The sequence below is a fragment of the Hordeum vulgare genome, chromosome 7H, assembly GCF_904849725.1.
Source record: "Hordeum vulgare subsp. vulgare chromosome 7H, MorexV3_pseudomolecules_assembly, whole genome shotgun sequence".
NCBI classification, from domain to species: Eukaryota; Viridiplantae; Streptophyta; class Magnoliopsida; order Poales; family Poaceae; genus Hordeum; species Hordeum vulgare.
In genome coordinates, this window is record NC_058524.1 from 69993813 (window position 1) to 70065901 (window position 72089).

The window sequence follows — 72089 nt, forward strand, 5'->3', positions numbered from 1 at the left end:
TTTTGTTAAAAACCATTTATTGCTTGCATGTGCTATCAATCAAGGATGGATGATATCACATCGGCATATAAGGCAAGCAGAAAGGGCACTTGCCGAGTACTTGTCTATCATTATTTATTTGTGCATTACCCACATCCCTTCAGCAACACGTTGCCTTAGTATTGGATTATGCGTGTGTGTTTATTAAACCTCGAGCCAAATCATATTTTGTCATTTTTTGGATGGTGAATAGTACCTCCTCCTGTTCTTTTTCCCCTTTTGCTACAAACAAACTACAAGTTTGGATTCATAACCCAAAGAATGAACAAATAACCAATTTTGTGCAGATATTTAATCGGTAATGTTAAAGGGTTGATGTCAAACTTGTAAGCATGACAATTTTACTTTGCGCGAGGTTGGCAAATTTAGTTTACGAACACGGCAATTTCTTGAGAAAAATAAGCAAGCCAGATTTGTCACGTTTATCAATTAAACTAGCCATCATCGTCAAACACAAATCGCCATAAAAAAGATATGATTTGCCATGGTCAGATTTGTACTGGAGTCCTATTTAAGTTAGGGATCACTAGTGGAAAACGGGCCTTTGGCCGGGACCCTTTAGTCCCGGCCTGCCTCTGGGCCGGGACTAAAGGCCCAGCCACGTCGCCCCAATTCTCAATGCCTCCCTCGAGGCTTTAGTCCCGGCCCGTAAGGAGCCTTTAGTCCCGGTTCGTGTCCCAAACCGGGACTAAAGGGCTACGCGGTGGGCAGCCCGCATGTGCGCCACCTTTAGTCCCGGTTTGTGTCTCAAACTGGGACTAAAGTCCTCTGCCTATATATAGCACAGCCCCCCTCTCCCCTCTTCCTTGCATTTTTCTTGGATGGAGGATTGTGGGTGTGTGCTAGCTCTCCACTTTTTTTATGCACTAGAGGTGTTTGTTGAAATGTGTGTTAGAGCGATGCCTGTTCCACCGAACACAACTACGATATGAGATGCCCGAGCCACGCTTAAACCTCTTCCTCTTTATTTCTACTTATTCTAAAAGGTTAGCAACTATATTTCCTCGTTTGGGACCGTGCGGTACTAATTTTTAGGATCGTGATTGTATTTGATATACTGTCAGTATAACACGATGAGCCATCCATGGATGTACGGTGATCGACTTACGCCGCTACAGAGAAGGCGTGCATTCTTTTCGAGATGCAACCGATGCGAACAAGCATGGTGGTGGCTTTATGTTTTGTCCATGTGTTGAATGTCGAATGAGAAGGATTACACTTCCTCAAGAGTCATTCGAGCCACCGCTCGGTCCGGTTTTATGTCGGGCTATAATGTTTGGACCAAGCACGGAGAAAGAGGGGTTATGATGGAAGACGACGATGAAGAAGAAGAGAACGATGATGACAACTACCGATCTATGTTCCCGAGTATGCGATACCGCAATGGAAGACAATGAAGAAGAAGATCGATGAAGAACGGAACCGGATGAGCCGCGATGATCTTGGCGGGTCATTTCGATGCAGCGAGGTTGCGACACGAAAAGGAGAGGTTGCGTTCGAGCATATGTTACAGGACCACACCAAATTGTTGTACCCAACTTGTGAAGATGGCCGAAGAAGCTGGGTAGCACACTCGGAATTGCGAAGTGGAAGGCGAGACCGGTGTGATCGACTCGTCATTCGAAAAGTTGCTGGTACTAATGAAGAAGATGCTTCCAAGAAAGAACGAATTGCCCGCCAGACGTCGAAGCAAAGAAGCTTGTCCCCTCTAGGATTAGACGTGCAGAAGATACATGCATGCCCTAATGATCGCATCCTCTACCGCGATGAGAAGTACGAGAATATGGATAAATGCCCGTATGCGCTGCATTGCGGTATAAGATCGAAAAGATGACCCGGTGATATTGAGGGCGAGCCACCCGGAAGAGGGTTCTGCCAAGGTGATGTGGTATGCTCCTATAATACCACGGTTGAAACGTCTTTCGTAAATAAAGATCATGCGAGTTGTTGCGATGGCACATGGAAGATCGTATGAAAGATGATAAGTTGAGGCACACCGTGTGGTCGGCGTGGAGAAAATCGAGAGAGAGTTCCCGAGATTTGCAGTGACGCAAGGAACTTATGGTTAGGTCTGAGTACGATGGCATGAATCCTTTTGGGAGCAGAGTTGCGTCCACAAAACTGGGCCCGTTACTCTATGTATCTACAACCTTCCTCCTTGGTTGTGCATGAAGCGGAAGTTCATTATGATGCGTGCTTATCCAAGGTCCAAAGCAACCCGAACGATATTGATGTGTACCTAAGGCCATTAGTTGAAGAACTTTTACGAGATGTGGGCGAACGAGGTGTACGTGGTGGGACGAGCACAAAACTAGAGGAATTTGACCTTGGAGCGTTGCTTTCGTAACCATCAATGATTGGCCTGCTCTTAGTAACATTTCAGGACAGTCAAACAAGGGATACAATGCATGCACGCACGTTTGGATCGCAGAAAGTATGTATCTGGACAAATGTAGGAAGAATGTGTACCCGTACAATCGCGTTTCTTCCGCCCAAGCATCCCTTAAAGAAAAAAGGCAAGCATTTCAATGGCAAGGGGGTAACCCGGGGAAGCCTGCATCCTGATCTTGAAGTATTTGATATGGTCAAATATTTAAAAGTAATATTTGGAAAGGGTCCGGCAGCCAACCTGTTCCTAACGGCCCGATAAGCGCGTACCCATGTGGAAGAAGAAATCTATATTTTGGAGCTACCCTACTGGGAAGTCCATTAGGTCCGCTCGGCAATCGACGTGATGCACCTAACGAAGAATCTCTGCGTGAATATTCTAGGCTTCCGGGCTTGTATGGGAAGTCAAAAAATACACCGAAGCACGGAGGACCAGAACGTCATAAAGGAAGAGATGGCATGCATCCACGGCAATTTCAAGGGCGTGCCAGCTACGCTCTTACTAAGGAAGAGAAGGAAATCTTCTTTGAAGTCCTTTTCAGTATCAAGGTCCTGACTGGCTTCTCGCGAATATAAAGGGAATCGTAAATATGAAAGACAAAAAATTCCAAAACCTAAAGTCTCAAGACTGCCACGTGCTTATGACGCAATTGCTTCCGGTTGCATTGAGGGGAATTCTACCGGAAAATGTTCGCCTGGCAATTGTGAAGGTATGTGCATTCCTCAATGCAATTTCTCAGAAGGTAATCGATCGAGAAAGTCTAGCACGGTTACAGATTGATGTGGTCCAATGTCTGGTCAGCTTTGAGTTGTTGTTCCCACCATCCTTCTTCAATATAATGACACACCTCCTAGTTCACCTAGTCGAAGAGATTAGAATTCTCGGTCCTGTGTTTCTACACAATATGTTCCCCTTCGAGAGGTTCATGGGAGTCTTAAAGAAATATGTTCGTAACCATGCTAGGCCAGAAGGAAGCATCTCCAAGGGCTATGGAACAGAGGAGGTCATTGAGTTTTGTGTGGACTATCTTCCTGACCTTAAGCTGATTGGTGTTCCTGAATCTCGGTATGAGAGTAGGATGACAGGAAAAGGCACACTAGGAAGTAAAGCAAAAGTATGTATGGACGGGCATTCTTTCTCTCAAGCACACTACACAGTTCTACACAATTCCACCGTGGTGGCTCCGTATATCGTGAGACACAAGAATATTCTACGCTCCGAAAACCCGGGGAAGGCTGACTCTTGGATTAAAGGGGAACACGAGAAGACTTTTGGCAGTTGGTTGCAGACACATCTCATGAATGACGACACCGTTGGAGATCAACTGTACTGTTTGGCCAGACCACCATCTTCGACTATATGTACTTTCCAAGGGTATGAGATAAATGGGAATACATTTTACACGGTTGCCCAAGATAAAAAGAGCACCAACCAAAATAGTGGTGTCCGCTTTGATGCAATAGACGAGAATGGGCACTGTTTGGAAACATATTACGGGTACATAGAGGAGATATGGGAACTTGACTATGGACCTACTTTTAAGATCCCTTTGTTTCGGTGCAAATGGGTGAAGCTGACAGGAGGCGGGGTAGTTGTAGACCAAAAGTACGACATGACAACAGTGGATCTCAACAATCTTGCGTACATGGACGAACCATTTTTCCTAGCCAATGACGTCGCTCAGGTTTTCTATGTGAAGGACATGTCTACAAAAATGAGAAAAAGAAATCAGCAAAAGAAGATATCGTCCGATGAGCCAAAACGCCACATAGTTCTTTCAGGGAAAAGAAACAGCGTGGGAGTAGATGACAAGACAGACATGTCGAAGATTATAATAAGTTTCATGAAATTCCGCCCTTCAAAGTGAAAACTGACCCAAGCATCCTACTGAATGATGAAGATTCTCCATGGCTATGACCCACAAGAAAACAGAAATAATAGATAGGAATATTGGTGCAATAATGTAATAATGTATTAAACCTTTTATGTAATGCATGTATGGAATGTACTAAATTTCAAACACTTTTCATTTTCATAGTTTTGTCAAATTCTCAAATACGCAAAAAGAATTTTAATAAACCTTTGTAAGAGATGAGTTCTCGTTCGAAACCCTGATACTTCGAGAGAGATTGTCCGTTTTGTACACGAAGTGCATCCAGTTTTTGTCGTAGCCCTCTCAACTTTTTAACACATACTATGTGGGTGAAATGATGATAGCATGCCAACTTTCAACATTTTCAGAGTTCATTTGTAGTGCTTTTCAATTTCAGGGTCAACTAGCTGAAAAAAATAAGTAAATGCACGAAGAATACCAAATGAAGTCAGAAATTATTGAAATTTTGTGATGTGCCTTTGAATGGTACATTTTGAACACACAAAAAGTATGGAGTTCAAATAAGTTCAAAAAAATGAAATCCCTTTGTAAGAGATGAGTTCTCGTTCGAAACCCTGATACTTCGAGAGAGATTGTCCGTTTTGTACACGAAGTGCATCCATTTTTTTTCGTAGCCCTCTCAACTTTTTAACACATGCTATGTGGGTGAAATGATAATAGCATGCCAACTTTCAACATTTTCAGAGTTCATTTGTAGTGCTTTTCAATTTCAGGGTCAACTAGCTCAAAAAAAAAGTAAATGCACGAAGAATACCAAATGAAGTCGAAATTATTGAAATTTTGTGATGTGCCTTTGAATGGTGCATTTTGAACACACAAAAAGTATGGAGTTCAAATAAGTTCAAAAATGAAATCCCTTTGTAAGAGATGAGTTCTCGTCAAACCCCGATACTTCGAGAGAGATTGTCCGCTTTGTACACGAAGTGCATCCAGTTTTGTCGTAGCCCTCTCAACTTTTTAACACATGCTATGTGGGTGAAATGATGATAGCATGCCAACTTTCAACATTTTCAGAGTTCATTTGTAGTGGTTTTCAATTTCAGGGTCAACTAGCTCAAAAAAAAAGTAAATGCACGAAGAATACCAAATGAAGTCAGAAATTGTTGAAATTTTGTGAAGTGCCTTTGAATGGTGCATTTTAAACACACAAAAAGTATGGAGTTCAAATAAGTTCAAAAAAATGAAATCCCTTTGTAAGAGATGAGTTCTCGTTCGAAACCCTGATACTTCGAGAGAGATTGTCCGTTTTGTACACGAAGTGCATCCAGTCTTTGTCGTAGCCCTCTCAACTTTTTAACACATGCTATGTGGGTGAAATGATGATAGCATGCCAACTTTCAACATTTTCAGAATTCATTTATAGTGCTTTTCAATTTCAGGGTCAACTAGCTCAAAAAAAATAAGTTAATAGTTTGGATAGTCAAAATAATTACTTTTGAAAATAGAAAATAGTTTTGCATTATTTATTCAATTTCAAACACTTTTAATTATCATAGTTTTGTCAAATTCTCAAATATGCAAAAAGAATTTTAATAAACATAGTTTTTAATTGAAAATAACAAAATAGTTAATAGTTTGGATAGTCAAAATAATCGTGCAGGCGAGGAGAGGCTTTAGTCCCGGGTGGAGCCACGACCCGGGAAAAAGCCCCTCGCATGCCGCCTGCCGAGGAGGGGCTTTAGTCCCGGTGCGTGGCTCCAACCGTGACTAAAGGCCCTGCTTCCCGCCTTCTCGTCTGCCCGAAAAGAGGCCTTTAGTCCCGGGTCGTGGCTCCACCCGGGACTAAAGGGGGTCTTTAGTCCCGGTTGGAGCCAAGCACCGAGGCTAAAGATCCACCTATATCAGTGGGACTTAGAAAAATTCCAACCCAAATCGTCCATTTCTCTTCTTCTTCCTCTCGTTCTCCTGCCCGGCGCGGCACACCGACGACCTCGACGACGCCGTCAGGCTACCCGCCGTCCTCCTCGCCGCCACCTGTCGTCCTCCTCGCCGCCACCTGCCGTCCTCCCCGCCGTCGCCGTCGTCCTCCTCGCCGCGCGCCCGTCGACACCTCTGGCCGGTAAGCCCCCCGCCCCTCCTCCCCAACACTCCGGCCAGTAGAAGAAAAGAAGAAAAAGGAGAAGAAAAGAAGAAAAAGGAGAAGAAAGGAAGAAAAAGGAGAAGAAAGGAAGAAAAAGGGAAGGAGAAGAAAAGAAGAAAAAGGAGAAGAAAAGAACAAAAATGAGAAGAAAAGAAGAAAAAGGAGAAGAAAAGAAGAAAAAGGGAAGAAAGGAAGAAAAAGGAGAAGAAAGGAAGAAAAAGGAGAAGAAAAGAAGAAAAAGGGGAAGAAAAGTAGAAAAAGAAAAAGATTTTTTTTGTCATTTAATTCCTATTGTTATTAGGTTTGTGCTACATTATTAGGGTTAATAATATTTAGAATTAGGTTAGGGTTACAAGAAAAGAAATATGAACAAGAATAAGAAAATAAGATTAGGAAAAAGGAAAATAAGAAGAGGAGGAGAAAAAAAGAAGAAAAAGGAGAATAAGAAGAGGAGGAGAGGAGAAGAAGAGGAAAAATAGAAGAAGAGGAGAAGTAGAATAAGAGAAAAAATTAGAAGAGGAGGAGAGGAGAAGTAGAAGAAGAGAAGAGGAGAAGTAGTAGAAGAAGAGGAGAAGTAGAAGTAGAAGAAGAAGTAGATTATTGCTTAATTGTTATTAGTGTAGTGTATATGCTTAAGTGTTAATAGTGTTTCTTAGATTATTGCTTAATTTTGCTATTGTATATGCTTAAGTGTTAATAGTTTAATTTTGTTATTGTATATGCTTAAGTGTTAATAGTTTATTTTTAGCAAGAAAATTAATAAAACTAGTTTATTTTTTTAGTTCATTTTACGATGCCTATCCCGCATCCTCGCAAGGGCAACAACAAGCGCGTCAAGGGCAACGGGGCCGGCGCAGACGGCGACGACTGCGACGCGATGGCGCTGGCCATGGAGGTGGTCTGACTGAGGAATGATCAGAGGGCCACGGAGGAGCGTGTGTGGCGTCAGGTGCAGAAGACGGAGCGCCGGCCCAAGCAGATACTCGCCTTCCTCCTCAAGGTCTTCGGCGACCCCGACGTGCTGCGCCGGCTTGCGGGCAGCGGCCAGGACCAGGGCGCGCGTGGGTGCGGCTCCTAAGCGCTCGGCGCCACACTTTTGCAAATGCAACGCCTGAAGCTTAGGCGTCACACTGCTCGGGGTGGGACATGTAGCGCCAGCGTGGTTAAGGGTGTGGCGCCTACGACTAAGGTGTCATACAGTATAGTATGGCGCCTAATCGTCGGACGCCACACAAACGGGTGAGTCGGGCAAAATCTTTTCGAACGCAGTCTAGTTTATGAATTTTTTGGACTTAGGGATCAATTTTATCGATTTTACCCAGTACACCACGGTAAGATAAGATACGAACGCCCGCCCCGGTGCCTCCCCACTGTCGCTGATGCCTGACCTGACAGCAACAGAGGCGATGATCGTGCCCTGAATGAATAATTTCTCCCAAGTCGCATCGTAGGGCCGGATCGCATGCCGATTCCGGAGGCCTACCCTCTACCGGATGCCCACTGCCCACTGCCCACAGCATCAAGCCGATGGATGCCATGTCCCCCATCGCATCCCACACCAGAAAAAAAGCCCGTGCATCAGGTACGGATCGCCGGAGGATCGATCGTGCCGATCCGATCAAGAGCCAACAAGCAAGCAGTTTCTCCGAACCTATCCGTGCGGGCAGTGCGGGTGAACACGACTTGCTGGGGTTTTTCGGCTTTTACTGACGAGCTCGCGATGGGCAGATGGACGGAATGGCTGAGAATTTCAAAGCGACGCCGTCGGACCCATGCGTGCTTGCGCGGGCCGGCGATAACGACCTTGTCCGGCACGTACACAGGTGTCAAAAGTGGCGTGGAGCCCGACCATTGATGTTGAGAACCGGCCTAGTGGAGGGGATCCAAAAGGGAGGCTCCGTCGGTAGAAGCAGGAGCATTTGCCACTTGTGAGCTGGCGATGATTTTCCTCCCAGCTGATAAAGGTTGAGTTTGGGGGAAGATGAGAGATGTTACAAGTGGGGATTGTTAAATTAGGCCGCGGACGTTGGAACCGATCACGTCATCTTGCTTTGTCATCAAAGTTTTTGACACCCATATCTATGTGACGGGACAGTGATCGAGTGACATGCCCATGGCATGCCACACCGTAACATAGCCGTTGGATCTAAAGTCGACAGACCAGATCAAATACTGTAGCAAAACATTGTAGGTACACCCTGTTCATCGTCCTGTGGTCACGTCGGTAAAAATAGGAGCATGAACAATGTAAATCAACGTCTAAAATCGACAGACCGGACCCTTGATGTTGAAATACGGCCTACTGGTCTCTCCAAAAGGGAAGCTTCGTCGGTAAAAGTAGGAGCATTTGCCACTTAGTGAGCAAATTGGGAAGCGGAGAGTTTACAAGTGCGGATTGATTAGGCGGTGGACGTTGGAACCGATCGAAATGCACACGCCATTCTGTCTTGTAATCATTTTTGTTCCTTTCATGCTAGTCATGGAAGTAATATACTCTCTTCGTTCTTAAATATAAGACCTTTTAGAGATCTATTATATACTACATACGGATGTATGTAGTCATATTTTAGAGTGTAGGTTCACTCATTTTATTCCGTATGTAGTCTATATTTAAATCTTTAAAATGTCTTATATTTCAGAACAGAGGGAGTAAGTACTGACGTGCATGGCGCATAAGAGAAAAAAGTGACGTGACAAGTAAATAAAGAGGAGAAAAATAAATAAATAAAACATAATATGTTACCATCGCATAATGCTTTTATTTCATTAAAAAATAACTCTACAATGTAATAAATAAAAGGTCAATATGTTATCACATCTGTGACAAAAATCCATTAGGAAGGTAAACATAGGTTATTAACATATACGGAGTACATGTTATAAGTCGAAGATGAGGCTTTGCTCTGCAGTAAATATTCAAAAAAAGTTACTACCAACTATGACTAGCCTCAGCTGATGTGCCCTGATACTAGCATGAGGAAAATCATCACGGGTCGCCGTTCCACGAGAAGAAGAGGCCGGCAGAATTTCTTTCACCGCCACTTGTACTCTGCTTTACACATTCCCTGTAAATTCCACAATGTTTTGTTACTCCAGTGAAAGCACGCCCTTTTTGTGCCGACTAAACCGAGAAGCTTATGCTCTCCGGTACAATTGGGTGGGTGCTTTTGTTGAGCTGAATCATAGTACTCTACAACCGCACTTACCAAAAACCTGTCCACCAAACGTCCGTGTTCCTCTAACTTTATATCTCTAATCCATAATACACATACAAACAAAATTTGATGTACTACTTAAAGCATCTCCAACAACCGCACCAAAAGACGCGCACGCGGTAAACGCGCGCGGGAGGTTTTGGGGCGCTCCAGCGGTGGCGGAAAAGTCGCGCGCGCGCACGCGAAAAGGCGGCAGCTCGCGCGCCAATTTTGCCGCGCCGCGTCCAGCACGCCTATAAAATGCGGCGCTCGCCACGCGTGCCTCCACCGCTCCTCTTCTCTTCCTCTGCCTCCCGCGCCTCCACCGCTCCAGCGCCCCGCCACCGATGCGCCACCATGTCGCCGCGCCGCCGAGGAGCATCGGGCTACCGCGGCGTCCGCCTACGCCCCAACGGCGGGTACTACTCTGAGATACGCTCCGTCGATCTCCGGCTCAGCCTCGGCACCTACGAGACGGCGCATGAGGCCGCCCGCGCGTTCGATGCGGCGGCGTGGCGCCTAGGCAGGCCGCGCCGACAGATGAACTTCCAGGACGTCTACACGCTCCAGCAAGCGCTAGACGTCGCCCCGCCGCCGCGTCTTAACTCGGCACAAGACCGTGCGGAGCACACTGCGCGGCAGCGCCGCCTCCTCGTCGCCCAGGAGGACCAACGGGTCATGGCGGAGTGGCGCCGGCGCCACCCGGAGGACGTCGCCTACGAGCAAGACTACTGGGCAAGGCGCCGCGAGGAGGACACGCGAAGGCGCCGCGAGGAGCGGTTGGACAGGCGTCGGCGGAAGGCATTGGCGAGTGCGCAGGCCGATCTCGTTGCAGCAGGCGGGATGTCGTTCTTCACTGAAAACGATGATCGTTGGTTGGACATATGGCTGTCAACCTCTGACAACACCAACGACGATGATGATGGTGATAACTGGAGCGACTGGGAGTAGTTTCTATGTTTTCGAACTATCTATCTACTTGCACCGTACTTTTATCTATGTTTTCGAACTATTTATCTAGTTTCACCGATATAAAATAACTTTGTATCGTTTTTTATTTTATGCAATCTATTTATTTTACCGATTTTGCAATCTATCTATAGTTGTAAAATGTTGTGCGCGCGCTGCGTTGCTTTTTAACGCGGCTGCTGGAGCCAGCGCCTATCCCCGCGCTAAACCAAACGAAGCGCGCGTGACAAACACATTTTTTGGACGCGGCGCGAAGCGCGGCTGTTGGAGATGCTCTTACATAGATAAAACAACTCATTGTTGAAGATCTTGATGGTCTCCGTTCCCGGCGACAGCGAGACGAGCAAGTGCAAAAGCTCATGCGATTGTGGAAGCTCCGACCACCTCCTCAGCCTTCGTGTTCAGCGAACAACTCCTCCGCCGTCGCTTATTCTTGCCGGTTAGCCTCAATGTAGGCCTTGTCCTGTACGGACTCAAGGATGGCGCTCTGCTCCGTCATTTCCATTGCTGGGGTGTCTTCGTACTTCGCCTCAGCGTCAGCCATGGCGAAGCCCGCATCCTCCTTCACTTCCTTTGGCTTCGCCACCTCCTCCTCCTTTATGGGCTCTCGCTCCGGCTCCTCATCCTCCTCCACCCGCTCTTCCTCCTCCTCCTCCAGCTCCGACAAATTCAAAGGAAGCTTGATGACGAATCCAAAGAAAGCTTGACGGCGAATCGTAGAAAGCTCGACGACGAAACGACGAGGATCCAACGCCTCGACATCACAAAAGGTAGAAGGGGGTGGAAGTGTTGGTGACGAAGAGGAGAAATGGGGCGAAATGGAATGAGCTAGGGTTCTGTTTTCGCCTTCTCACTTAAATAACTAGCTTCCTCCCTCGGGCGGCACACTAAAGTAGCCTCACGCAACGCACGGAGGAGGAGGCGCCCGTCAAACCATTGGTCTCTTCACGTCCCCGCATGGGCCCCATGCGTTAGTCCGATGTGTCGGGCAAGCCCGGGCGCGTTCGAGCTTCCTCATATCCGCCTCAGATTTGAATCAGACATAAGGAATGCTGGACAGTTTGCATGTTTGAACCAATTATGAGGATGCTAGTTGAATGGTGTTTTTTGTGTCCGGACACTGATCGGACAACCTGTCTAGACGTTTTGAGCGGGCACGGGTCCGGTTTGAAGCAATCGTTTCATCATCCGTGTTTGCTAAGGCACGTATAGATGTGCTTGAAGTATTGCACACTTAAATAATATATCATTAATTTTACATGAAGATTCGAACGAGTATTTGATTTTTTTTATATGTTGATTGAGTCATTTAGAAGTGTATAAATATTTAGGACACATATAGATGTGCCTGGACAGACCCTGTCAAAACTACCTGCCAAAACCACCGTGCGAGGGCGATGCAAAATCTCCGGACAGAGAGACGGACACAATCGACCCAACGAGCACGAGCAGGAGCCGCCTCGGACGCACGCAGAAACAGCAGCAGTCAACCTGGGTGCCGCACGCGCGCCCCCACACCTGCTCCGCTATCGGTCCCACCGAGAAACGCCCCTCGTGTCGTGTGCCGGCTCCTCCGTTTTGACCGCCCGCACCTTGACCCTCGACGCCGAGACCCCGCCTCCACGCGCGGCGGTGGCACGGGACGAGACGGGACGCAACCTACGATGGGTCCGTCCGAGCCGTGCGGGCGGCAGGAGAGCGACGGCGGAAGCTTCCGAGCCGAGCCGAGCCGTGCGTGCATGTGCCGCACGTTTTCCGGGTGTTCTTCGGTGTCGTCGATGATTGGGTCTGGGTGGGTGTTTCTTTACACGGACTTCGTTTCGTCCGTGTCATGCATCGTGACCGCCGGGGTCAGAAGGAGCACTTGGGTATCCACGGAGGTTTGTTAGATACACACACAAGCGGACAATTATGGTTGGCTTCATCTGCACATGTAAGCTCGTGTCGTACATATGATTAACGCCCACACAAACCATCCGATAGTTATAAAAAATCAATCTACATGGATTTTTTAAACGAGACGGATCGGCACCTTTCATATCCCGCCTAAATATGAGACGGATATGGAGAAGCCCGAGCGCGTTCGGACACGCCTGGCCCGTATCGACCCTATGTATATCCGTCTCCATTCACTCGTTACACAAAACTCTAACCACTTCATTTCACTCTCGTCCGTCATCCAAGCTCACCTTCGACGATCTCGGTCCTTCTCTGATATGGCGGGCAACGGATCCGAGTCTTCCATCTCCAGATCCGTCGACCACGAGCACGTCCCACGCGGCCCCGAGGAGGAGATGGATGTCCGGCTTGCGCCCTGCCGTTCTCAGAAGGCGGACACCCTTCGGCAGCACTCCGAATCATAGGGTCGAGAATCCATTGGGTCGGCACAGCCAGTGCCTAGATCCGACGTCATTGCCTCATCGGAGGTGGTGCAGTCTGTCTGGCCTTCGAACGTTGTGGCGGACGCGCAACCCCTCTGTTGGCGCGTCGAGGACGCGCCTTGGGCGTCCTCGGACGCTAACATGATGTGGCGTGCCCGTCGTGCGAGGCAGCGGGTGCAGGAGGCGGCGAAGGCCCTCGCGACGGTGGACGTTGGAGAGGCGGAGTCGCACTCTCCAGCGCCCCATATAATGCACACGTGCGGGCGGTGCAACCGCATCGTGGTCAACATCGTCTCCTCCCAGAAAGGATCCGTCATCGACCTGACGTCCACCGGCACCGTCCGAGTCACGGGCTCCGACGAGGAAGAGTGGGGCATGGGAGACGACGGGAGTTCGACTCCGTGAGCCGACTAGTGTCCTATGTCCTACTCTACCTCGTCGACGACCATACTGACACTACGAGGGGCGCAGCCGACCGCCGGATATGGGCACGATGTAGCTGGACGAGCTCCGCTTGTGTTAGACTTACATTGAATGTAATAATATGGATTTGAAGTTTCTAATTTGAGGTGACCAGTTGTAGAATGCATTATTTGAGGTATGGCTAGTCTGTGTCCGCGAACGTTTGAAGGACCGGATTTACAAGTTGCGGCTATAGATGCTCTTAAAGACATCGAGCTTTCGTGTCACCCCCGCTTGTGCTCCACTCTTTTAAGACATCCTTGTTTTGTCATCTAAACATGAATCTATTTTATTTGTGAAAATGGTTCACATGATTTTATTTTGACAAACTGATAGCAAACTGGAGGCTTTACGCGTGTTTGGATGCAAGCATGTGATAACTTTGATCCACCCAAAACCCCTCGCCGATCCAAAGCAGATGCGATCACTCACTCGTGCCGACATTCGAGCGATGCAATGACCGAGAGCATCGACCGTTGCGCACACATTCTCTCCGCATTGAAACAACATTCACCTATCCGTCTACCTTCACTAAACCAATGTGTGTGTGTCAATGAACCTACTTCGGCGCCCCAACCGCCACACGACTATCACCCCCTATTAAAGTGTGGCCAGACGTCGGGCAAGAACTACACGACCACACCTCTACCCTCCATCTCCTCATTGCACCATACCCTCGTGGATTTCCAAAGCCCTCTCGGAAAACCTCTCGTCCGATCAGAAGAAGAAAATCGTTGGCATTGCAGCCGGCTTGGTGGCCCGACGAGCTAACACGATACAATCTTGTTTGCTGGCAAGCTCTTCGGATCCGACGTCTAAGCCTCCGTCATCGCCATACCATCCTCACCTGTCTAGGCTGGCCAACATTAATTGTCTCCCGACAAATCAGACCTGTGCGATAACGACAACACGTCCGACAGGCGAAGACAAGAGCCATGTTCATGGAGGTCGACACGACGGGGCCGACGACAACGTCGCTAACTCCACGTCAGCCACGCCCGTCACCGCCGCCAACATCGAGGAAAAGTAGACCATGAGAGACCACCTCAACTTGGGTCCGAGGAAGGCCACCTCTATCGCCTAGCCGACCTACACAACCGATGTCTTGCCCGCTTGGCGGGGCGTATGCCACGGTGACCGTCTTCCTCCGTCCCTAATCTGTGCTTCACGGAAGCAGAGGCTATTATTCCCCTTCCGTTGAAGCATGTCCCTTCAAGGCTCATGGCGGTCCGATGAGCTTGCTAGCGTACATGAGGAAGACATATCATGGGAATGAGGCTCCGCCACGCCCGACAATAGACTAGTTTGGAATAGCATAGCCTAATTCGCTATAGTTTAGTTGAAATATGTCGGAAATGTAAATATTTTTGTTTGATTTATATGGAAATCATTAGGTTTGTATAAATTTTGTTTGATTCGTTCGGATCCGCCTTGAAATGTATGCAGTTATAATTGGATGGTCGGCACCCCCATTTGTGTCTACGTACTGGTCCTTTCCTGTCCGTGGACGGATGCGGTGTTCGCTTTGAGAGTCGATGTTGGAGATGCCCTTACATATGTTTCCTAATTTACAATTACAATAATATGGGCTTCAACGGTTGAATACACTTTCAAGTGTGTGTTTACTATCCGGCTCTGCGTTTTGTGACCAACAAGCTTCATCTTGTGGGCTTTGACACATCTTTATGGCATTTGGACAACTTCAAAAACATTTGGTGGATTAATCGCTCCGGAGTGGGCACTATCCATAGAAAGGCAATGACCTTGGTGGCGACGGAGTCAGTCATGTGTCAGATAATTCTTAGGAGCAGTAGTGATAAGTGGGAATAGTCAGGTGTCAGATAACTCTTAGGAGCACTGGTGATAAGTGGGGGCAGGAACACTGATGGATTTTATTTTTGGTGGTACTCTTCGGGGTGTGGAGTCGTGACTTTCAGGATGAAAGCCTAAGATCCGATCTTCATTGGTTGTGTGTGGCGATTGCCTTCCTGAAAAAATTATTTTAAAAGCGCGGACTTTTTTAAAATGAAAACCTAAGATCTTAGATCGGACAACGATGACGCTTGTATATTGTTTCCTTTTAAGACGTTGCTTGTAAAGGCTTTTTATGTCTTCTAGGTGTCGTATTAGGTGATTGTATGTGTGTTGCTGTTGAGAAGAAGTCGGCCGTTGTGACCAAACCTTTCTTTTTTATTTTCTAATTTGGTCGTGTGCATTCTGAATGTCTTTGTAACATTTTATAGGTATAAAATTTAAATGCAATTGGTATCTTTAAGATATTAATTTATTCTTCTTTAAAAAAATGCATATAATCTTGTCGTCGTCAACCCTACCGAAGAACGTGGTTGCCAGCACACTTGGATGAAGGTACATGCACTCATGTGCGTACGTGCCAATCTTTGCTCTGACGGGAGAGGTAAAGAAAGAAACCGGCCCGGCTCTGCCCAACCCTAGGACAACGAGCACAGTACCTATAAACGGGGCTCTGCCCAACCCACAGTACGTGCATACATACATTTCCCCGTAGAAAGTTCGTCTCGGCACCATCGGGTATCGACGGAGAGACGTCGAGAATGTCGGCATAGGCAGGAGTTCGTGTGGTCGACGATCGACCATCATATTCATACGGCCGAACATGCTCTGCCGATCTGCCCAACCTATAACACATTTCCCAGTAGATGATGGTAGCTCGTCAGCATAGCGGTGTCGAAGAACACATGCTAGATATCTTCAGCCGCGTCCTTAACAGACTCTTCCAGTGCGTATTTTATTGTCGATCCTAAAAAAATCGTCCTAGTCATGTCCTCAGGACGTTGATTTTTGCCGGTTGGACCCCATTTTAAACCCGGCGATCTCAGGCCGAACCCGGCGCTAGGGGCGTTTGGAGGGCTCCGGCGGAAGGGAAAACGATGTGTGGGCCGTCAATGTCAGGCAAAAAACGATTTTTCACCTCCAGATTCGCCCCCCTCGCGCACTACACCTTTCGCCGTCGTGTCGACCCCGGCGCCGTCCACCTACCTACCGCCGCTACAAAGGCCATCTCCTCGGCGACAAAGGGAGGGTTCGTCGCGGCTTCGCCCCCTGCTTCTTGGCGAGTTTTTTTGGTGCTCCGGCCACGCACGTGGTTGTGCGTCTGCCACGCCAGCCAGGTGCTCGACGATTTGCCTCGACATCGATGGACTCCGACGACGAGGAGGCGTTCGCGGCGTTAATGGATGAGGAAGCCGATGCCGACGCACAGAATGAACAACACCTCATGGTCCTCGCCCCTCCACACCAACTACTTCGCCGGCGCGCCTCTGCACGACGACAGAGTATTTCAAAGCCGTTATCGGATGAGCCGGAAACTCTTCATCGACATTGTGAATTCCATCAGGGAGTTCGACAACTACTTCATGTGCAAAAAGGATTGCACCGGCACACTTGGATTCACCTCACTCCAGAAGTGCACGACAGCTATGAGGATGCTTGCATACGGAGCTCCCGGTGATATTTTAAAAGACTATGGTTGCATAGCCGAGTCCACCATCATTGAGTGTTTGTACAAGTTCTGCAGTGCAGTGGTGGCAGTGTTTGGACCTCAATACTTGCGATCATCCAATGCCGAAGACACTGCTCAGATCCTAGCACAGAATGCAGCAAGATGATTTGCAGTGGTTACACATAACCTCTAGATTTGGCACTCCTTCTTTGGTATGCCAAGAACTCACAATGACATCAACGTACTGCATTGCTCGAATGTCTTTGTCAAGCTTTTTGAAGGCCATGCTCCTCCGGTTAACTACGAGGTCGGTGAGCACCACTACAACAAGAAATACTACCTAGCAGATGGCATCTATCTGAGTTGATCCATATTTGTGAAGACTATCTCAAATCCTGCGCGAGGAGGCAAAAACTCCTACTTTACCAAGCGTCAAGAAGCTTGTATGAAGGATGTCGAGCGGGCATTGAGTGTGCTCCAATCTCAATTTGTTGTTTTCCGGTACCCCACTCAGACCTGGTCGAAAGATCAAATGTGGGAAGTCATGACTTGCTGTGTCATCTTGTACAACATGCCATGGTCATTGAGAGCGAGCAGAAAGAGCGAGTGTTTGACACTGAACCATATTACAGGCAAGGTCCTCTTGCCCAAGTTGATCACCAGCTATCGGTAACCTGGACTGCCTTCTTCAACATGCGTCAGAAGACCCGAGATCCACATGTGCATCAACAAGTGCACGACAATTTGGTGGAGCGTCTATGAAGGCTCAAGGGCAACGCCTAGCTCAATCTGTGATGAATTATGAGTTTTTATTTGTTGAACTATTTTTTATTTGTATTGAGTTTTGTGATGAACTATGCGATAAAAAAGAATAAAAGATCTGTTCAATTTGTATCGTGAGTCAAAATTAATTTTATTTTAGTCAAAAATGGGTTAATTTACGTTAAAAGTAGGTCAATTTGCATCGAAAATGGACCGAAATCGCCGGTTAAGGAATGACCTTGGGGATGGCTGGGAACCCGAGTCCCCATGCCGACTTTTCCACCGATGCGCCCGCAACGCTATTTCACGTTCATAGGAGCCCGAACGGTCGGGGATGCTCTTAATCACGTCGGTACGGGAGCTTCTGTGGTCGACCATCATACGGGACCATCCTACATTCCCACTGTCGACTTGCTATGGCTATATACTATGCCTATGCCCCTATCCCTATGTCGTCTCCTTTAGACGTGCCGGCAATAATACCAGGCAAATCTCCAAAAGCTGGCCGCGTCCTACTTGACGATTTGACTTGATTATCGCCGAACCAGATAGCCCATCTCATCTCATCTCCCGTGCAGTGTCCCTATGTACGTACGTGCAGCTGGGCGCACGCACAAGTGCGTAGAAATGAGGTGGTGGAGATGGCAGTACTAACAACACTAGCAAAGCCTCTTTTTTGGACATAAGGAAAACCGTATGAAATCAAGAGGATTTGAATTCCTATATGCAGACGAAAAATATGACCATGGCGCCGTTTGGAAGGGGCGAGGAAATAGCTCATCGGCAATGTTTCGAACCTCCAGTCAGTCTCTACATGATTTTTCTGCTCTCTTCTCCACGCCTCAAATAAAATCCTTGTAATATTCAGAAGATTTTCCTTTTTGAAGACTTCATGTGCCTTTTACTTTCTATGGAAACATGGCAGCGAATTCCGTGCTTCCTTTTATTACTCCTATATACTCCCTCCGTTCCTAAATTGTTGTCTTATAGATTGTTCATAAATGCTTTTATCCCTGAGCCGCGCAAACAAAGACAGTGCCAGTGCAGTTCTTCTATAATAGTACATCTATTATAGATCCACATGTGCCTTTTTTGCGAGGCCCTCAAATAAACATATTGTTTTATGAAATCTTACAGGTACGTAGCGACTAGTGAGAGTCGATATACGCTTGTGCAAACTCTTTTTCTAACAGGACTGAGCAAGATTTCATGTTTCATGGAGTACTTCAAATTGCTGCATTACATATTTACATGTGCTCATTTACAGCTAACAAACAGACATTCTTACTCTCTTTTTGTAACAGAATCTAATCTCTCATTTGGTACTGTACATCAACGTACAACCGTGTACTGATCTTCACTTCTTTGGACGTTCAAATCTTCACACGATGCCGCAATCTTCTCCTAGTTACCTGCCTCGGCATAATGTTTCAATTGATAGACCCAATCCGGGGACATAAGCTAAGGCACACCTATGGAGGAATTCTCTGATTGAGGAATGTCATGTATTTTCTCCCTGGTTGATTGACGTCTGAGCTTTGTGCGGTTCTTCTGCAGTTCCATGTTGGACACCCTCTCGGCCTCAAGCGCTCGCTCAAGCTGTCAAGTACACACGTGAACGAGGTGATGATAGCGAAATGCTTCTGTAAAACCAACATCAGGTTCTATCATATTCATTCATGATTACCTTTGCTGCTCGAGTGCTCCATTCACCAAGGATAGCTCGTAGTCTCTCGTTTTCTTCGACATACTGCATTTTAACATGTTCACCATCAACAAATAATGCTTTGCTTCCTCTTACAATGAATCATAAACATTTTGCCAGAACTGACTCAGAACTATTACACGACTACCAGAAAATTTGCAGACAGACACACAAAACAGAACAGTAACATACTTGATTGTTGTTCCCACGAATGTGCTGGATCTCTGAGTCCTTCTCAGCAATCAAACCACGAGCAAGACGAAGCTCTGAATGCACTTGATTCATCTAAATGATAGATGAGCAAAATATTAGTCCATGATGGAGTATTTAACAGAAAAGTATGATCTACATATCCTTAAGCTAACGAAGAATAGCTCGAGTATTCTTGTTCGCCCAGCACTGTACTTATCCAAGTCGAAGTCTGGGTAACATTTAGAGTATGAACAGAGGCAGAAAGAGCAAATTATCCACCAAGTATATCCTACAGATTGGTCTGACACAAGTGGTCGAACACACTGACACTCAACAACCAGCCTCACCATTTACTTAGTTCAGAAATAACTGCTACTCCCTCCGTTCCTAAATATAAGTCTTTTTAGAGATTTCACCACAGACTACATACGGATGTATATAGGCATACTTTAGAGAGTGGATTCGCTCATTTTGCTCCGTATGTAGTCCGTAGTAAAATCTCTAAAAAGACCATTTAGGAACGGAGGGGGCACTTCACAGTTACGAAAATAAAGTGATGTAGAAAAGGTACTTCAAACACACCAAATATTTTTAGGTGTTGATGCCACTTCTGCCGTATGCGTAGTGAGCAATATCTGGTTGACCGAGAGTAATTACCTCAGCAGATAGTGCACGAAGTTCTTGATCACGAGATGCCAAAAGATGAGTAAGATCAACCTGGCGAAATATGATGAGAAAGATAAAAACTAAATCATGGTGCACTGATTCATCCAACATTAAGCAGGTTGATTTACAAATAATTAACATTACACAGTTTTTAGTCTGCTTAAGCATTAAGATGGGAGGGAAAGGTTTGGCGGTAGATTTAATATGAACCTGAGGAGTGCTTGCAGCAACACTTCTATGGTACTTACTTAAGCTTTCCTGCAACCTAAGCACCTGACGTAGAAAAAAAAACATTAATCAATCAGCGCAACACCACTATTCTAATACTAGCATAAATTAGAATTTGTTCGTTGTGTGTAATGCATTGACTATTCTACTTTGTAATGACACCACGTACAAAATGTCAAAACTTATTACGACACATGCCATTAACCACTTTCTGCAACGGTGTGCTGTGCCCAGCCAGTATCTAGAAAGAAAAAAGGGGTGATCAATGATGCCAAATGAGTAACAGTCTTAATGACAACACATGTATATTGTAAGGACAACAGTTGAAAATCTTTGTCTTTAATGATATTATCGTATCTACTACAGTACTATTATGTGATAATAACATAATCAAGGAAAATAAACATGGCCAGTAAATGCAGTTGCTAATCAAGTACATGAAAAAAAACAGAATTATTCCAAGTACCTCTTCACTCAGATAATGAATATTCTCCCTCTGGTACTGGAGCAGTGCCATTTGTTGATCAGACAGACGAGAATCATAGTACCTGCAAATATATTATTATATCAACCCAAAAAGCTCAAATGACAGGAATGTTAAATGATTTCATGAAGAAAGTTCACTGATGGCTACACGCTTTCAAAATGGCATTGGTTTCTAATTTTTTATATTCAAAACATTACCACAAAGCTCCTCTTCTCTACGAGACTATACCCTACATTATCATAAAAGCAAACACACAATAATTGGGTCTGGTGGTACTCAGTGAAAGAACAGACAGTTGTACATGCAAAGATAGGAGTATACTTGTATGAAGCAATTTTTAGATATTAAAACATATATGTTTTTACTAAAAAGGAAAAGCATTTGCATACGCAGTTAGTATTTGCCAGCATAATTAGGTAAACCATATCAAGTCCATGTGATAGTATATTGTACTCCCTCCGTTCCTAAATATAAGACCTTTTAGATATTGTACTATAAACTACATACGGATGTATATAGACATATTTTAGAGTGTACATTCACTTATTTTGTTCCGTATGTAGTCTTCTAGTGAAATCTCTAAAAGGTCTTATATTTTGGAACGGAGGGAGTACCTTATTAAGTCCATGTGATTATTAATGAAGCAACAAATATATCGTACCTTATCTCTTCCAACGAACTAGATGGTTGCAGTGCAGAATAAAGTGGCCGTAGAATGTCAGGCTGCTCATTCAAAGAGTTGTATTTATGGATGTGCCCTGCATACCAAAATTTACAAAATACAGACATAATCTTACAAAATGTCATCTAATTGCTTGCAGGAAATAATTGCAAGCTATCGACCGAACAAAAGTCGGAGAAACCGTAATAACTAATGAGACAACATGTGGAATCACCATGTAATTAATGATTAATGAACAAATATGCAGAATTACTATCTGGTAAGTAAGGCTTATTGCATGTTTCTTGATCCACTGTCTACTAGTATGATTCAAGGAAAAACAAAGTTAATTGTAGACAGGAATTAAAAATCTAGGAAGATGGTTAATGAACTTTCCAACCCTATATGGCTAGAAACAGTTAAAGGAAGTCAAGCCCGAAAAATTACCGAAAAATGACTAGTAATTTATGCTGGCTGCAACATACACAAGAATAAAATAGATAAAATACACAACAGAATCCACCTATGTATAAGCTCATGAAACATCCAGCGGATATCACTTCAACAACTAGTGCGATCCTGCATATTAGAAAGTGATAGCATTAAAAATCACATAGGAGTGTTTCATATCTCTTTAGAACCAAAGCAGAACAGCCACATTATCCCGCTAAATAAGAAACCAATTTACCATATGCGTACTGAAATTTCATTAAAGGCGGAGAGACATAATACATCAGTATGTATCATAAGTTCCAGAAATTTACTTGGCTTTGAGGTTGCTGAGGGCAGTGCACAAGATTTAACAAAATAAACAATACCATGTGTAGTTTGCCTACCTAATAATTTTTACTCTACCAGAGTGATGATAGTAATCTAAAACTAAAGTTCAGTATGCACCTAAGACCAGGTGCACCAAAGAATTATAAGCATATTCACTATACCCTACACGCTCCTATAATATAGCTTGAACTTCCTGAATAACCCAAGAGCTTCACATGCCATGATATCAGTATAAGAGAACTCCACCTCAAAATGGCATAAACTATGCAAAGACATTCCTTACATTTTCATCCTAAAGATAACAATAATGCTTTGATTTACAGAATGCAGCTTATGGTCATCTTAGTCTTTTATGTTAACGAGAAGGTTAACTTAAGGAAAGCTTATACTCAACAGAAGAACCATACCTGAGCAAAAGTGAAATTGAAAATACTTCTACTTGAGGTTGCCAAGCTAGAATTAAGAGCATTAGGGCAGTACCTGCAACCATATTTTTGACAAAATAATTCGTCACTATAGTTGCATAAAGAGATCAAACATGTTGTTTTTACTCCAAATAATTAATGTAAAACGTAAAAATTATACTCCCTCCATTCCAAAATAAGTGTCGTGGGTATAGTTCTATCTAAGGGTACCGGCAAATAGCATGAATGTGTTACCAAATCAGCAGGTGCAGAAACATAATAACAGCCAAACCAGTATAGATTCTACCACATAATGTCCAGGCTGAGGTAAAAACAACCCAGGTACCAACATATTCACTACAAATGCAAATAATACAATGCAGATCAGAAGGATAACAGTTTCTTAGTACAATAATTCTCCTTGAAGGTTTAAGGAAATAAATGGTACTCCCTCTGTAAACTAATATAAGAGTGTTTAGATTACTAAAGTAGTGTTCTAAATGCTCTTATATTAGTTTACGGAGGAAGTAGTTGCTAGCATTAGAACACAGCAGATACTCCATAGCACACATTGGTTAGCTAATACTTACCGCAAGCAATAGCGGCAAATGGAACTCGAGCAATGCGCTTCAGTTTTTGGCTTAAATCATAGTAGCCCTGCATTTATAAGATGAAGCTTGGTAAATGGTATGATAACACTACCAATAAAAGATCCCAATTAACATAAAATTAGATCCAAGGAATTATAAAGTTCAAGCACTGTGTCAGCAAGTAAACATTACAGAGCTAATATGTTAACATTTAGCCACGACTTAAAAACAAAGGTTGTTGAACAGACTTTACTCGGAGCAAACCGTAACAGTGAATGGTTCATGGCTACAAACTGATGGTTGATAGCCTTTTTATTTTTCAAATTACACATCGTCGGCAATAGTAGTGTGTAAATCCTCTATTTGCGCTGACACATAATTCATAAGAACCTTCTCTTTCTTTTCTTTTGTGACGTACCTGTAGTCGCACTTTTGTGACCTGATGGACCCAATATTGTTGGAATATACCTGCAGCAAATTTCTGTTAGAGGTTACTCCATAGAAAATCTACCAGTATAGATAACCAGTAAATTAAACAAGAACCTGTAATAATTAGAAGCAGAACATTGCAGCTGCATAGCAACGGAAGGATCATGTCTGGTATAAGAACAAATATCCATGGAGCTGCTATGACAACACCAGCATAACCTGCCTAGAGAAGAAGAAGAAGTTAATCACAACTGCCAGAAACTGCAAGGGAGAACGGAAAAACAACAGCACAATTAAAGGAGTGAAAGGGACTAGCAAACATAAGATACATATATTCTCCTGGCTAAACACAAAGTAAGATGAAGTAAAAAAACATGTTTCAAAGGTCTCTCCAGCAAAATAAGAAAAGATAACATGGTCTACAACTATTAATAAAATAATGGAAACCTAGCAAATATTCACTTGCCAATAAGATACAGTACAGAGTGCCACCAACTATGCTTCGAGGCTGCCGCTGACCAGATAGAGGGGCTTCATGTACTACATCAACAAATCTGGAGAAATGGTAGGAAAGGAGGAAATCAGATTGCTACAACAGATCAACATAAGAAGAAATGAATTAAGTGCATATCATATAATACTTGGTGTTGCTATTTATGCTTATCCTCGTACTAGTGATGTTTGTATTCAGAAAACTAGGCACCCCTGATATAGTGGCATAGTTGCGTACGTAAAAAGCAGACAAAGCAAACACATACAAAAGTGGAAAAAACATAAATCCTGCTGCTGTAGCTTGACAAAGCAAAAGACTGTAATAAAAAAAGTAAGACATGATTGGAAGAATTTTTGTGAAACATGACCACATTCAGGAAAAATATCGTGAGGCGTATGTTCATTGCAATTGCACTATGAAATGTACTAAGTATAAGGAAAACCAAGGTTAACGTCAACGAAAGAGAGAACACTAAACTATGATGGAAAATAAGTCTGTATGAAAGATGACAGCACTGTCATTGCATTGCATAACTGTTGTGGATGGAAAACAACAAATCACAGAAAAACCAGGACCACTGCAGAGCCCTGTGTGATAAATGCAATCATCAAACCTGAAAGGTAAAAGTAAAACTACATGATAGAGACTATGATCTTTTTGTTCACTAAATCACTACAAACTTGCTTCTCTTGGTGAAATGTTAACGTAAATGGGCACCAATAACACATAATTTCAAATTTATAACCAATATAGGTGAACTTATATTTAGATCATTTACAGTTTCTTTTCCTCAAGAAGCTCCTTTACGCGGTATGCTGTTTTTCATGCAACAGCTCATCTTTTTTAGTGATTGCGTGAGTGTGCTGTGGGGTGTGCTTATCTAAGTCCTGTTCATAGGGCGTTCTTTTCTATCATCGATGCAAAGTGTCTGTGTTTCTCAACAAAAGAAAGACGCAGACTGAAACTCTAAAACTGCTGCTATTTGTTTACTTATTAGATTTAGACAAGATACCACCATAGATTCATGTACTTACACAAAAACAAATCATATATCATGCATCATCACAATAACCACATAGGCGATCAAGGTGGTTGACCACCTTAAACTCAGAACTGCTACACGCACATGCACCTGGTGGCTCCCTCACACACTAATGGGTCATGAAATAGCTAAACCAATCAAACTCTGCACCGAAGGGGCAACTAACTCACAATGCCATGCCAATCTTAGGGCAGTCTTGATTCTCCACAACATCTAAAGTTCTAAACTATGCCATATAGGACTGAAGACGAGGTGAAAGGCAATTAATGAAGAAAAAGAGACGAAAACTGCATCTACATATAGGTACAATGCCTTGTCCCAAACTCCAACAGTTTGTGATTTGCACACAAGCAATCAAAAATTACGGTAGAATAAAACAATAATATCTACTAGATGCATTTAATTTCTGGACTAGAACCACAGTAGATAGTCCTACTGGAAAGGCAGTACAAAAGCTTGTGCCCAAATGATGACACGGCATTTCACATACGGACTGCCCTTAGCTCCTCCCCCAACCGAACTGCCCAAATTCACAAATAGCTTCGGGAACCATATGCAAAACATGCAGCAGAGGCATACAGGCGGGTTGGTTGTCCACGACTTCTCAGCAAATGATGGCATGATTCCACCCTCGAAGAGGGGCTACCAGATCAGATCAGGGATCTGGCATGTCCTACAAGCACCATGGCGCGACTACGGGGGGCGGATCTCATGGAATTCCTCCGCCGCAAGCACAATTAGAGCGAGCGTCTAGCTGTAGTCGAGCCAGCAGGGCTGCGGCGACTCACAGTGCTTCCCCTGCAGCGTCGTGCGCGGCCGCCGCGCCCCGCCGCTCGTGCGCCATCTCCTCCGCCGCCTGCGCCCGCCGACGCCGCGGCTGGAGCCGTCAGCGTGGCGCCCTTCGGAGTCAGACCGGGTAGACGATCGCCCGGCGAGCGGCCGCCCAGACCACACCAGACCAGTGCGGAGTCCAGCGTTTCTGCGGGCGCAGCGCCGCCGAGGAAGACAACGCAAGGCAAGACGGCGAGAGGCGTGGTGGGCCCCTCTCCACCGCGGAGCCGTTTACCCCCAGCAGCAACCGTCCGATCCCAATCCAACGGCTGGGGCACGATCCGCCCCGCCGAGGGCACGCACATGGCTGCCTGGCCATAAGCCCATATACATAACTGGCTGGAGCGTGGCCGCTTTTTCAGCCGGGTCCTTTCCGAACTCCTCTCGCCGCCGTCGCCGTCACCGCCGACCTCCTCCCTTCGCCGGCGCGGCGCCTCCCTCTCCGTCCTCCTCCTATACAGGTGCTGCTATCTGGCACCACTCTCGCCGACTGGACCTGGCGGCCTGCCCAAGCTCGACAAGTAGGGTATGTGTTTCTTCTAGAACCTATTCTCCCTGCTCTGCCACGCTTCTCATCCCGGTTTGATTGCTCTAGCCTGTAGCGTAGAAGCGGCAGATCAAAATAAACTCCATGGCTAGGTCTGGTTGCCTCTCTACCTGGTGGATCCATGGATGATTTTAACCACAAAATTCGCACTATTTGTTGGGGAAAAGGTTCCCCAAAATAGCGAGAGATACTCTAACAAAGAACATCTGGTGGCTTACTGGTTAGGTTCTGGTGGAGTGATCTCGTGCACCGATTCGCGTGGCAATGGCAGTTTACGGTGTGGATCCGACCGGGAAGTATAATCAAATAATAGAGGGTTGTGTACCATTAGCCGCATATAGGAGCTGTTGCTGTCATCTTTGTTGCCTTGTGTTTGGTACTTTGTTACAGAGCAGCAAATCCAATATTTAGAATGAGCGGCATGGGGTGTGTGTAAGTAATGTCGAATATAAGTGGTCAAGAGTGACTTTTTGCACAGCGATGATTGTGTATAAAACGCTAATGTATCGCGTTACGCGTAGGCTAATACAGCCCTGAAGAAAGAGTGTAGGCTTACAGGACTGTGCAATGCATGTCAACTTTTCTGTTTTCAAATGTTGATAGCTCACTTGCGTGCACAATTTATAATCAAAACCATGAATCAAGGAATCTGAGGGAAAACCGTGATGAAAAATGAATAGCTGTAGGTACAATGAGGCCAGATGATTTGTCTAGCTACTGTTACTGTAGCTGAAGCAAATTATGGCCTCGTTTGTTCAGCATTTCAAATCTTAAAAGCATGGAAATAAAAGAAACTGCAAGTTCATCATCCTTCTAGCCTAACTACAGTATTTAAGTTAGTTTTGCTATGCTGTGCTGCACTGCCAGTTTACATTAGAGTAGAGTCTTGACACTTTCCCTCTTTTCTGCTGAGCTATCCAAAGTTTATTATCCATTGCTTGTTCAAGCTGAGTCATGGAATGCTTGCAGCAATGAGCACAGCCGTGGATGCTTCATTACCTGTCGCCGAGCAGGAGGTATGTTTTCCACATTAGTGTAAAACTTGCAGTTGTTACTGGATTCCTAGATTACTTTTGAGTCTGCATCTATGTATCCCATTGCTTTGTAGTTTAAAACTGTACATGACACTTATGTTATACATGCTCTTTAATATGTAAGGCAGGCACCCTCAATCTCAATGTTCTATTAAATTTTGATTCTATTTTCAGTGTTACCAGTGAAGTTAATCCTGGATTAAATCCTTACACTCTTACTTTGATCGATTGTATTGCTCGTATTTGCAGGATGGTACTGCGAATATGTTGGGTGGGAAGAAAGTTGCAGTTGTATTTGTTCTAGGTAACTTCTGTATTCTGTAACGACGGCTCCAATTTCTTCATAGTGGAAAATGAGCTTGCTGTCAGTACCTATGCTGCTGCCAATTCATGGTTTCTCATTTTATGCAAATCAACAGGTGGTCCTGGAAGTGGAAAAGGTACACAATGTAGCAATATTGTGGAGCATTTCGGATTTACACATCTTAGTGCTGGAGAGCTGTTGCGCTCAGAAATCAAGTCTGGTTCTGAGAATGGGTAACAAACCCGCTTGGCCCCAGAGACTATATTCCTAATTTAATAATAACACTTACTTGCCTTTTTTTTCCTACAGAACCATGATTGACAGCATTATAAAGGAAGGGAAAATTGTTCCATCTGAGATAACCGTAAAGCTCTTGCAAGAAGCTATGATAAAAAGTGAAAATAACAAATTCCTCATTGATGGATTTCCAAGGAATCAAGAAAACCGTCTGTCATTTGAGAATGTTGTAAGCCCACTTTGTTTTCGGACTTCTATAATATAATAGAGTTACTAACTTCAAAATTATTTGGTACTTTGACCTTTTCCTTTCGTGTTCTAAAAGCAAGCTAACGACCTTTTGTTATTTTACATTACTGCAGATAAAAATAGCTCCTGAGTTTGTGCTATTCTTTGACTGTTCTGAGGAAGAGATGGTAAGACGTCTTCTGGGTCGAAATCAGGTTAGAGTTAATCTCTTATGTTTATTTGCTGGATTGTATCTGACATGATCTGTTCATTGCTTCTAACATTGTTTTCTTTTGTTGATCAACTGCAGGGACGAGCTGACGATAACATTGAGACTATCAGAAAAAGATTCAGAGTTTTTGAAGAATCAAGTTTGCCTGTAGTTCAGTACTATGACTCTAAGGGCAAGGTTAAGAAGGTATATCCATTATTTATGTAAAAGGATATGACATGCTTCTGCACAACAACTTATTCTTCACAGCGTCACATAAATACTTGTTGTGATTTAATATAGGCACACTTCACCAGGAAACGATTCAGTATTTTTGTACAATCCAGCTACATATAGTTGAGTACTATGATTCAAAGGCTAGGTTAAGAAGTGGATATGATTTTGAGTGCAAAAGCATATATCATTCTTCTGTAGAACAGTTCATTGTTAATAGCATCGACTTTTGATAAATTAAGAGCCATGCTGTAGAATGTTTTAGTATGTCTAGCAAATGATCGTGTAGTTTAGGGTCTAATTGGGTGCAGGTGATACCTGTAATGTCAATAATAAGCACACATGAACTCAAGCATGGTGGAAACAAGTAATTCATAGAATACACTGATCTCAGTGAACCAGTGCTACACAACAGAGCATACTCTCAGCAGGGACATTGGGAATTTGGAATGAATATCTCATCCTTGAGTAGAGGCTGTATAGAATATATAGTAGCGAAGAAATAGGTGCATTTGTACAATCCTATATATCAGAAATTTCAGTGTGTCAGGACTTTATTTTTGTGTATGCTCTTCCATTAGTGCTTGGTTGATATGCTTTCTCGATGTAAGCACTTTGATCACCTGTTGGCCAATCCACTGTTTAACAGATTAATGCTGCAAAACCAATCCCTGAGGTGTTTGAAGATGTGAAAACCATTTTTCAGCCTTATGGCTCAAAGGTAATGTCATTTCATACCCAATTGACCAAGTTTCTACAATTTATTAAGTTCACAGATGTAACATACTCCCTCCATTTCAGTATACAAGGCCACTTCATATTTCATGTCTAACTTTGACCATTAATTTTACCATCAAAAGGTGAGTTATATGCCACAAAAAGTATGCCATTGGATGCACAATTGAATTAACCTTCCGATGATATATTTTTATGACATATAACCCATATTTGTTGACCAAAATTATAAGTCAAATTCTGACACGAAAAACGAAGTGGCCTTGTATGCAGAAATATAGGGAGTAATATTATTTTGTTGGTATATGAAATATGAATACCATTATTTACGACCTATCGTCCTTTTGCAAACGGTAACAGTATGTTCTTCTCAATCAGGCCGCATAGATGCGCTCATGCGAAAAATATGTGGTTCACTAAATTGGTATGAGCTCTCGACTGTTTTTCTTCTTCTGTTCCATCAACTCAACATTGAAAGTGAGAACTTAAAAGTCATAATTTCCATCTGCTACTTACTTAGGGTCGTAATCATGAAGTAGGATGGAAACCTATTGCCAGACTTGCTCGATGAAATAAACTGTTGCTGCTGCTGTTGCTGTTGTCATGCGTGGCCTCATGGCATTCATTACCTGTGTTTTCAGGTGACCCCAGAAGTACCGAAGGAAAAGGCTGGAGTTCACGGCGCGCTACGCTGCCAGCATGCCACTAGATAATCATTAATTGTTTGATTTAAAAGTATTTTGGATATTTGTTAGCAAGTAGAGAGGAACTGGAGCACATATCAGTTTACCTGCCATCCCATTTGGTACTATCGTCAAATTATGTAGTCTTTCTGGACATGGTGAAGGACATCTTGTGAGAAAAAAAGGATTGCAATTAATTATTTGGCCTCATCACTTGTCGTTTGTGATTCAGTAGCAATTCTTTTTGGCCCTTGTGAAAAGATGGAGAGAAGGCTTTAGCCATATGCATCATGTGTTTTTGTTCAAACTTACCTATGTAATTTTTATCAATGGCTGACATCACAGTAGTGGGCATTTCAGAAAATTGGTTATTTGTCCACAAGGTTATTAGACTTACATTATGTACCCTAAAGTTGTCTGTCTGTTGATAAAATGCCCAAAAACAGCGAAAATTCCTAATGGTGGCCGAGCCCCTCGGTGCACTGAACCCTGGCCGCTCACACACTGTTGGGATGCGTGCCTTCCCTGTATTCGCAGCGGCTGCTCCTCCAAATCTAGCCAGCAGCCCGTGTATTGAGGACTGACATGCTGTCTCCGTCATACCTTTTGACTGCTCGTGCACGTGACAAACTTTTTCACCAAGGGACGAACTGTTCCTCCCCTTCCCCATCAAACGTGATCCTCGTTTGCTAATCTTACATGCAAATAAACCCACAGATAATCTTACATGCAAATAAACCCACAGATATTCCAGACAACAGCAAACGTGTAGAGAAAAGCTGAAATCAGAAAAGAAAACGTTAACTTTTCCAAGTTAAGAAAAAAAATGTATATAGAAGTTGTAATCTTTTTTTGCGGGAAGTGCAAAATAGCCAATAGACATGTTTTTCTTTTTTGCGGGTAATAGACATGTTTTTCACAATGAAGGCAAAACAAAAATTTAAATAACCGCCCTTCTTAGTACGTGGCACATAACAAGCACCACAGTGTCAAAGTACTCCCTCCCTTTTTTAAGTCCGCATGTAAAAAATATATTAAATCAAACGTTAAAGTTTGATTATGATTATATAAAAAATCAGCATTTACGATATAAAATTGATATCATTAGATGATACTGTATATCTCCAATGTTCCAGAAGTTGATTATATTATAAATAAATTGGGTCACACTTTATGAAGTTGGATTTAAGATAAATCTTTTTTTACGAAAAATATTTAAGATAAATCTTATTATCTCTATTTTTATAAATGATAAGTGCCACACATGTGGCATAAAGCAACTTCACCGTGGCATTTTCTAAAACTAAAATTGTCACTCGAAAAGAAAAAAAGAATCAAAAAAATTGGCATCATGTTGACAGCGGTTTTGACCGAAGAAAATATAATGCAATTCAAACGAATAAATTACTTGAAATGATGAAGTACACCATTGAGAAATGACCATGATGAATTGTCGCCACTCTGTATAAAATAGCAAACCCAAGAAGTAAATTAATAAACGGGCCGATATTTGTAAGATTGGCAAAATGAATAGAAATCTCCATGAATTATTTGTCCTAATTAAAATGACACACTCGGATAATAATACATATTCAAATACACATAACGTTCATCCATGCACGCCGCCAACTACGGCGGGTGTCGAATATCTACATAAAATCATAGTAGTTTCAAAATATCGACCGTATGGTAAATGAAGCCCTTGTTCCATCCTTGGTGAGAAATATCGATGCGACGCATAAAAAATATATTGCGCTAACAAAATATACACGTGGCGTATTGAAATAAATAAATGAAGCTTTTAATGAGGTATCGACGCATATGTATTCAATATGAAAATATTTTGTCGACGTATTCATCTTATATCGTAGATGACATTAAACTTAAAATATGGTGAAAACAATTAAACATGCACACCCTCACATAAACCTTAATGCATCACTAAAGCTAATTAGGTTTAGCCCATTAAAAAATGCGGCCACGTTGCATGACTATAGGCTGCGTATGCATGCAAGCGGTGGTGCCCAGGCCCACAAATTCGTTAATCGTTCACCGGGGCCACCCATCACGACTTGTCTTTTCTATCTCATCAGTCACCCTCCCTCCAACTAGATATTTAATCGTCCAGTCTCTCAACCGGGGTCATAAGAGAACAGTAGACACATGTATTACGAAACATGTGTGCCAAACCAATACGTCTATGATGCCTAGATCCTCAACCTAACACGAGCTAGCAGGGGACAGCCAACAGACAGCTTACCATCCCAATGTGTTGCTGGATGTCCCGGATTCAGAGCATCGAGGTGCGCGGTCACCACAAGTTCGCACTCCAAAAACAGAGTCTATAATAGGGGTATGATTTATCACTGTGTTGAGTCGATGGACACTTCTACCTTCATTTCTATGTATTTCTTCCTGAAATGGATTGATGAATTCAAAAATGTTTACGAAGTATAGATTAATACTACGATTTGAATCGCACCATGCAAGAATGTGGCGTTCATGAAGGGGGCGGCGCCAACGTGAACTCCACATACATAATCTGAGCCTAAGCCTAGTCAACATGAACTGCACGAGGCGCTCCTACTCCCGAGGAAGACCGTGCACATGCGGTACGTCTTTCCTGTGGTGGTGGCGGTGGGCCCGCGGGTGAGGAAGACCGTGCACATGCGGTACGTCTTTCCTGTGGTGGTGGCGGTGGGCCGGCGGGTCGGTTGCTGGCGCTTTGGCTCTCGGCCTCGACCTTTCCATCTTGTCTGGTTAGGTTTGTTTCCTCCACCTAGATCGGAGAGAATTGATTATCACCCCTCTTGTTTGTCCGCCACCGCAACTTAAGCCCCTTCTTTGCCTGGCTCCCTTTCGACCCCCAGGTTTGGACATGCTGTAGATAATGCCCCCCTTTGCAATGTTTAACAGATTTGTCAATGGATAAATAACAAAAGGGTACATGAATAGACAAAACTACCCTTCAATATGCTGCCCAAATAAATTGTGATGATATGTGCTTGTTTTCAAACAAAAAAATGCTATAATTTGACTGCAATGTGATCATTCGCAGAAACTTACAAAACTGACAGCAAAATGCATGATTTCACAAACTCACAAATCTGGCAGCAAACTCACAAGGATAAATTGAACAAGGTTCGAAATTAGTTCATGACAACAAAATAACAGTAAGTTTGCACCTCACGTTCACATCAAATGAAAGTGAGTTTTTGTCTCTCACGCACAACAAATAAAGTAGTTCATGACAGCCACAAATGAGTTCACAGTTCACTTAATTTCTTCTTCTTTGGACTCATCTTCTTCTTCTTTCCTTTTGCTGGAGACTTTGTTGGTGTAGCAGTAGCTTGAGATGCAGCTTGGCTCCTTGTAACAGGTCCAAGACTACTAGTGGTGGCAGCATTCATGCTCTTAGTTAGTGTAGATGGGATTGTATTGCTAACTGAAACATCAAACCATAGTGATGTATTCTTTTTGCACTTACGGTTCCTACAAGAAGAAGCAATTAGAACAATTTTATGTAAAGAAACCATGGTATTAGGACTAGAAACAACAACATGGCATTAGAACTAGAAACAACAACAATTATGATTTTCTACCTTTTCTTAGTTCCATTTGTATGACAGCCAGCTTCTCTATTTCCTTGCTCTTCACATTTTCTACATTTTTTCAAGGGCCCCTTCCTTGACCCACCTTCCCACCAACTCGTCATCCTCTGTTTCCTTGTTCTTCGAGCACCCTTTTTGTTGCCTTTTGGAAGTGGTGCACGCAACACAAAGCATGTATCCACTTGTGGCCATTGATTCTTGTCGGTAAGAGGCTCAATTACCCCCTCATAAGCTACCCTGAATTTGCTAACCGAGCAGTACTCATGTACACAATCCTCCATGTTGACAAAGTTGCGAGCTTGTAAGACATTTATGAAGGCTAGTGCATGGTCACATTAATGAAGCATCAGTACAAACATCCAGTACAGGAGGGTCCCCTATTGCCTTCTTCACTTGATTCATGAACCAAGCCCAATTCTCTCCATTTTCAGGCTCAATAAAACCATAAGCCACCAGAAACATCCAATTATGACCATCTAAAGCATTGACTACAACAAGCTAACCATTCCATTTGTCATTTAAGTGAGTTGAATCTATGCTAATATATGACTTACATCCATTCCGAAACCCATCTATGCAAGGCTTGAGAGCAATAAATAGCTTGTTGAATGTATCTCACCTTCATGTGTAGTTGTATCAATCTCTACAATACTCCCGGAGACCGCAATTCTATCTCAGCCTTATAGTTGTATAACATCCTGAAACTTTCTTCCCAACTCCCATATAAGTTGGTTTTTGCCTTTTGTTTGCCCTTCCACACCATGCGGTAATCAAGCTTGACATGATGCTCCTCTTGGAATTCATTATGTATCTTCACATCACCAATCGATGGATCTTTCTTAAGCATAGCCACTGCCTTATTAGCCACCCAAGATTGACATGTCATACTGGTCACCTTTCCCCTTATTGAGCTGCAAATATTCTTCATTTGATGCCTCACAACCTACAACGAAAGAATGGTACATATTGAAGGTTATTACCATGGTCAACCAATGAAGCAAAAATTATATACATAAAACACCAAAAATCTATTACCATGACACACTTATCTTCTCTCTTCCAACTAGCAGTTAGTGACCATTTGCAAGGTTCACCTTTTATGGATTGACCTTTACAAATAGCCCGAAACCTCTCCGGATCATTTTTTAGTGCCAAATTCGAACTCTCCATCGATGGCAATTTTTTTAAAGCCTTCATAAATGCAACCGTATCGGGATATGGGGTCCTAGTATCCATCTTTGGGTTTCATTCATCCCACAAAATAAGTGGCTCCTCCAGAGCCTTATCATCAACAAGCATAGCCGTAACTTTCACTTCATGTGCATCATAATGCAGAATAGGAGTGAACATGGTTGTAGCTTTCGCTCTAGCATCTCTTTCGTCTGCCTCTATTTCTAAACCAAACAGAGCAAACATGGCTTTCTCGTCCACCAGTTTCTCATCCTCGCCATTTTTTCCATCAATTTCAGGTTCAATCACAAGAGTGAACCAATCAATAATGGTGCTAGCATTTTCTACTTCATTGAATGAGATCATTCTGATGGTTAGGTTTGTCACACTGGATTGATTACAATCATGCACAGACATTGCATCGATCCTATTCAATATACATGGAACAAATCAGAAATTTAGCATACCAAAACTCATGCATCAATCAAACAAAACAGGGGAATATGATGTTACCTTGTTGGATCCATCACACCCCTTTGTCAGTGGAAACCCTCCCAAATCCCTAGGTCAATATCCCCCATTTCTAGGGTTTCAACGAATTAGACCAACTATACCAAAGGAAGGAAGCATAATCCAAGAAAAAAATGGACGGGGAGAGGCTTGCCTTACCTTGGAGAAGCAATGGAGATGCGGCGGTCGGGGCAGATGTGGCGAAGGCGAGGCGCATCAACTCTAGCAGCTAGGTCAGGGACGGGAGCAACCAGAAACAAATGGGCACGAGCAGCTTTTGCGCCCCGAGCTCGTGCGACTTAAAGAAATAGATGAGGGAAGTTTTGTTATTTTAGGAAATAATTAGACTAGTAAGTACTATTGTTTTCTTAATGACTAGATAATAAGCTCAAAAGGGGCAATTAGCAACATCGTTAGCAAAACTTGGGGGCCTGAAGGGAGCCACGCAAAGAAGGGGGCTTAAGTTGCGGTGGCGCACAAATAGAGGGGTGATAATCAGTTCTCTCCCTAGATCGACCCTAATAATTTTAATGTCATCTCATAATATAACACTATAATTAGAAAGGCATACATATCTCATTGCACACCATCCTGGCCATCAACGATAAACCTAACGCCCAAGAGTCCTATGCGATTTTACTTTCGGCCAAACCATCCTAGGTACATACGCTTGCATAAGACAAGTGACATGATCGAAGCATGAAACAACCCTAGCACCAAGCTAAATATATGCATGTGGGACCTTGTTCGTTGTCATTAGTCCATATATCTTACCTATTAATAAAACAAATAGTGCTTCTTCCGTACGTCATCCAAATTGCCCTTAAAGTTGATTAAAATTACCCATCAATGCCACCTATAAGTCATAAAAAACGTTTCAAACAGGAAAATCTCCAGATTGGGCCGGCCCATGTAGGCACCTCCTATATTACGCTTTCGGTGTTGGAAAAAGATGCAGCACACCTGTTTGGGCCGGCCCATGCGTGGGCGCCTATTTTTTTTTAGTTTTTTTATTTTTATTTGCAGTTCCATTTTGTTTTTCTACTTTAAATAACTTAGAACTTCAAACAACTTTTCTCAATTTTAAGAAACTGAGAATTTCGAAATAAAATATTCAAATTCAAAAACTACTCAGGAGTTTTAAAAATGTTTGCATATAAAAAAATGTTTAAACTTTGAAAAAATGTCCATAAAATAAAAAGTCAACAATTTTAAACAAAAGTCTGTGTAAAAATCTTAAAAACAGTTCGTGCCTCTGTTTTTAGTCTCATTTATTATTTTCATTTTTTCTGTTCCATTTTTTAGTTTAAATAATTTAGAACTTTGAAAAACTTTTGCAATTTATAAAACTGGGAATTTTGAAATAAAAGTGTGAAGAAAATATAAAATGTTTGTGAATTCAAAAAATGCTCAGGATTTTTGTATTTAATTTTGAAAACAATGTTGGTGAAAACAATAAAAGTCCATGATTTAAAAAAAAAATTGTGTGTTATTTTTTAAGTGCAATTGAAAAAAAAATGTTTGCTAATTCAAAAAATGTTCATGAATTTTAAGAAATGTCTTAAAATTTTAAAGACATAATATGATCAGCACCATTGGAGATTATAATTGCTTTTCTCGCGTTGCAACACACGGGTCCTTTTGCTAGTATATTTTAAAAAGAACATTTGTATCTTCCGTACGTGAACATCCTCTCTAGCTTCATCTTGCAGATTCCTATATGCAAGATTTTAATGTCACAATGGCGTCAATTGGTAAGCGGAGCATTATTGCATGCTAATAGTCAACATGGTGCCACCATCGTCACTCGCTTGGTGGTGGCCGAGAGACACGAGGGCATGACAAAGCCACCACGATGGTGAGAGCATCTACAACCAGGTATCCCAAACCCACCTCAAACATCAAGGTGGATGGTCTGGTCACGAAAATGCGACTTAAAGAACTGCTCATGCACTGTTCTGATCTGATTTTTCTTTTTTGTTGAGAGTCGCTCAGATGTTCAAATGATTTTTTCTTACTGTTCTTCCTAGGGCGGGGAGTGATCATAATCCACTGGTGTGTGTTTGACACTGGGGCTAGGAAATTCTCTAGTCCCAAGATGTTTAGATTTGATAAGTAGTGCACTAGTGGGGACAGGGCCTATAGCCCCGGCCCGTAAGGGGCTTTAGTCCCGGTTCACCAACCGGGACTAAAGGGGCGGGACTAAAGGCCTAACATTTTCGTCCCGGCCCTCTTACACGCCGGGACTAAAGGTGCTCCACGTGGGCGCCTCATAGCGCCCCAGGGGCAGGCCCTTTAGTCCCGGTTCGTTACACGGTCCGGGACTAAAGATTTTCAGATTTTGCTGGGTTTTGGGTTTTTTTTTTGAATGAAATTATTTTTGGGTTTTAGGGTTTTAGGGTTTAGGTGTTCAGGAGATTAACGTGATGCCTCGTTTTGTGTTCGGAAATTAGTTTTCATATAATTTAAAATAGAAATAATTATGCATATATATATAAGATTAACTTATCTTACAAGCGATCATATATATACAATTATATGGAGATCTGAATTATCGGGACTAGAGCCCGTCTATTCGATTACATGGACGAACATCAGTAATGGCCCTTAGCTACACTAAATCGTCATTTGTCTTCTATAGCTTCCGTCCTCAGAAATCCCGCAAGCTCCTCTGCAACAGCAATCGCGCGTTGCTCTGGTAGGACCTTCGTCCTCATGGCCGTGTGCTATGTAAGAAGAGGAGATGAATATGAATATCAATCATGATAACAAAGAATGACGGGTAAAAATAGAGGTGTGAATGTTCATTGCTTACGTCGAATCTGTGCTCCTTGAACTCAGAGGTAAACGTGCGAATGGTCTCGCAAACATAGTATCCGCATAGATGCGTTCCCCGTGGCTGCTGGTCGCATTTTACGAGAATGGAATATATATAATCAAAATAATAATATAGCATCATAAATGTATTGAAAATTAATAGAAGTATATCATACTACTACTTACCTGAGCCGCTCTAAAGGTCAGCTTCTCAGGAAAGTTACCGGGAGTCACGCACTTGAATCGATTCCAAACCCTGCCCGACAAGGATAATGATTTGCTAAGTTTTTCATTAATTGATATATCAGAAAATCATCGAAAGAGACCGATAGAGCGTAAGAATGATTAAAATTACCCTTGGAGCATGTCCTGCGGGCTTTGGAACTGTTCCAAGGGTCTCGATAATGGGTCGAAGGCATCAACTCTTTCCTTATCAATTTGAATGTCCAACAGAATCCAATGGAAGCTGCACATGTATATATATATGTGTGTGTGTGAGTAACTTATCAATTACACTTATAAGTGAATGGACACAACAGAGTAAAGACCCTCACCTGAAGTTGTATGGAAACAGTATGTGGTCACAGAAATTTTGATCTCTTAGAAACCTTGAAAGGTTTTCCTCCGTCTCCTTGGGATAATTAGTTAGCGTCGCTATATGTATTTTATCTGGATCAATAAACCCAATATTTATGATGCTCTTACTTTTACACTCCAGAATCTTCATTCTGCATAATAGAGTACAAGTTATATATAGACAATGAATTGAAATAACTAAACAAGTTATATGTAGACAACGAATTGAAAAACTTACAGACAATAGCAACTCATAAGCGATTTGTCGAGGGCGTCGCCATTGTACATCTAGAAGAGTTCATCAAAGTCGATATGGATTTCTTCGGAGCGGCCGTAGTACTCCTGTGGGACACTCAGCACGATCATCGTTCTCCCATTCTTTGATTCACTTAAGTACCATTTATGCAAGTAACGCATATTTGTTGGGAGATCATCTTTGCTGACCAAAGGCTCTCCCATGACAAACTGTGGCTTAGGGGCTACCACAGCCTTGGGTATCCTGTCATCTTGGGAAGCCAGCAAATTTTCAACCAAGATACCACATTCATCCGCCAACTCCTTTGCTTTTTCAAAAGCTTGCCCCTACACCAGAGGGGGAACATTCTCGGTTAACACCTTGAGTGGTGGGATCGACTGTTTGGCCTGTTGTCCAAGCTGAGGAACGTCTGATTTTTTTCTTGCTTGTAGTTGAACTTGATTTGCTCCCACTTGCACTTGCATGCGACCTGCTCTTTTTCACTTCCTTCTGCAATGTGCGTGTATAGTCATCAGGCTTATAGTGTAAGTCATACTGTGATGGAGTGGTTATGAAGTCTTTTGCCCATGCTATGTCCTTCTCGGTGTATTTCGGGCGGGGCTCGGTTTTCATCTGCGCCTCATGTTGTTCCTTTGCTATCCTGACGTTTTCCTCGGGGGTACGATCATAAGGTCTGATAGGAAGATTAGCATGAGGTACCTTTGGGAGGGGCGACAGTTTGCGCTTTGGGGAGCTCCGTCCCTTAGAAATCATCGACGAAGCGTTCTTGCTGGCACGCTTCCGCTTAGTATCATGTGCGGGCGGCGGCGGAGATGGACGACCCAAGTCCGGCGGCGGTGATCGAGATGGACTCGTGTTGTGCTGGCCGACGTCATGTGGGGGGCTTGAAGGTAATGGAGGTGTAGGTGACCTGCGACGACTCGGAGGCGGTGTTGTCCTTGGGGCCGAGCCTGGAAGCTTGATGTAGTTCTTGTCCCATAGGATGACTCCACCCAGTACTTCTCCGAGTGTCCTCTCATCTTCGGGTCCAGCTATGTCGAGCTCCATATCATTAAACCCCGTCATGATTTCATCCACCCCGACTGAGATTCTTGTCCCATAGGATGTCTTCATTCTCACATTCTGGCAGGTTGAAATGTGACATGAGATCATTCCAAATATTATCTTTGTACCTTTCGGCGACATAGTCACTTCCGGCTGCCCCTTTGCGCTTGTTCCACTCCCGAATGCTGATCGGGACGTGATCCCTAACGAGAACTCCGCATTGCTTCTTGAATGTGTCGGCAGCATTCTTAGGAAGCTTGGGTTCGCCCGTAGGAAATATCACCTCAAATGTGTAATGCTCCGTGCATCCAACTTTCTAGTCGGGCCTCGTTTCGTAGTTTTGCTCGATGTGGAGGCCTAAGAGGGAGAAACATTCGTCAAATGAATGTATATGTATACAATATAGAGCTATCTCCAATATTTTTCACATATTACAAGTGATTGTCGAACTTCATATGTATACCTCGCCGGACTTCTCCTCTTCACCGGCTTCTCCATCAGTGGAGCTATCACCTTCTCCGTCATTGGACCTATCTCCTGCCCCATCGGCTTCATCTTCGTGTCGCTCGACCTCCATTCCAACATCCTGGTTTAGATATAACGATGGAGATTCAGTTGGTTCAACGTCGGGGCCGTCTTTGATTATATCTTCCAGAAGTTCTTCCTCTTCGAGGTTCCTGATATGTGGATCCATAGTTCTGCAAAAAACGGATTCTCTTAACCTTTGTACCAAAAACCAAAGTAGGAGTACTTTTCCAATTTGAGACTCCTAGATTTCTGCATAGTATTCAAAGTAGGAGTAATTTTCCAATTTGAGCATTCAATAAGCAAAACCAAATCGTAAAATAAAGTAGTATTCAAATTAGCATGCATTCAATTATAAGCTAATACATCATCACTTTTGTCCGTACATCGTCGAATATTATCATTAATACTCCTCGAATACTATCATACATATAGCATCACTAATACATCTAGAACCGTAGCGCCCAACGGGTATTGGCGCGTGCGGTGGACACCCAAAGAGAAGGAACCATCACATGATCATAGCTCCAGTGAGATCCCCGAAGAACGTGCCAGGTATGCTCGAACCTGCCCTCCAACGCAACCATGTAGCGACGGACGTGCTCATCCTCCTCGCTGACATGGTGACGTACCACCTCCGCGGTGTCCGGAAGCCTCGGCACCCTCACTGGCCCACGCGACCGCCACCAAACAAGGATCGGGTCAACGACGGACTGGCTCCTCACCAATCTACGCCCCCCAGAAGGTAGCACCTCCCAATACCAGCCGGGCGGAGCCCAGTCCCGGACATGGCCCCTCTGATCAAGCAGGTGTCCTCCGCTGAGTCGACGACGAGGATGCGGGATAGGCATCGTAAAATGAACTAAAAAAATAAACTAATTCTATTAATTTTCTTGCTAAAAATAAACTATTAACACTTAAGCATATACAATAGCAAAATTAAACTATTAACACTTATTTTCATTTTTCTTCTCCTCCTCTTCTTTCTTCTCTTCTCCTCCTCTTCTTTTCTTCTCTTCTCCTCCTCTTCTTTTCTTCTTTTCTTATACACTATACACTATATATACTATAGCAAAATTCCTCCTCTCCTTATACACTATACACTATATACACTATACACTTAAGCATATACACTATACAATATACACTTTTTCTTCTTTTCTTCTCCTCCTCTTTTTATTTTCATTTTTCCTAATCTTATTTTCTTATTTTTGTTCATATTTCTTCTTCTTGTGACCCTAACCTAATTCTAAATATTACTAACCCTAATAATCTTTTCTTTTTCTTCTTACTTCTCCTTTTTCTTCTTTTCTTCTCCTTTTTCTTCCTTTCTTCTCCTTTTTCTTCTTCTCTTCTCCTTTTTCTTCTTTTCTTCTATACAGGCCGGAGTGTTGGGGAGGAGGGGGCGGGGGGCTTACTGGCCGGAGTGTTGGCGAGGAGGACGGCACGGCGGCGAGGAGCACGGCGCGACGGCGAGGAGGATGGCGCGGCGGCGAGGAGGACGACGAGGAGGACGGCGCGGCGGTGAGGAGGACGGCGCGACGGCGAGGAGGACGGCTGACGGCGAGCAGGACGGCGGGCAGCCTGACAGCGTCGGTTAGTTCGTCGTTGTGCCGCGTCGGGCAGGAGAACGAGAGAAAGAAGAAGAGAAATGGACGATTTGGGTTGGAAATTTTCGAAGTCCCGCTTATATAGGTGGATCTATAGTCCCGGTGCATGGCTCGAGCCGGGACTAAAGATCCCCTTTAGTCCCGGGTGGAGCCACGACCCGGGACTAAAGGCCTCTTTTCGGGCAGACCAAGAGGCGGGAAGAAGGAGGTCTTTAGTCCCGGTGCGTGGCTCCAGCCGGGACTAAAGGGTGTTTGTAGTCCCGGGGCGTGGCTCCACCCGGGACTAAAGCCCCTCCTCGGCTGTATGATAAGTTTAGTCCCACCTCGCCCAGCGAGGGGGACTAACACTTGTTTATAAGCCCCGTCGCAGCTTCTCCATCGAGCTCCTCTCTAAAGCAGGCTTACGGGCCTAAACTCACTGAAAATTGTAACTATATTACAAATTGTAGGGAAAATTCAATCTAAATTCAAATGAGAATTTAGATTGAATTTTCTCTATGATTTCGAATATAGGTTCAATTTTTCTATTTTCATAATTAATTATTTTGACTATCCAAACTATTATCTATTTTGTTATTTTCAATTAAAAACTATGTTTATTAAAAATTCATTTTGCATATTTGAGAATTTGACAAAACTATGATATTGAAAAGTGTTTCAAATTGAAAAAATAATGCAAACTATTTTTTATTTTCATAATTAATAATTTTGACTATCCAAACTATTATCTATTTTGTTATTTTCAATTAAAAACTATGTTTATTAAAAATTCTTTTTGCATATTTGAGAATTTGACAAAACTATGATAATGAAAAGTGTTTCAAATTGAATAAATAATGCAAAACCATTTTTTATTTTCATAATTAATAATTTTGACTATCCAAACTATTATCTATTTTGTTATTTTTAATTAAAAACTATGTTTATTAAAAATTCTTTTTGCATATTTGAGAATTTGACAAAACTATGATAATGAAAAGTGTTTCAAATTGAATAAATAATGCAAAACTATTTTTTATTTTCATAATTAAAATTTTTGACTATCCAAACTATTATCTATTTTATTATTTTCAATTAAAAATTATGTTTATTAAAAATTCTTTTTGCATATTTGAGAATTTGACAAAACTATGATAATGAAAAGTGTTTCAAATTGAATAAATAATGCAAAACTATTTTTTATTTTCATAATTAAAATTTTTGACTATCCAAACTATTATCTATTTTATTATTTTCAATTAAAAATTATGTTTATTAAAAATTCTTTTTGCATATTTGAGAATTTGACAAAACTATGATAATGAAAAGTGTTTCAAATTGAATAAATAATGCAAAACTATTTTTTATTTTCATAATTAATAATTTTGACTATCCAATCTATTATTTGTTTTGTTATTTTGACTTCATTTGGTATATTTCATGCATTTACTTATTTTTTTGAGCTAGTTGACCCTGAAATTGAAAAACACTACAAATGAACTGTGAAAATGTTGAAAGTTGGCATGCTATCATCATTTCACCCACATAGCATGTGTTAAAAAGTTGAGAGGGCTACGACGAAAACTGGATGCAGTTCGTGTACAAAACTGACAATCTCTCTCGAAGTAGCAGGGTTTCGAACGAGAACTCATCTCTTACAAAGGGATTTCATTTTTTTAAACTTATTTGAACTCCATACTTTTTGTGTGTTCAAAATGCACAATTCAAAGGCACATCACAAAATTTCAACAATTTCTGACTTCATTTGGTATATTTCGTGCATTTACTTATTTTTTTTGAGCTAGTTGACCCTGAAATTGAAAAGCACTACAAAGGAACTCTGAAAATGTTGAAAGTTGGCATGCTATCATCATTTCACCCACATAGCATGTGTTAAAAAGTTGAGAGGGCTACGACAAAAACTGGATGCAGTTCGTGTACAAAACTGACAATCTCTCTCGAAGTAGCGGGGTTTCAAACGAGAACTCATCTCTTACAAAGGGATTTCATTTTTTAAAAACTTATTTGAACTCCATACTTTTGGTGTGTTCAAAATGCACCATTCAGAGGCACATCACAAAATTTCAACAATTTCTGACTTCATTTGGCATATTTCGTGCATTTACTTAATTTTTTTGAGCTAGTTGACCCTGAAACTGAAAAACACTACAAATGAACTCTGAAAATGTTGAAAGTTCGCATGCTATCATCATTTCACCCACATAGCATGTGTTAAAAAGTTGAGAGGGCTACGACAAAAACTGGATGCAGTTCGTGTACAAAACTGACAATCTGAAGTAGCAGGGTTTCGAACGAGAACTCATCTCTTACAAAGGGATTTCATTTTTTTTGAACTTATTTGAACTCCATACTTTTTATGTGTTCAAAATGCACCATTCATAGGCACATCACAAAAATTCAACAATTTCTGACTTCATTTGGTATATTTCGTGCATTTACTTATTTTTTTTTAGCTAGTTGACCCTGAAATTGAAAAGCACTGAACTTATTTGAACTTATTTGAACTGAAGACTTTTTGTATATATATGTGGTCGAAATGCATGATACCATGAAGTTAGAAAGGGCTAAACCATTCAAAAGTAGCAAATGAAGTTAGAAAGGGCTAAACCATTCAAATTTGGAAACTATAATGGCACAAACAGAAACTAGACATATATAAATTGGTCCAAGAAGTACATGATACTAGCCCAAACAGTACATAATAATAGCTACCATAGATATATATACAAGTGTTAGACGTTCAGAACACTACTCGTCTGAATCATCTAAATCAGAATGTCCACGTTCCTCGAGGTGACGCTGGCCATAGTTGACGACTCGAATCTTGCGGTACAACTCGTATGAAACGTATGCATCTTTTGCTGCATACTCAATGTTGATATCATCAAGTGGGCCCTTCTCCCAAAGTTTGTGCTGATACTTTGGGAAACTGGTCTTCATATCACCATATGACTCGTCGATCAAGGCAACTGCCATATGAGCCATCGAAGTCCTGTCATGTCGAAGCCTGAATATCGTTTGGAGATCAACGAGGCAACCAGCTGGTATCTCAATACCGAAGGTGTGCCTCATCTTCAGCCTGTCGTTCCTTATGTCAACGGAAGAAAAAGTGACGCCGCTGCGAAGGAACTCCATGAGTCCAGGACAATGCTTGTCACTCCTGCAATAGAAACAAATTAGAATGGAACAAACGTTACATACTGCTGCAATAAGGAAACATGTTTCACTACAACTAAAGAGAAACTTATCTTTAGGATTCAAATAGAACATATGCAATGGAACCTAGAGAGATCACTACAACTATTTGAAGCGAACCAACTATGATTCCAATGGAACATATTAAACACTAGTTCATTCTAATACGAATTTTCAGATTATGGAACACTATTCCAATCAGATTGTGTTCCCCTTCAACTAATCAAAATTGTTTCACTACAACTATTTGAAGCGAACCAACTATGATTCCAATGGAACATATTAAACACTAGTTGATTCTAATACGATTTTTCAGATTATGAAACACTATTCCAATCAGATTGTGTTCCCCTTCAACTAATCAAAATTGTTTCACTACAACTATTTGAAGGGAACCAACTATGATTCCAATGGAACATATTAAACACTAGTTGATTCTAATACGATTTTTCAGATTATGGAAGACTATTCCAATCAGATTGTGCTCCCCTTCAAGTAATCAAAATTGTTTCACTACAACTATTTGAAGGGAACCAACTATGATTCCAATGGAACATATTAAACACTAGTTGATTCTAATACGATTTTTCAGATTATGGAACACTATTCTAATTAGATTGTGCTCCCCTTCAACTAATCAAAATTGTTTCACTACAACTATTTGAAGGGAACCAACTATGATTCCAATGGAACATATTAAACACTAGTTGATTCTAATACGATTTTTCAGATTATGGAACACTATTCCAATTAGATTGTGCTCCCCTTCAACTAATCAAAATTGTTTCACTACAACTATTTGAAGGGAACCAACTATGATAGAAACAAATAAACTTATACAATGTCATTATCTTGGATCAAAGAAAGCCTCAAAACTTACCTCCCCCATTGGAAGATCAAGACATGCCTTGCGAAGCATATTTGGATGACGGCAACACCGCGTTGATCGGCCGTGTACTCCAGATCAAGCCCGAAGGACTTCTCATGATCCGGTGCGTGGTTAAACCATCGTTCCTTCAACTGTTGAAGGAAAAATGGCACCTCCGTGCTCAGGTTCGTGTACACGACACGGAGCTTGTCATGCCATGCGCGACCACCTCATGAAAGGTAGTTGGCATGGTGGAAGAAGAGAAGGGAAGAAGAGAGGAGAAGAACAGAGAGGGCGACGCGAGAGAGGAGAAGAACAGAGAGGGCGACGTGAGAGAGAAGAAGAACAGAGAAATGGCGACTATACGCTTCGGTTCGTGCTTTTCATCGCCCGAAACAACGCGGGATGCAAACCGTTTGGGCCTTTAATCCCGGTTTGAGCCACCAACCGGGACTAAAGAGGTATACCAAACGGTTGCCACCACTACGGCAGGCCACGTGTTAGGCTTTTAGTCCCGGGTTCAACCACCAACCGGGACTAAAGAGGTATACCAACGGTCGCCCCACTACGACAAGCCACGTGTTAGTCCTTTAGTCCCGGGTTGAGCCACCAACCGGGACTAAAGAGGTATACCAACGGTTACCACCACCACGGCAGGCCACGTGTTAGTCCTTTAGTCCTGGGTTGAGCCACCAACCGGGACTAAAGGGGGATACGAACGGTTGCCACCACCACTGCCCGCCGCGTAGCCTTTTAGTCCCGGTTTGTGACACAAACCGGGACTACAGGCTCCTTACGGGCCGGGACTAAAGCCTCGAGGGAGGCATTGAGAATTGGGGCGACGTGGCCGGGCCTTTAGTCCCGGCCCAGAGGCAGGCCGGGACTAAATGGTCCAGGCCAAAGGCCCGTTTTCTACTAGTGGTGGCTCTCCCAACCTGGGTTTGACCAAGTGATTACAGAGGCTTGGACTTTTGTTTCTTAATCCATCAATTCCATTGATAATTGGATGGTTAAAACTAAAATTCTAAGGAAGAAACTAAATGGGTGGAGCATTAACGTGGAAGCTGCCATGAAGAAAAATAAGAAGGCTCTCCTTATAGGGTTTGATATTTTGGATGTGCTATCTGGGTCACAACAGTTGTCTATGACAGATTTTGATAGGATGAAAAGTATTAAAAAGGAAATTGGATGACAGATTTTGATAGGATGAAAATTTTGGAAGGTGGTTGTAACAATGCATATTTTCATGCTTTGGCCAACCATATGCACAAGAAAAACCACCATTCTGAGTTGGTTGGGCTTGAGGGTGTGGTGTCATCTACTCATGATATGTTGGATGTTGCCACTGATTTCTATAAAAATCTTATTGCTTTTGAACCTAAACCTGACATCCATCTGGATGTTAAGTTTTGTTCTGGAGGAGATTTAGTGTCTGATTCAGAGAGCAAAGAGCTAGAAAATCCTTTTCTGAAGAAGAGATAAGCCCACCATCATGAGTTCCTATGCTTGTGGAGCTCCTGGTCCTGATGGGCTTTCCTTTTTGATTTTATTTGAAGTTCTGGGATCTTGTAAAGAATGATTTTAGGTGGATGGTTAGAGATTTTGAAAATGGGACCCTAGATGTCCATAGATTAAATTTTGCTATTATCACCCTCATTCCTAAAGTTCCTCACGGTAGGAACATGGATTTTTCTCGACCCATTAGTTTGAGCAATTGTGTTGTCAAAATAATTTCCAAAGCTATGACTACTAGGGTTTCCCCTCTTTGTGATAAACTCATTTCCTCCAATCAATCAACATTCATTAAAGGGAGGTTTGTCCTAGAAAGTGTTGTTATGGCCCATGAACTTGTTCATGAGATGCATAGGTCTAGTTTTAGTGGCCTGATACTGAAACTAGATTATGAAAAAAAAGCCTATGATAGAGTTAGTTGGGATTTTCTCAAAGAGATGCTCCTTTCTAGATGTTTTGGTGGAAGATGGGTGGGGCTGGAGATGTAGTACCGTCAGGATTAATTACACAAATGGCCTCACTTTGTGGGGGAGGGGGTAAAGGGCTTAAACAGGGTGATCCTCACTCACCCCTGTTGTTCAATTTAGTGGTTGATGTGTATACAAAAATGCTATCCAAAGCTGGTAACCATGGCTTGATTGCTTGTTTGCTTCCACATGTTATTCCTGGTGCTATGATCAGCTTACAGTATGTTGATGATATCATTTTGTTCATTAAAGATTCTCTAAATATGCTAGGAACCTGAAATGGATTCTTACTTGTTTTGAGAAGCTTTCTGGCTTAAAAACTAATTTCCATAGAAGTGACTTGCACACTCTTCATTTGTGTGATGACATGTCCAAATAATTACACAAATCTTGTATTGTCAGTTTCGGGATTTTCCTTTTAAATGCATGGGAGTTGCCCTCCGCTTTAAAAAACTGAGGGAGGACCTACAACCTGTCATTGATAGGATTACTAAGAATATTGCCGGATAGCTACGTAGAAACTTGTCTTATAGAGGCAAGTTGATTCTACTAACTACTTGCATTGCAAGCATACCTACCTATCTCATGTCTATTATGAAATTTCCCAAATGGGCTATTGATGCCATCTCTTCCCAAATGTCTCGGTTTTTTTTGGGGGGGGGGGGGTACATAAGTATCACTTGGCCAATTGGGGGATGGTCTCTAGGAGGAAAGAGTTTGGTGGCATGGGGGTTCCCAACCTTAGGGAATTTTACATGGCCACTTCCTGGGGGGGGGGGAATATTTTATGATGGTATAGACAAAGATTGGAAAAAAATTATTTGCTATAAGTATGGTGTTGATATACCAAACATATTTTGAGAAAAACCTGGCCTGGGTTCTCCCTTCTGGAAGAGTGTAACCTGGGACTTTGGGGCTGCTAGGAATTTCTTTAAGTGGTCTCCTGTAATGGACAAAGTATTGCTTTTTGGCATGACATTTGGATTGGGGATTGCTTGTTAAAAACCCTTTTCTGGGATCTATTTGACATCTGTCAACAACAAGATACAACCCTTGCCCAAATCTGGGATGGGGTGCATTTGCATCTTACTTTTAGGAGATTTGTGGATGCTAATGTGATGAGAAGATGGTACAATGGGGTTGATTTAATTAAAACTTTGGGGACATATCTTCTGAAATTAAATATTTGTTTTAGAAGATCAAAGTGCCTCCCAGCATCCACGTTTTCCTGTGGATAGCTTTCTATAATAAATGTTTGACTAGAGATAAGCTATCTAAGAGAAGACACGTGAATGACTTGACCTGTGTGTTTTGTAGTGAGCATGAATCCATTCAACATCTGTTTTTTAGTGTATTGTTTCTAGAGAGATTTGGTCAACAATTGCTGATGCATGTGGTATTACTGTACCTACATCCTTTCATGATCTAGATGTTTTCTAGAAACAAAAAAAAACTTGAGAGTCTGTTAATATTGTGACTTTTGCTACCATGTGGAGCTTATGGCTTATATACAATGACTTTGTCTTTCAGTGGTGAAGATGGTGAAGTATGAGTTGTATCATGGATCCAATGGGTGCTATGATAAGGCAGTGGAAAAAAATCTCTGTTCGTACATCCAGGGTGCTCTTCTTCTCCGTTGCTTAAGGCTTTTGTATCATGGATGAGGGGAATTGCTTAGGATAGCCTGGTATATTTAAAGGGTTCTGGTAGGGAGAGTGTGTTTTTGGTGCGTTGATGGCTTACCTCTGTTAGCCCTCTCCCTGGCCATGTAATGAAATGATGTAATAGGGATAGACTTTTGGACCCTTTGGGTTTGGTCTGTGACAACTACTTTGGTTGTCATCGAGAGTTGTTTAACAGTTTGGTCATGCTTTGCCTTGGTTTTTAATAAAAGTGGGGGTGGAAGGAGACCCCTTTCATTTAAAAAAATGTCCAAATAATCTGAAAATTAGAACGAACAACACGCAAGAGCTTTTCTTCCATGGAAAATTTGTTTGGAATTTTTTGGTTTTTTTTTTTAATTTGTTGTGATTTTTTTCTGACCGGGTGCAGATGAGCCGGGGCATTGAAATAGTTAACTGAATTTTAGTGAGGTGTCGAAATAGTCATATATGCAGGGTCTGACCCGCGCATCCAGTTCGACTCTCTGGTTACTATGAAACCACCCTTATGCTCAAATAAGGGCCAAGGCCCGCTGAGAATTCAAAAAATGGGCCCATCAAGGCAGCAACTATAAATAGTAGAGAAATCACTTGTATAGATATTTATCGTCAAATTTTATTTGACTTCAAATGTCTTAACTAAAAGCAGTAACAAGAATTCTCAAGTAAGGTCTCGTAAATTATAATACACCACCAACGTAGACATCCATGCATATGGTAAGAGTTTTGGCAACAAATAACATAACTTTTGAGGCAAAATTTTACAATGTAGGGAAGGAACGGGAACACTTGAATTGATGGAGGAGAATAGCAGAAATCAAGCTATCGTAACCACGTCCTCCATTCCGCATCTATATGAGAGAAGATGGGTTAGGAAATTAAAAAAAATGAAGGTTGGGAATCGAATTTGAACAAATTGTCAAAAATCAAATTGAAAAAGGGTCTGAAAACTAAGAGTTTCTTGAGGCGTTGGCTATCCTAGCTGGAAAGGAATGAACCGCTTTCTGGATGGGAGTACGTATAGGAAGACAGCGTGCAGAGCCAACGAATAAGAAATCCATAGAGAGGGTGAGATGGAGAAATTAAGGATGTATATACACAAAAAGGGCAGGATCCATTAAATTTGCTACTAGGTGCTTCGGGAGAGGAGCAATATGTTCTGGCATGCATCCCATGTTAGATCGATCGAACCTGAAAATCTCAGGCTATCATACGTTGCTTTTCTTTGTCTTTTAAAAAAGATGTCTGTAAAAAAACGATAGATGTACAACTTGATGATGTGACATTGTTGCATGAAGAGGAAAATCGGATAGTTGGGGGTGTTTGTTTCCAGGGACTTTTTGATGTAGGAACTAAAAAAAGTCCCAAAAAGTCTCATGTGAAACAAACAGGAGGGACTTTTAGGGACTAAAATGAGGTATTTGAGACTATTTAGAGAAGTCTCTATGGGAGGGTCTTTTTGAGACTTTTTTGGCACTTTTTCCAACAATGCCGGAGATGCTTGATCCTTTTCTCCAGCCTCCTTCGCAGCGTTTTGCCAATTGGCCTCGTGGTGTGACAGACGCGGGCGTGGAGCAACCGGAGGCGCGGCCAGCGGTCGACGAGAGCGGCCAACGAGTCTCGCTCGAGCAGGCCGCCCGACAGCACGAGCTGCCTCAGCAGAGGGAGCTTCTTCGCCACCTCCAACATGAAGCTCTCGTCGGGCATGTCGTAGCGGCACGTCACGTGGAGGCGCCGCAGCAATGGCGCCCTGCGGTCATTAAGCCATTAAAAGAAGCAGATCAGGGGAGGTGCATGTACGTGTGACTAGATGGACCCATCGATGCGTGCGTACCAGTCGGCGAGGTGGAGCAGGAATTTGCCGTCGACGGTGCCGCGGAAGGACTCGCAGCGGCCGGCGCCGCGCCGCGGCACATGCCATCTCCAGCCGCCCAGCCGATGGTTCCGAGTCCGAGTCCGAGTCGGCAGCGAGGTTGATGTGGCGCCACAGCAGCGGCTCGTCGACGGCCAGCCGCCGCCACAAGGCGCACGTGCGTCCGGCGACGCGGAGGATGTCGGCTTGCGGGATCAGGCTAAGGATGGACCACAGTATGTCTCCGGGCAGCTCCGCCCAGTCCCTCCACTCCGCCTCCCAAGGAAGACCGTGCACATGCTGCACGTCCTTCCGGCGACGGCGGCGGGACGGCGGATCGGTCGCTGGGGCTCTGGCTCTCCGCTTCGACCTTACTCTCATATTCTTTCGTTAGGTTTCTTTCTGCGCCCAGTGTTGGCGCCGCCCTCGTCGCGGCGCCGCTTCTTCTTCCTTGCTGCTTCCTCTCACATCTCTCTCTCTCTTCTCTCCCTCTACACAGAACACACCGCACACGCACGCATCAAGAAAGAACCAGCTAGCTTTGCCATGAGGCACTTCCGCAAACACAAGCACTACATTGTTCTGCTCAGCCCTCAGGGCCTCTCTATTTGTCTTGGCTTAAATAGTCTGTACAAGGAAGACTCGGACGCAACCACTAACCCAACTAATTGCATGTCCAGCTAACAACTCCTGAAATCACTCCACGGTCGTGCATCTAACAAACTAAGCTACATGCATGCTCAATACTTCTCTTGGACCTATCTATGCACATCCTCACAATGCACATGTTCCTCCTCTAACGGTCTAACTAACTTGACCAAATCACTCGGCCACTTAACAAATCCTGACAACCCAATACTAATGTGACATGCACACTTGCATGTGTACAACACATGTCAAGATTAATCGTTACAATTTCCTCCCTAATCTTGATATGGACTCTTGGAGTCATCTATACCTTCTTGTCCCACCCGTGTAGCAGCTTCATCAAGTCATAGGCGATGAGGATGAAGAACAAACCGACAGATAATCTAAGGAGCAAAGAAAAGAAACATGGACATCTGACAGCACTCAACCCTGACCGTTGACGCTAAACCTGACTGCCACGAATCATAGATAGAATATAAAAAGAAAAGAAAGAGTCCCATCCGAGTTACTTTGATCCGTATATACCATCCCAGAGCACGACGCCTGAAACAATTCTAGAACCTCACAATTGCATGGTCAGTGCTATTTTTTTTCTTTGAGGGCAACGAGCATGTGAAATGATTTCCTTTAAACCGGCCGATTCAATGCAAGCGTCCGTCGTCGGTGTGTCCGTCGGATGGCTTTTACTCGACGGTTCGGCGTTAATTTTTCAATGCCACTGTTCTGCAACTGGTGTGTTATTTCATTCTGCAACTAGCCCCTTGTTGCAAAATAAGCCGGGACTAGATTTCGTAACGGTCCGGACCAAAAAGAAAAAAATTTGCAACACGACCTATGTTGCAAAACAAATCCCGAGTTATCTTGCGAAAAAAATATCCCACAACACAACTTATGTTAAAAAAGACCACAACAAAAAATTTGTTACAAATGTTTTCGCAACAAGACATTTGTTGCAAAATAAAGAAAGAAATTTGATTGATCGATTGTATCAAATCCGACAGTTCAAGAGGCGGCGGCCGACGCGTAGCAGTCCCCAATGATCATTGCTATATTGTAAGTTAAGTTTGTAACATGAACATTTGTGTTTTCCCTACTTGAAACCGGCTCATTTCGTTGATATGTTCCCAGCCCAATCCATTCACTATTTGGCCATCAGCCAAAACGTAGTAGCGGCGGCGTGGCATCAAGTAAACAAACAGTGGCAAGCGGAGCCGGGACCAAGACCAAGTTCCAAACTTATAATCCCTACTCCCTCCGTCATAATTTAGAAAATGTGCTTGGAAATTCCCAGAAATCTAGATAGTTATTGATTGACTTTGAGATGAATTGAAAAATAAAATTCACACTACGCATGCATATAAAAGTAATAAAATAGAGTACTAATTAGCTGCTAGGAAAAAATACAATGCATCCTAAACCTTATCTATTGTGAAAATGCACATAAATTTAACGTTGTCTTGTAGACCGTGACGGAGGGAGTATCTCTTCTTTAATTCTCACCTTAATTCGCAGCTTTTATGGCCATATGGCGTGCAAATTTTAAGTGAACCCGGACAATAATCACTTGAACGAACTAACTTGCCTAGGTTCCTGTATTTGTGTAGATTTACTCAAGGAATAGTACTAGTTTGCTAGATTGCAATTTTTGTATTTTCAATCTAGATCGCAGTTTTGATAGACTGCTGATAATTTTTCCTACTTGTATCTTATCCTAGACGAAAAAGAAGGGAGTTCAACTTTATAGAGATGCCACAATGCTATTTTGTTAGAGTCTTGTTAAGTCCCAGTCGACTGAGACTTCGTTAAATCTCAGTCGATGCTATATATGTAGATCTTACATTAAGATACATGCAATTTTGTTTAATTAATTTTTTCTTTTCTTTCTTGCATGTTATGTCATGTCACTCAGGCTTGGTTAAATCTCGGTCGACCGTCCTAGCCATACCCATGTTGATAACCGCCACACGTTCGACCTGGTCACCTCCCAGAACCCACGATTGTACCGTACGAGGGGATCAATCCTCCGAACGAATTCATTCGGCAGGGGAACTGTAGTGCCCCAAGTGTAAAGCCCCTTTTTTAACCTTCCATGTGGAACCACCTTGACATTGTCATGAGAGCTATCTATGCATGTATGAATTCACGTGTCACCTTGTATTTCTTCTTTTGCATGCATGCATCCATGCCATACCATTCTTACCATACCTTGTTTTGCTTGCATCTATACCTTGCCATGTCTTATTGTGGAGACTTGTGATTTCATGTGTTGATGCACATGTGATGATGTGGTGTGAAGTAGTGGAGTGTGGAGCTTGGCATTATTTTTAAACCCCCTCTAGTTATGTACAAAACCCTCTCTCTCTTTTTATTCCACAAGTGCAATTTCAACTTGCCCCTAACCTGAGTTTAAAATGTTGAGGGTTTAGGAAAAATTGTGAAAATAATTGGGTGCTAGGTTTGGTGTTTTGTCTTGTTGCCTAAAGGTGCACAATAAACACAAAACAACAACTAATATTGTTGTTTTGTATTTAATTCATATGCCCCAAAAATCATTTTGTTATTTTATTCAAATAGCTTGCTAAATTTCAGGCCCAGGGACATTTTCCTTTTATTTTTATCTTTTGTGGTTTACTCTGTGGCCTTTTTCCTTTTCCTGTTGTTTATTAAATAGGAATAGTTGTTGTGGCGTTTTCCTTTTAAGATGCGATCTGGTGGGCTTCCTCCCACCAGAGAGGCCCATCTCTCCTCCTCCAGTGCGCAGCGCAGCCCATCCCGCGTCCCTCTTCCTCCTCCGTCGACGTCATGCAGTACGACGGCATCTCCTCCTCCCGTTCCTCCATGGCTTGATCCTGTGGACAAGCTCCTCCCCCGAGGCGCTATAAAGCCCCACGTCCTCCTCCTCCCTCCTAGGTTTACCCTCTCCTCCACCAGTGCGCCGCCCCTTCTCTCTTCTTCTTCCTCCCCCTCTGGTAAGTCCTGTAGCTAGCCAGAGAAGCCTCCGTCGTCGTCCGCCGTGCCCTCGCCGCCCTCCGGTGCCGCGGCCATGTCCAGGACCATGGGGGACTCCCCCGCTGTGACAGCCCGATGCCGACGTTCCAGAAGATTCCCCTTTTCTTTCCGTTTTCGTCGTGTGTCTATTTTCTTTTGTTGCTTCATCATCGCATCATGTGCATCATCAGCATTGCATCGGCATCCCGTTGCCGCCGGTTTTCGAAACTTGCATCCGTTGTTAGTTGTCGGTTCGCGTCGTTGTCCGTTCTGAGCCCGACCGTACACGCACGCGTTCGCGGCATCGTCAAACCCTGTTTTAAAAGTGTGTTGAAAACTTTCTCTGATCGAGGTGAAACTTGGCACGCGGTCGTGATTAGATATAGCTAGGCCGCCTGTCGAGTTTCGTCGCGATCGGAGTCCGTCTGGTACCCGAACGGTCGACCGTAGCGGCACCGTATTCGGTCTACCGTCGGACGTTTGTCGGTGTTTTAAAAATTGTTGTCGCGCCGCCCATTCCCCTCTCATCTCCGGATATCCCCTATACACAGCCACTCGCCCGTTTCCGCGTTCGGAATCGTCCGAATCTGACCGCACGGTTGGATCTGGAACGGAATTCCGGGTAACATAGACCCTCATTTGTTATAAATAGACCCATCCTCCTATTTTTTAGGCAGCCACCCCTTTGCCTCGAAATCCGTGCAGCCCCCGAAACCCTAACCCTCAGCCACTCTTCCTCCTCCGGCCACCAGCCCATGGGGCCCGATCTGAGCCCACCCGAGCCCATCTGGGCCCGAGCAACCGCAGTGCCGCCCTCGTGCCCGAGCTCTAGATCGGGGAGGAGCCCGATCCAAAGCCCAAAGCCCGAGCCGCCTCCGGCCCCGATCCGGTGCCTGCGCACCGCCGCTGCAGAGCCCTGCCTCGCCGCAACCCCGGATCCGCCGCCGCTTGTGAACCGCGCCCCGTAGCTCGCCCATGCCGCGCCGCCGTTCCGCCGTCCCCCCCCCCCCCCCCCCCCCCCGCGTCCTCCGGCCCTTGCCGCGCCGCCGCCGACCGATGGTGCGCCGCCGTCGTGGTTCCCGTGCCCCGTCCCGTTCGGATCGAGAAGGAGGACGAGGCCTCGCCTCGCGTTGACTGCCTCGAAGTGCTCAAGTGCCTGGGCCGCCTCGGCCTGTCCGCCCCGCTTCGCCCCGTGCTCCTGGGCCGGCCGTCCACCTCGAGCAGCCTCACCGCATGGCCTTGGCCCGCAAGGTGAGCTGATTCCTCCTGAGCCCTCTATTTGACGCTCGTGCGCGTTTTAGCTAATCTGCGTCCATGCCCATGTAGCCCATTAGTAAATAGATTAGGCCCGGTAGTTATTTTTCTTTTTAGGGATTTTTCGGAATTATAATAAATTCCTAAAAAATATACGTATATTAGAACGCCGTATCTTTTATTCCGTTAGTCGGATCGAGACGTGTAATATATGGTTTTGGTGTAGAATTACGCGTAGAATCCGAATTTATAACTTGCATATTTGTTTGATTTAGTTTAGCGTGCCTAATGCCTAGTTTTGCGTGCTGTCTTGATAGGTTTATTGCCCGTAGCTATTTTTCGCGCTTGTCCGGGTTGCTCGTATGCCATAGATAAAATGCCCATGTTTTAGGAACCTATTTTCCATGTATTTTAGAGCGGTCATTGGTATTTTTGTGTGTAGGGATTGCCGCTAGTTTATTTTCCCGTGTATAGGTTATTTTCTCGCATTTACGTGTGGGATTAATTTTGTTGTGCAACCCCACATATTTTATATGTTTTCGGGGTAGAAAAATCCATGGGATTTTTCTGTGCAATTAGTTTTAGCTTTTGAGTAAGTTAGTTCGCGCGATATTTTGCCGTGATGCCCTTTTGTTTATTTCGTAGGTTTTATTCCGTGCTTCGTTTGAAGGAGGTGTCAACTAGGGAGTTGTTCTTGGGTGTTTAGACTAGCCCCTGGTATTTTTGGTTGCAATAGAAATGCATGTTTAGGTGTGGTTTGATAGCCCTCAAGTTGCTAGAAATAGTGCTGATTTGGAGGAGCTGAAATATTTCTAAATCTGAAATCTGTTATATTTTGTTGCTGTTTTGTTTAACTTCTATCTTTAGATCTGTAGCTCTTTTGAGGTTGGTCCAATGGAGTTAGTTGTAGCCCTTGTGTTTCTCTAGCATGTTGTGAATTTTCATGCCATCTGGAGTCCTTTAGCTATAGGTTTTGCTGCTGTCAATATGGCTTCAGATCGAAAACTGCACTTTCATAAAGTGTAATTTTCACTAAGTCTGAAATAGTGTGTGAGATGCCATTTTGTGACTTCTTTCTCTAAGTCTGAAATAGTGTGTGAGATGCCATGCTAGTTGTTGTTAGTTGTTTGTGGTAGTGCTTCTTGCCCTCTTTCGTGTCATGCCTTGGTTGATTAAATTGGAGTTGTGTAGCTCGTAGTTGTGGGGCGTAGAAAATGCTATGTGGCTGATTTTGGCAGATTGTAGTCATTTCTTGTTTTGCTCGTAGATTTTGATCCGTAGCTCCGATTTGATCGTGTCCTACATGAAACTTGCTTAGAATCTTGTGTAGTTTCATTTTATCTTGCTGGTTGTATGATTTGAAGTGCTCGTGACCCCCGTTGCACACATATTGCATTCATGTCATCATATCTTGCGGTGTTTGTAACTTTTGACCCGTAGCTCCGTTGGAGATGTTCTCTATGTGTATATCGCTTGAAATGACGCGTAGAATCACGTGAACCTATTTGTTTTGTTGTTTAACAACTAATTAAATGTGTTAGTTCAGATCTGGACAGGATTGTAAATTAACATGTGAGGTCGTCTCGGAGGTGCTATATGACATTTCCGACCTCATTTAAAATGCCTAGAAAGATAGTTTAGTTACGCTTCACCTCTTGCTATGTTTAACCATATTTAATATTGCCGTGTTTTTAATCGGGATAGAACTAAATAATTAACATGGAGTTTCGTCAATATGCAACTCGTTGCATATTGAACTTCACTTAATGTGTAGTGACTGCTTGTGTGATTTGTCATGCCGTGACTTGCATGTATTCAACTGCTCATGCATCATTTGTGTTGTGCATCGTGTGGTGAATCTCGTGTGTTGATTCTTGTTTCTGGTTTGCTTCGTCTCGATAGAGTTCCGCAAGCGTGCCGGATTGTGAGGACTCGTTCGACTACGTCGGTTCATCTGCTTCACGAAGTCATTCTTATTCCAAGCGGGATCTCAGGCAAGATGACCATTTCCCCAGATACCATTACTATCATTACCATGCTAGTTAGTTCGATGCTATCGTTATGTCTCGTTGCCTCCCACATGTTAAATATTTGCCTCTCAACAATGCCATGAAAACCTTCAACCTGTTCAACCTAGCAAACCACTGATTGGCTATGTTACCGCTTGCTTAATCCTGTTGTTAGCGTTGCTAGTGGCAGGTGTAGTTGCTTCCATGTGATAACATGGGTTCCTTGTTATATCACCATATTAAATGCTATTTAATTTAATGGACCTATATACTTGGTAAAAGGTGGAAGGCTCGGCCTTTCTAGCCTGGTGTTTTGTTCCACCTTTGCCCCCTTAGTTTCGGCTACCGGTGTATGTTCCATAATTGAGTGCTCCTAACACGATCGGGGTTGTTATGGGGACCCCCTTGATAATTCGTTTTAGATTAAAGCTGGTCTGACAAGGCCCAACATTGGTACTATTTGCTCAACATAATATTTCTGTTAAACTGAAATGCATAGGGAGTTAGCGCTACCCGAGGAGTTATTTTACATAAACAGGGGGGCCAGTGCTGATGGTGTTGGTCCCAAAAGGACAGACTGCTGCAGGGCCACCACGGGGCAACTCGAGGTTTGGTACCTGTAGGCTTTTCCATCAGTCATGTCCTGAGAACGAGATACACGGCTCCTATCGGGTTCGTCGACACGTCGGGCGGCCTTGCTGGATTAGTTTTACCATTGACGGAATATCTTGTGCATCGGGATTCCGATGATGCTTTGGGTAATCTCAGAGTTGAGGTTTTCCACTAGGGAATCCGACGAGATCGCGAGCTTCGTGATTGAGGATTTCTATGCGGCTTGTGGTAATTTGTCATGGACTAGTTGGAGCACCCCTGCAGGGTTAAATCTTTTCGGAAAGCCGTGCCCGCGGTTATGTGGCAACGTGGAAACTTTGTTTAACACTGGTTCTAGATAACTTGAAGTTAATTTAATTAAAATATGCCAACTGTGTGCGTAACCGTGACTGTCTCTTTCGTGAGTTCCTTCTCCGATCGAGGACACGGTGGGGTTATGTCTGACATAGGTAGGTGTTGAGGATCATTCATTTGATCAACAGTAGTTCACGTCCGTTATGCGTAGATCTTCCCCCTCTTGCTTCTTGTACTCGTAAGTGTAGCCACCAAATATATGCTTAGCCACTGCTGCAACCTCACCACTTAACCATACCTTACCCGTTAAGCTTTGCTAGTCTTGATATCTTTGGAAATGAGATTGCTGAGTCCCATGTGGCTCACAGATTACTACAACACCAGTTGCAGGTACATGTAAAGGTTACTTGACGCGAGCGCATTGATTGTTCATTTGGAGTTGCTTCTTGTTCTTCTTCATCATCGATCTAGGATGGGTTCCAGGCCGGCAGCCTGGGATAGCAAGGATGGACGTCGTTCTTATTTTTTTCTCGTTTGTTTTCGTTCGTAGTCGGACCCTGCTCTTACTCTTGATGAATATGTATTGTACTAATGTGACTCTGATGTAGCTTGTGGCGAGTATAAGCCAACTCTATTTATATATCTCTCCTTTTCAGTACATGTACTTGTAACGATATCCATTCTTGCGACACGACGAGATGCGTTTCTATCCCTGACGAGGCCTTCATGTCAAATTGAGGATAGGGTCGCATCTTGGGCGTGACAAGTTGGTATCAGAGCAGTACCGACCTAGGAGCCCCCTTGATTGATCGAACTTGGCCGAGTCGAGTCTAGTGAAAAAATGTTTTGAGTCTAGTTATATATCGGAGAGTAGGATTCTTTTTTCTCCTCTTCTATGCTCTCGTGAGGAATCTTGACGTAATAATTTATTCTACTCCTCTCCCCACTCAAAATTTTGTAGGATTGCACGGATATTTTTGAGATCTATATGACGCCGATGTGACGGAGTTCTGTCTTGGTGCCTCATATCTGCTTTAAGTTTCAGGGGAGTTGAGCTCCAGGGGGTTCTTGAGCAGATCGTTATCATTCAGATTTCTTAGTATCTCAGAACGAAGGATGTTCGTAATTGCTTCAATACTAGTAGTGGCAAGATAACCCCGATGTCCCTAGTACTGGTGCAGATTGTTCGGGAGTACTTCCATACTTTGTATCGTTGTGATCACGAGGGTCTCTTGTAGATGAAGGTCCGAGATTCTGGTTGTGTGTTGACGGATGTGATACAGGTGACGGGTTAGTATACGAGTTGTGTGATTATTACTCCTTGTATCCGTGTACCAGATTGCATGACCAGATATTTCGAGAATTCTTAGGTGGGAATTCAAGTAGTTACTTATAGGACAATCTTCCAACAAATACACGATGTTAGGTTGGGGTTCGACATCTAGTGGATTCCTGTCCACGAAAATATCGGACGGAATCTTTCTCATGAGTTTGTTCTGGCTTGATTCATAAGCCTTTCCCTTTGTCTTGTTGATTATGGTAATGCGAGTTGCTTCGATGTCAAGTGGTGATTTCAGATCTTTTCTAAGCAGTGTTCTCATATTCATATGAGAATGCTAATCCTTTTGCTCAATCAGTTGTCTTGTCAATTCTTGTCAATCGGAGTCGTCATGCTAATTCTTTTCAACCGGTGTGCTTCCCTTCAGTGAATTCAATCCTCTCTAATTTTGCAGATCGTTCTCTCAATTCTTTCCGAAGTTATCTCATCTGTCTCAAGTCGTCTTTGTTTTTCCCCACCCTCCCACCCTTTTCTTCAGTGATTGGATTTTCATCCAAGAGTTTTCTTTTCATGGTGCTTCCGCTGTCTGTTCTTTTCTCTCTTACCCGGTGATTCATTGTGAAGATTCTCAGGAGCTTCATGTTCATCCGTATTCAGTCTTGTTATTTTTCCGGTGAATTCAATTTAGTTGTCCGTGTCATCATATCCTTTTCATCCTTGTAATTCTTTCCTATGTTGGAGATTCTTGTCAGCCTATCTTGGTTATTCATTCCTCTCTTTTCATCCGGAGTGTTGAAGATATCTCGGAAGTTTCGTGTTTTCAATTCTTTTTGTTATTTCGAGGTTCTCAACCTCATCTAGTTCTCTTCATACCGGTGCAATATCTCTCTTCCAAGTAATCTTTTCCAACGGTGGTTTCTTTGAGTGGGCCCATAACCCACAGGTTCTTTCCCAGGATCTTTCCTGGCTCTTTTAATTTTTCCTGGAGATCCGTAATTCTTTTCAACTATGACGTAAGTATGAATTTCATCAGTCATATTCCTTCTCAAGATCTATTTGAATTAATTCTCATAGTTGGCTCAACCTTTCATTCTTCATTATTCCGGAGTGTCTCAGTAATTCTTGGTGTTGTTCTCGTCATCATTCTCAGCTTGCAGTCTGAAGGAGTGTTTCTCTCAAATCTTGGTCCATTCTCTTGAAGATTCATCATTTCAGATTCGTCTTATCATCTTGAATTTATCTCCAATCATGAGTATCCCTTTCTTGCTATCTGGTGCATTTCTGAATTGTTTCATTCTCGATTCTCCGAAGGCCATCATTTCAGAAGATTCTTCGTTCTCAGCTTTCAGCTTTCACCCTCAAATGTTCTCAATTGTTGTCTCTTCGTTCGTCTCTCAATTATTCTGGTGCCTTGTTCTAGTTTTCTCTCAGGTGGCTCATGATCTCTTCATTCTCATGTATCTCCATTATTTCATGGTTGCCTCGTTCATTTCAATTCTCACCGGTGTTTCTTGCAACAATTCTTCTAGTTTGTGCTCATATCTCTCCTCAATCTTTTCAGAAGAATAAGTTGCATGCTTAATCCGTTGCTTGCCATCAATTAAATTTAATGAAGGATGAGCATAACATAATTCTTATTCTTGTTCTTCCTTCTTCCAAGAGATTTCAATTCTTTTTCCGGAGTGGCTCGTGGTTTCAATTCTTTTCTCATGTGCTTATCTTTATTTTCCGGAGTTCCAAGTTTTCTCAAGTTTCTCTTTGTGAAGCTTCATCTAAATCTTGGCAAGGTCATAATCTTATTCTTTTCTACCTTCATATCTTTGCATCATTCATTTGCATACGGAGGTCCTTCATGGTGGTTCGTCATGATTTCAATGCATTCTCAGGTGTCCTTCAAGATTCTTGTTGAAGAACCTCAAGTATCCTTTCTCTTGCATTTATATGTGCAATTGTTCTTCCTTTATCCTTTGAGGTGGTATTATAGCATTCTTGTTAGTGTAGGAGCCTCGAAGAGTTTTCCTTTCAAGAATGAGATAATTAAATCCACCAATTCTTTGATCATGAGATATTTCAACCCATGATTTCTTCATTGAGCTATCTTGGTTTGGATTTCACCTAAAGCTTTCTTATGGTTTGTTGCTATCATGGTGCTTGTCATTAATCCAAGTTCTCAATGTATCCTCTTGGTGTAAGAAATTGTTCATATCTTGTTTCTCCTAACCTATCCTTGTTTCTTTTAGTGGGTGGTTGTCACCTCATAAATGTGAGATGATTTTCATAAGCCCACTACTATCTTGTTCTTTTCGTTGTTGTTTTTCCAACAACTTCGTCCAATTCTTCTTGCAAGGATGCTTGCCAAGTTCATTGGAGTTAGTAGTTGTCATTCTTTTCTTCATTTTCTTCTTCCGTATGAGCTAGTTCCTATTCTATTGTTCCGGAGGCATTGTGTTGTTGCTCTTTGGGTCAATCTTGTTGTTCTATCAAGATCATGGTGTTCCCTTGCTCTATTTACTTGTTTGTTGTGATTATTGTCTATTTCTCCTACCTTTTTGAATTTTTTGTCCCATTTTCCTACCGAAGTGCTCCCGAAAATTTCCGTGAATTCTTGCTTCTTTCTCATATCATTCCTCATCGCCTTGCAACCTTCAAGGATCGTTGGTTTCACTCTTTGTCAAAGAAGCAACTAAGTTTTTACCTCTTGTTCTTTCTCATCCTCTCCCCCCTTTCATTCTTGTATCTCGGGGCGAGATCCTCTTATAGTGTAGGAGAGTTGTGACAGCCCGATGCCGACGTTCCAGAAGATTCCCCTTTTCTTTCCGTTTTCGTCGTGTGTCTATTTTCTTTTGTCGCATCATCATCGCATCATGTGCATCATCAGCATTGCATCGGCATCCCGTTGCCGCCGGTTTTCGAAACTTGCATCCGTTGTTAGTTGTCGGTTCGCGTCGTTGTCCGTTCTGAGCCCGACCGTACACGCACGCATTCGCGACATCGTCAAACCCTGTTTTAAAAGTGTGTTGAAAACTTTCTCTGATCGAGGTGAAACTTGGCACGCGGTCATGATTAGATATAGCTAGGCCGCCTGTCGAATTTCATCACGATCGGAGTCCGTCTGGTACCCGAACGATCGACCGTAGCGGCACCGTAGTCGGTCTACCGTCGGACGTTTGTTGGTGTTTTAAAAATTGTTGTCGCGCCGCCCGTTTCCCCTCTCATCTCCGGATATCCCCTCTACACAGCCACTCGCCCGTTCCCGCGTTCGGAATCGTCCGAATCCGACCGCACGGTTGGATCTGGAACGGAATTCCGGGTAACCTAGCCCCCTTATTTGTTATAAATAGACCCATCCTCCTATTTTTAGGCAGCCACCCCCTTTGCATCGAAATCCGTGCAGCCCCCCAAACCCTAACCCTCAGCCTCTCTTCCTCCTCCATCCACCAGCCCATGGGGCCCGATCTGAGCCCGCCCGAGCCCATCTGGGCCTGAGCAACCGCAGCGCCGCCCTCGTGCCCGAGCTCTAGATCGGGGAGGAGCCCGATCCAAAGCCCCGAGCCCGAGCCGCCTCCTGCTCCTGCCGCCTCCGGCCCCGATCCGGTGCCTGCGCGCCGCCGCCTGCCTTCGTCGCCTCGCCGTCGCTGCAGAGCCCTGCCTCGCTGCAACCCCGGATCCACCGCCGCCTGTGAACCGCGCCCCGTAGCTCGCCCATGCCGCGCCGCCGTTCCGCCCCCCCCCCCCCGCGTCCTCCGGTCCTTGCCGCGCCGCCGCAAGCAGCCGCCGCCCTGCGGTTGCTGCGCCGCCGGCCGATGGTGCGCTGCCGTCATGGTTCCCGTGCCCCGTCCCGTTCGGATCGAGAAGGAGGACGAGGCCTCGCCTCGCGTTGACTGCCTCGAAGCGCTCCAGCGCCTGGGCCGCCTCGGCCTGTCCGCCCCGCTTCGCCCCGCGCTCCTGGGCCGGCCGTCCACCTTGAGCAGCCTCACCGCATGGGCCTTGGCCCGCAAGGTGAGCTGATTCCTCCTGAGCCCTCTATTTGACGCTCGTGCGCGTTTTAGCTAATCTGCGTCCATGCCCGTGTAGCCCATTAGTAAATAGATTAGGCCCGGTAGTTATTTTTCTTTTTAGGGATTTTTCGGAATTATAATAAATTCCTAAAAAATATACGTATATTAGAACGACCGTATCTTTTATTCCGTTAGTTGGATCGAGACGTGTAATATATGGTTTTGGTGTAGAATTACGCGTAGAATCCAAATTTATAACTTGCATATTTGTTTGATTTAGTTTAGCGTGTCTAATGCCTAGTTTTGCGTGCTGTCTCGATAGGTTTATTGCCCGTAACTATTTTTCGCGCTTGTCTGGGTTGCTCGTATGCCATAGATAAAATGCCCAAGTTTTAGGAACCTATTTTCCATGTATTTTAGAGAGGTCATTGGTATTTTTGCGTGTAGGGGTTGCCGCTAGTTTATTTTCCCGTGTATAGGTTATTTTCTTGCATTTACGTGTGGCATTAATTTTTTTGTGCAACCCCACATATTTTATATGTTTTCGGGGTAGAAAAATCCATGGGATTTTTCTGTGCAATTAGTTTTAGCGTCTGAGTAAGTTAGTTCGCGCGATATTTTGCCGTGATGCTCTTTTGTTTATTTCGTAGGTTTTATTTCGTGCTTCGTTTGAAGGAGGTGTCAACTAGGGAGTTGTTTTTGGGTGTTTAGACTGGCAACTGGTATTTTTGGTTGCAATAGAAATGCATGTTTAGGTGTGGTTTGATAGCCCTCAAGTTGCTAGAAATAGTGCTGATTTGGAGGAGCTGAAATATTTCTAAGTCTGAAGTCTGTTATATTTTGTTGCTGTTTTGTTTTGCTTCTATCTTTAGATTTGTAGCTCTTTTGGGGTTGGTCCAATGTAGTTAGTTGTAGCCCTTGTGTTTCTCTAGCATGCTATGAATTTTCATGCCATCTAGAGTCCTTTAGCTATAGGTTTTGCTGCTGTTAATATGGCTTTAGATCGAAAATTGCACTTTATAAAGTGTAATTTTCACTAAGTCTGAAATAGTTTGTGTGAGATGCCATTTTGTGACTTCTTTCTCTAGTGATCCTTGCTGCCATGCTAGTTGTTGTTAGTTGTTTATGGTAGTGCTTCTTGCCCTCTTTAGTGTCATGCCTTGGTTGATTAAATTGGAGTTGTGTAGCTCGTAGTTGTGGGGCGTAGAAAATGCTATGTGGCTGATTTTGGCAGATTATAGTCATTTCTTGTTTTGCTCGTAGATTTTGATCCGTAGCTCCGATTTGATCGTGTCCTACATGAAACTTGCTTAGAATCTTGTGTAGTTTCAATTTATATTGTTGGTTGTATGATTTGAAGTGCTCGTGACCGCCGTTGCGCACATATTGCGTTCATGCCATCATATCTTGCGGTGCTTGTAACTTTTGACCCGTAGCTCCGTTGGAGATGTTCTTTATGTGTAAATCGCTTGAAATGACGCGTAGAATCACGTGAATCTATTTTTTTTCTATTTAAATACTAATTAAATGTGTTAGTTCAGATCTGGACAGAATTGTAAATTAACATGTGAGGTCGTCTCGGAGGTGCTATATGACATTTCCGACCTCATTTAAAATGCCTAGAAAGATAGTTTAATTACGCTTCACCTCTTGCTATGTTTAACCACATTTAATATTGCCGTGTATTTAATCGGGATAGAACTAAATAATTAACGTGGAGTTTCGTCAATATGCAACTCGTTGCATATTGAACTTCACTTAATGTGTAGTGACTGCTTGTGTGATTTGTCATGCCGTGACTTGCATGTATTCAACTGCTCATGCATCATTTGTGTTGTGCATCGTGTGGTGAATCTCGTGTGTTGATTCTTGTTTCCGGTTTGCTTCGTCTCGATAGAGTTCCGCAAGCATGCCGGATTGTTAGGACTCGTTCGACTACATCGGTTCGTCTGCTTCACAGAGTCATTCTTCTTCCAAGCGGGATCTCAGGCAAGATGACCATTTCCCCAGATACCATTACTATCATTGCCATGCTATTTATTTCGATGCTATCGTTATGTCTTGTTGCCTACCACATGTTAAATATTTGCCTCTCAACAATGCCATGAAAACCTTCACCCTGTTCAACCTAGCAAACCACTGATTGGCTATGTTACCGCTTGCTTAATCCTGTTGTTAGCGTTGCTAGTTGCAGGTGTAGTTGCTTCCATGTGATAACATGGGTTCCTTGTTATATCACCATATTAAATGCTATTTAATTTAATGGACCTATATACTTGGTAAAAGGTGGAAGGCTCGGCCTTTCTAGCCTGGTGTTTTGTTCCACCTTTGCCCCTTAGTTTCGGCTACCGGTGTTATGTTCCATAATTGAGCGCTCCTAACACGATCGAGGTTGTTATGGGGACCCCCTTGATAATTCGTTTTAGATTAAAGCTGGTCTGGCAAGGCCCAACATTGGTACTATTTGCTCAACATAATATTTCTGTTAAACTGAAATGCATAGGGAGTTAGCGCTACCCGAGGAGTTATTTTACATAAACAGGAGGGGCCAGTGCTGATGGTGTTGGTCCCAAAAGGACAGACTGCAGGGCCACCACGGGGCAACTCGAGGTTTGGTACCTGTAGGCTTTTCCATCCATCGTGTCCTGAGAACGAGATACACGGCTCCTATCGGGTTCGTCGACACGTGGGGCGGCCTTGCTGGATTAGTTTTACCTTTGACAGAATATCTTGTGCATCGGGATTCCGGTGATGCTTTGGGTAATCTCAGAGTTGAGGTTTTCCACTAGGGAATCCGACGAGATTGCGAGCTTCGTGATTGAGGATTTCTATGTGGCTTGTGGTAATTTGTGATGGACTAGTTGGAGCACCCCTGCAGGGTTAAATCTTTTCGGAAAGCCATGCCCGCGGTTATGTGGCAACGTGGAAACTTTGTTTAACACTGATTCTAGATAACTTGAAGTTAATTTAATTAAAATATGCCAACTGTGTGCGTAACCGTGACTGTCTCTTTCGTGAGTTCCTTCTCCGATCGAGGACACGGTGGGGTTATGTCTGACGTAGGTAGGTGTTAAGGATCATTCATTTGATCAACAGTAGTCCACGTCCGTTATGCGTAGATCTTCCCCCTCTTACTTCTTGTACTCGTAAGTGTAGCCACCAAATATATGCTTAGCCACTGCTGCAACCTCACCACTTAACCATACCTTACCCGTTAAGCTTTGCTAGTCTTGATATCTTTGGAAATGAGATTGCTGAGTCCCCTGTGGCTCACAGATTACTACAACACCAGTTGCAGGTACAGGTAAAGGTTACTTGACGCGAGCGCATTGATTGTTCATTTGGAGTTGCTTCTTCTTCTTCGTCTTCATCGTTGTAGGATGGGTTCCAGGCCGGCAGCCTGGGATAGCAAGGATGGACGTCGTTCTTATTTTTTTCTCGTTTGTTTTCGTCCGTAGTTGGACCCTGCTCTTACTCTTGATGAATATGTACTGTACTGATGTGACTATGATGTAGCTTGTGGCGGGTGTAAGCCAACTCTATTTATATATTTCTCCTTTTCAGTACATGTACTTGTAACGATATCCATTCTTGCGACACGACAAGATGCGTTTCTATCCCTGACGAGGCCTTCGTGCCAAATTGTGGATAGGGTCGCATATTGGGCGTGACACCCGCGCTCCATTTTTGCCCTTGGTGAGGTCGAGGCGCCTCCTCACCGACGGCAGGGACGTCGTCTCCGCTGACCCGAAGCCCCCTTCTTCCTGTTCGGTTCTGCGTGAGGGAGCTTCTCCATCGCCGGCCTGCTTCCCCTCCGTCGCCTCTTCCTCCGTGGGGTCCTCTCCTTCCTTCCCCAAGGTGAGGTACCTTCCCCCCTTCCTTCTTCCCCCGTAGATCGGTCGGATCCGAGGTAGAGCTCGCCGTGTTCCTCTCTGATGCAGTTCGTCAGAGCCGTAGCAAGGTGGTGTGTGTGCAGTAGCAGTAGCGTGGTACGGCATGCGTGTTTTCGATGTGTGGTAGTAGTAGAAGTAGGAGCTCGTCTCCCTGGCGTGTCGAAGCAGCTGCAGCAGCAGGGCATGCCGACCTCCCTGTCGCCATGTTCACTGTCGAAGCAGAGCAACAACTCATGTGTTTGTGTGTGTGGTGTAGTCTCTGCAGCAAGTACCGTGCGGTAGAAGTGGATCTCTAGGGCCTCCTCGCAGCGGTAGCATAGTGCATCTGGCGTGGCGCTGCAGCAGGAGCAGCAACGGCGAGGCAAGCATGATGATCTCCCTGTTGCCGGTGCTCCCCTGTAGGCAGATGGGCAGTAGTAGTAGTTTCCCTGTTGTGGTGCCCCTCTCTGTCAGTCGTTCGTGTCATAACGCAGTGGTTTGAGTGGGTGTGTTGTATGTTGGAGATACAGGGTTTGATCCCCACCGAAGCACCCCTTTTTTTGATTGTATTTGTTGGACAGTTTCTGCAGTAGCGCAGTAGTAATCCTGCTAGGCATCAGCTCTCTATCGAGCCCATGGGCAGTAGCAGAGTGGTGCCTTGTCTGTTGTTGATACAGGGGATCCTGTGTTCGACTCCCCCTCGACCCCTTTTATTTCCCTTTATTTTTCCCAGTAGCTGCAGGTGGTTGCTTTGTCTTGCATAGCTCCCTCTGTTCTGTCGAAGGAATGGTTGTAGCAGGGTGGAGCTGGCTGTGTGGTTGATTACAATGGGTTCTGGGTTCGAATCCCATGCCTGCCACTTATTTTTTTGCCTTCTTTCCTAGTTATTTTTCTTGCCATATTTGCTACTTCTTGTGCCTAAATAATAGGCATAAAAAGGAGAGCATTTATTTTGTTCCTCCCTGCAAATGCATTGGAGTTGTGGGTCTTATATGTGTGATGTGTGTGTATGTGGCTTAAGTGATGTGTGTGTGTATGTGTTCTTGCTAGTATGTGTTGGTGGCGTAATTGCAGCTAACTTGTGTGGATAGGAGTTATGAGTGATGATGATGGTGTAGGTATGAAGATATGTGTGTAAGTGGTGCACACAATTTATGACTTGTGGTTATGTGGTACCTAGTAGGAGTGTATATATGTATGTGATGCTCCATGTTTACTTGCATAGTAGTTTTTCCTTCATGTTGTTCTTGGGATTAAGTGTTTGTGATGAGGTTGTTGTGATGATATGTGTGTGGTGAAAACAGCCCCATTGCAACACTTGTGCACCTCCTCATGTTCATATGAGAGAGGGCATGATGTGTGTGTGTGTGGGTGATCTAGTGAAAGTAGTGCTTGTGATGTTGTTGTGCATGACACAAACATGGAGTTCAAGCCCTCATGTCACCATTGTCTTTGTTCACATGAGCATAACTATGTAGTGGTTGTTCTAGTGATAGTCACATGAAATGTTGCACTATTCTCTATACAGGATTTCGAGTAGCTTCTTCCTTCTTAATTTGTGGTACCTTGTTCCAAGTAAGTGCCCACATATTATATATGCTTTTGGGGTAGAATCTCCCAAGGAACCCATTGGTGAACTCAGTTTTTCCATTGGAACATTTTCTGGAGATGACATATTTCATTTTCTTCTATGTTTAGAGCTTGGTTCCATGTGATTTGTTGAGCACAAAGGATCGCTTCTTGGTTTTCCTAGTAGAGGGTGAACCCCCTCTACCTCATGTTGGTTTCATCTCATGATTAGGATTCCATATGTGCAAGTTATGCCCACTCAAAGTAGGCATGTGGCTGAAATTCCAGATTAGTGAAAATCTGAGATTTTCACTAAGTGTGAGAATCTGTTTATAATTTCTGCTCCTGTAGATGAGGTTCTGCAGGTCAATGTGTTGTGATCTAGGCTTAGCTTTCAACTAGAAAGTTGGACCTGATATGTTTTTCTAGCTCCCTGTAAAATTTCATTTCATTTAGAGTCCTGTAGGTATTGTTTTGGCTGCTGTCAAAATGCTTCAGAGCATAGACAGAAAGTGAGAATCTGGAATTTTCACTAAGTCCCTGAAAACTGCTGTTTTTGGGCAAGTTTACATCCTTGTATCTTTCTGTGTTTAATTCCTTTTTGTGTGATTCTTGCTTGTGCTTGTAGTATTCTTGGATAGATACAGTCACATATATTATTTGTCATGCTTGGGTGGATGTAGGTGCTTTGCATGTAGCTCACAAAGTGCTATTATGCAGTTTATGGCAGATTGTGTAGTTTTGCCATTTTGATGTTTGTGGGTTCTTAGTTGATGATGTGGTGTTCTTCCTTGCTCCACCCCATCCATGTTGGTTTGTTTTATGTCTTGGCAACGTGGAAATACCAGAGTTGTGCCATTTGAGTGTGTGGTGATGATTTTGTCACGTAGGGCTTCATATCTTGTTTCGTTGATTCCCGTTGATCCGTAGCTCCGATTGTAATGTTCTTTATATGGTTTTGCATAGTTTTCACGAGATGCATCTGATCATGTCATTCTAATGCATGTTAAAATAGCTTAGGATACAGTTCTGTCCAGGAACATGTATTCACTCCTTATGCTTGTGTTAGTGATAGAAACAGTGATGCATGCTCATATTCATCTCATGCATCATGTGATTGTTGCATCTTGAGGTGCTGTTGTTCATTGGATGTTATTCTTATGTTGGGTAGCATCAGGATCGGAGAACGAATACGTGGATTCAGGAGAGTACGTGCAGGACGAACAAGAACCATTCCAAGCTGAGGATATTGTTGGGTAACGTAGCATACATTCAAAATTTTCCTACGCATATTCAGATCTTTCTGTGAAGAGACCAGCAAGAAGAGAGGGGTAAGATCATCTTCATACCTTTGAAGATCGCTAAGCGGAAGCGTTGCTAGACCGCGGTTGATGGAGTCGTACTCGCAGCGATTCCGATCTAGTGCCGAACTACGGCACCTCCGCGTTCAACACACGTGCAGCCCGGTGACGTCTCCCGCACCTTGATCCAGCTAGGAGGAGGGAGAGGTTGGGAAGAAC

At 43.4% G+C, this 72089-nt stretch overlaps 2 protein-coding genes across 6 annotated transcripts; one reads left to right on the plus strand and one right to left on the minus strand.

The window, feature by feature from the left end:
• Nucleotides 1-18723: 18723 nt before the first annotated feature.
• Nucleotides 18724-26345, minus strand: LOC123407219 (protein FIP1-like). 2 transcript variants are annotated; one of them, XM_045100297.1, is made up of 14 exons: nucleotides 26117-26345; nucleotides 24260-24347; nucleotides 23908-24016; nucleotides 23783-23832; nucleotides 23365-23431; nucleotides 22778-22850; nucleotides 22114-22169; nucleotides 21591-21687; nucleotides 20909-20990; nucleotides 20425-20487; nucleotides 20206-20265; nucleotides 19549-19641; nucleotides 19339-19401; nucleotides 18724-19250 (listed from the first exon to the last, which is right to left on the minus strand). In XM_045100297.1, exons 1-14 carry the CDS (start codon nucleotides 26170-26172, stop codon nucleotides 19113-19115), a joined length of 1095 nt encoding a protein of 364 aa, XP_044956232.1. In that variant the 5' UTR covers nucleotides 26173-26345; the 3' UTR covers nucleotides 18724-19112. The 2 variants fall into 2 exon arrangements, with proteins under 2 accessions (XP_044956232.1, XP_044956233.1); XM_045100298.1 differs by lacking the exon at nucleotides 26117-26345 and having other exon boundaries at nucleotides 23908-24012; nucleotides 24260-24318.
• A 155-nt stretch (nucleotides 26346-26500) lies between these two features.
• LOC123407220 (UMP-CMP kinase 4-like) lies at nucleotides 26501-30582 on the plus strand. Of its 4 annotated transcripts, none has more exons than XM_045100302.1 (10): nucleotides 26501-26685; nucleotides 27630-27722; nucleotides 27990-28044; nucleotides 28160-28277; nucleotides 28354-28510; nucleotides 28644-28724; nucleotides 28820-28927; nucleotides 29604-29675; nucleotides 30050-30113; nucleotides 30331-30582. In XM_045100302.1, exons 2-9 carry the CDS (start codon nucleotides 27666-27668, stop codon nucleotides 30074-30076), a joined length of 675 nt encoding a protein of 224 aa, XP_044956237.1. In that variant the 5' UTR covers nucleotides 26501-26685; nucleotides 27630-27665; the 3' UTR covers nucleotides 30077-30113; nucleotides 30331-30582. The 4 variants fall into 4 exon arrangements, with proteins under 4 accessions (XP_044956237.1, XP_044956235.1, XP_044956236.1 ...); XM_045100303.1 differs by having other exon boundaries at nucleotides 26502-26685; nucleotides 30068-30113; XM_045100300.1 differs by lacking the exon at nucleotides 30050-30113.
• Nucleotides 30583-72089: the final 41507 nt, after the last annotated feature.

What these genes read in the sequence shown, in the direction of transcription:
- LOC123407219 (XM_045100297.1), bottom strand. Translation starts at nt 26,172, where the DNA reads ATGGCGCACGAGCGGCGGGGCGCGGCGGCCGCGCACGACGCTGCAGGG. An exon ending in ATTTGCCGCTATTGCTTGCG is followed by an intron (nt 22,851 to 23,364) that starts GTAAGTATTAGC and finishes ATATGGTTGCAG; the next exon opens with GTACTGCCCTAATGCTCTTA. An exon ending in AGTTCGTTGGAAGAGATAAG is followed by an intron (nt 20,991 to 21,590) that starts GTACGATATATT and finishes ATATATTTGCAG; the next exon opens with GTACTATGATTCTCGTCTGT.
- LOC123407220 (XM_045100300.1), top strand. Translation starts at nt 27,666, where the DNA reads ATGCTTGCAGCAATGAGCACAGCCGTGGATGCTTCATTACCTGTCGCC. An exon ending in TACCTGTCGCCGAGCAGGAG is followed by an intron (nt 27,723 to 27,989) that starts GTATGTTTTCCA and finishes TCGTATTTGCAG; the next exon opens with GATGGTACTGCGAATATGTT. An exon ending in GTCTGTCATTTGAGAATGTT is followed by an intron (nt 28,511 to 28,643) that starts GTAAGCCCACTT and finishes ACATTACTGCAG; the next exon opens with ATAAAAATAGCTCCTGAGTT.